General features: G+C 41.5%; 1 protein-coding gene, 1 long non-coding RNA gene and 1 other non-coding gene across 10 annotated transcripts; 2 read left to right on the top strand and 1 right to left on the bottom strand.

Moving 5' to 3' along the window:
• Positions 1-4,957: 4,957 nt before the first annotated feature.
• On the top strand, positions 4,958-56,215 carry NDUFAF6 (NADH:ubiquinone oxidoreductase complex assembly factor 6). Of its 8 annotated transcripts, none has more exons than XM_054518691.2 (9): positions 4,958-5,191; positions 12,017-12,116; positions 15,470-15,592; positions 21,541-21,597; positions 25,492-25,594; positions 26,975-27,108; positions 28,422-28,523; positions 32,174-32,230; positions 55,657-56,215. In XM_054518691.2, exons 1-9 carry the CDS (start codon positions 4,995-4,997, stop codon positions 55,717-55,719), a joined length of 936 nt encoding a protein of 311 aa, XP_054374666.2. In that variant the 5' UTR covers positions 4,958-4,994; the 3' UTR covers positions 55,720-56,215. The 8 variants fall into 8 exon arrangements, with proteins under 8 accessions (XP_054374666.2, XP_024106580.1, XP_063582803.1 ...); XM_024250812.3 differs by lacking the exon at positions 55,657-56,215 and adding an exon at positions 37,808-38,708; XM_063726733.1 differs by lacking the exon at positions 55,657-56,215 and adding an exon at positions 37,053-37,720.
• On the bottom strand, positions 20,918-22,180 carry LOC129047487 (uncharacterized). The gene is made up of 3 exons (XR_008509197.2): positions 22,070-22,180; positions 21,864-21,962; positions 20,918-21,056 (listed from the first exon to the last, which is right to left on the bottom strand). It is a non-coding gene; the product is annotated as an uncharacterized LOC129047487 (long non-coding RNA).
• LOC112134730 (U6 spliceosomal RNA) lies at positions 35,205-35,312 on the top strand. Its single transcript, XR_002916093.3, has one exon. It is a non-coding gene; the product is annotated as a U6 spliceosomal RNA (small nuclear RNA).
• Positions 56,216-71,780: the final 15,565 nt, after the last annotated feature.

Raw genomic sequence — 71,780 nt, forward strand, 5'->3', positions numbered from 1 at the left:
ATTAGCTCCAACTGCCTATTTCAGGCCACACGCTGATTAACCTGGTTCTCCTTTGATGAAGTGGTGCTGAGAGGCACGACCAGTCTTCAGGAACCTGCCCCAGGGCCCTCATTGCAGCAATCCGATAAAGCAGAAAGCACGCAGGAGTGCCTCCCCAATGTTTATGACCCTCCAGTGCCCAAGACACTCCTTCTGAAGCACACCACAGACTAGGTAATGAAAAACCCAGCCCACATTAGTACCCAGGAAGGAGCCATCAAACAGAACACAAGACAAATTCAAGAACACTTTGTAAACTCAAAAGAACAGAGCAGGTCAAAGAATAAAGATCAAGGGCAGCAGCAGAGAGTCGAAGAAGTGTCAACCTGTATTTAGGGGTCCTGCTAAAGAGAGTCATGTATCAACAAAGAGCATCTGGGAAAGTATCATGCATCAAACTATCCTCATTCACCCTTAAAGCCTTCACATTCCTGAGCTCAGGAAAAGATTCCCCATTCCCCAGTTGCTTATGTCAAAAATTTAGAAACCATCATTTATTTCTCCCTTTTATTTCCTTCCTCCCCCATCAGTCAATCAACCAATCAATCAATTGATCAGCAAGTCAACCTCTAAATTATATACTGATCTATCCACCTCTTTATATCTCCACTGCCACCATCCCAGTCCAAGCCTCAAGAATCTCTTGCCTGGACAACCTGAATAGCCTACCTACTGGTTTCTCCATATTCACGTTGGCTCCCCAATACCCCTAATTCTGTATGGGAAAGGTCTTTGTAAACATAAACAAACAATAGACATTAACAAAGAAAAAGTTATATAGATTTGACAACATAAAAAGCTTAAAATTTTGAAAACATCACCACATATATTTCTTACCAGTAGGAACGAGAGCCAGGGAAGAGAGAACTTTTACTTTTTATTATACATGCTTCTGTATTATTTAATTTACTCATTGACGATGTGCATCTTTTAAAAGAAAAATACATACAATAAAACATAAATAATTAAAAATAAGTGCACTGATTATTTGGCACAAATATGATGAGACTTATAGTCTTAATATATAGAAACTCATACAGATCAAAAGGAAAAACATTAAGACCATTAAAATAAAAATGGGTAAGAAAAAAATTTATACTTTGAAATAAATGACTAAGTTTTTAACTTTAAAAATGGGTAAAGATGTTAACTAAATGCTGAAAACTGAGTATAAATATGTAGTAAATAAAAAATGTCCATTACTAGTCAAATCAGTACAAATTAAAAGTGATGTATCTAGTGACAAGTTTAAACTAGTGAAAGAAAAGAAAGAAGAAAAGTGAGATATCACTTTTTGCCTATTAGGGTAACAAGACTATTTTTAAAAATTTAATAAATCTAGTATTTTATCCACAGTTTGTGGGAGTATATAATTTATCTGGTAAGAAATTTGGCAATGCCAGATATCTCAAAGATTCACAGTCTTGATTAGTGATTCTATTTCTAGGAATATATTATAAGGTAATAATCACAGATATGAGCAAATATTTCACCATAACTGTAACAGTAAGAAATATGTATTTGGTCTGTACCCCTGGTTCCTAACCCAGAGCTCCTAAAAGCCTTATAATTTCCTGACTGATAGGGGTGAGAGAAGCATATTTTGTTATAAATGTGTTATATTTGTTCTTTGACCTTCATCTATATCCTTTATAATAAACCAGTAAACATATATGTTTCCCTGATATCTGGGAGCCATCATAGCAAATTATCAAACCTGAGGAGGAAGGTCCTGAAAATCCTTGATTTGTAGCCCAGTCAAACAAAAGCATGGGTAACCTGAGGACTCACTAATTGCTACTGGTGTCCAAAGTAGGGGGCAGCCTTGTGAGACTGAGCTCTGAACCTGTGGATTCTGTGCTAACTGTGTAGTCCTGAAAATGCTTGGTGTGGAAGATCTATACATTTAGTGTCAGAAGGGTTGCATAAGTATAGAAAAATTGTTTTTCCTTTTTAATAGTGGTTCATCTAAAAAGTATTTAATTGTGGAAAATATAAGGATTGAATAAGGGCATAGTTAATGTGTTACATCTATCAATAAGATGAACTATAATGCTGTAATTAAAAATGTTTATGAAGGTTCAATATAATAAAAATACCAGTTTTCCATACATTAGGTATAAATTTAACATAGCTGTAATAAAAATACCTTCAGAATTATTTTAATCGAAAAGCTGATCCTAAAAGTCGAATGAGAAAATAAACAATGGCCAGGAAGACCAGGGAAGAGAAAAAGAGTAATGAAGAAGGACTAGCCCTACTAAATATCTATGAAAACATATTGTAAAGATGCAATAGTTAAAAGAGCTTACTACTACTAGAACATTAATAGACAAATGGAACACTATAGACACAAAATATATGCATGAGTTTATTCTGTGAAAAAGGAAGCATCTCAAAGGAGGAAAAGGTGGACTACTGAATAAATGATAGTAAGACAACCACTAGATATAAAGAAAAAAGTTAGATCCATACCTTCATAATCTTTACCCCTCCAAAAAAAAAAAAAAAGAAGAAAGAAATGTAAAAAAGTGAAATCTGCAAGTACTACAAGAGAAACCAGAAGGACTAGAAGAAAGCAAGGGATTCTTTTAACACATTTAAAATGGGGAAGGCCTTTTTAAAGACCGCAAAATCCAGAAGCCATAAAAGTAAATATTGTAAATTTGACTAGATAAAAATATATTGCAAAATTTCTGCATGGCAAAGATTCCACAAGCAAAGACAAAACTAAAACCAAACTGAGGAAAATAATAATGATCTATATTACAGACAAAGGACTAATCTCCCTCACGTGTCATGGCAGCTAGCTTCCCACAGAGTAAGTGACGAGAGAGAGAGAGACAGAGAGAGAGTGAGAGAGCACCCAAGATGAAATATGGAAGGTGCAGACCTTTTATAACCTAATCGCAGGAGTGACATTGGGTTTTTCTTTCGAATTTTTCTGATTTGTTTCCCCGTGGTGTCGATTTATCTTGTTTCTTGTCTTTTCCTTATAAACTTTAAAATTAGATTTAGAAGCTTAATTAACTTTATGTTAAGCCTTTTTGCCAAGAATATTTCATATGTAGTATATTGAATTTTATGTTTCCTTTTATTAGTGAAGCAACTTTCTCAGAAGCACCACAGTGGACTTGTTCTCAAGTCTAATTGGCCAGATCAGGGAAATATGCACTGTCCTGGACCAATCACTGGTGATGAAAGGGTAACACCCGCCACCGGGGTTCTGCTACTACACAGGATGAAGAAAGGTAATCTCAGAGAGTAAAAACCAAAGTTGCATGAATTGGTTAGAGTTCTTAGGTCCAGAGGACAAGGTGCTTTCCTGGGGTTTAAACAAAAACATTAACTTGGAGTCACAAAAGGCAAGTGGCCAGAGTTGAGGCAGAAAGGTAAATTGAGGCCACATCATGGAGGGACTGCATATAACACACAGTAAATGCTGCCGAGTAGGGAAACGCCATGATCAGATGGACATTTTAGAAAGAACTAGTCTGGCCATAGCAAGAAAAGTCTAGGCAAATCTGGAGGCAAGAGGTGTCACTGGGATTCAAGTGTAGGCAGCTGCTGGCTGGGATCAGCTAGTTGGTAGCAGCTAGACCCAACTCTAATATTTGAGGGGCCTGAAGGTAAGAGTACCAAAGGAAGCCAACATACCATGTGAACAAATATTCAAAGTTAATCCCAGCACTATGGGAGGCTGAGGTGGGTGGATCACGAGGTCAGGAGATCGAGACCATCCTGGCCAACATGGTGAAACCTCATCTCTACTAAAAAGACAAAAATTAGCTGGACGTGGTGGTGTGCACCTGTAGTCCCAGCTACTCGGGAGGCTAGGGTGGGAGAATCTCTTGAACCCGGGAGGTGGAGGTTGCAGTGAGCCAAGATCACGTCACTGCACTCCAGCCTGGCGACAGAATGAGACTCTGTCTCAAAAAAAAAAAAAAAAAAAGTTATAAATCAAGTTAGTAAACTGTTAAAAGCTCTGTCTTCCTGCCTTGATAAATACATCTTCCTAAGGACCTGAAAGGTCAGGTTTACATTGAAAATTTTGACTCCTTGGAGTTCCATGCTGGACCTTGGAGGCCCAGAAAAGCAGACTCTGGCCTATGGCCGTCTTCACTTCCCTTCCCTGTCCAAATAAGATTGTGGAATAACACAGATATTTTGAATGTTTGGATCTTACCCGACTACTTACTATTTATGTGAACTGAGGCTCTTCAGCTTCTACAATTTTCAAGTGACAGCCATTGGGGTAAAGCAGGAAACAAAATAATGGCACTGCCTGTATGGAACCCAGAGGATAGTGGGAGAAAAAAGTCAGCAAGCAGGTGAGCTATAGGTAGTGGTTGATAATGGCCTACTGTGTGGCTTCTCTCAGATATGTGTGTGCTTTTCTGCTGGAGGTGTTAGGTGGCCAGTGGTTCCCAAACAGGGCGACATTTCCAGAGGCCTTTGGGGGTGTGTGGGCGTTTGGTGGTCACCAAGCCTGGGCATTCACCTATGGCAAACTTCCAGCAACGTGCGGGACAGCGCTATTGCGCCCAAAGTGCCAAGGGAGCCCCTGTTGAGAAACAGTGCAAGGTGTTCTGTCCTCATGGTGGATTTGGGGCATAGGGGCGGCGGGGCGTGATTTTGGCAGCTACTTCTTTCACCAGCAGCACCCATCACTTCTTGTAGGTGCTCTGAGGTCGCCTGTGGATGCACGTGGGGGAAAGGGAAGAGCCCAGGAGGGGTCGGACGGACTTGGGCGGGTCTTTCCTGGAACGAAGGCCGAAGAGTCGCGGCGGCGGCCCAGATGCAGAGGACCACAGCGACACCTGTCTCTTCTTTGAGCAGCGTCCAGAGGCTGCCTTCCCGCGACTCAAAGGAGCGTAGGGGGACCTGCAGGGGCGTGGCAGGGGCGTAGCTGCGCGCCGACGGCGTGGGGTCGAAGGGCACGCAGTGCCGGCGTCATGGCGGCCTCCGCGCAAAGCTCGGCCTGGGGGCCGTTGCGGCTTGGCATCCCCGGCCTGTGCTGCCGCCGGCCGCCTTTGGGTCTGTACGCGCGCGTGCGGCGGCTGCCCGGGCCGGAGGTGTCTGGGCGGAGCGTGGCCGCGGCCAGCGGACCGGGCGCCTGGGGCACTGACCACTACTGCCTGGAGCTGCTGCGGTGAGCGAGCACGACCTTCCCTGGCGCGGCGGGAAGCGGGGTCCCGGGGTAGGAGCGGCTGCGCCTAGCGTCTGGCCTGAGGTTTGAGCGAGCCGACCGGCGTCTTCCTCGTGCCCCTCTGGGTGTGCGTTCTAGTGGGCGCCGGGTGCGGATGTGCGGAGGCAGCGGGCCCACAGGAACATTCACGTGGGTCACAAAATTATGGCAAAATTCCTTCGACTGCCCACGCTTGTCGCATTATCTGAACCTTATTTTTAACCGAATTCAGCGTTTTTGCATGAATAACCTTTGTTATTCACAGAACGTCTATTAGTTTTAATGACAACGGTAGCCAACTTCGAGTTCTTTCTGTGTGCCTGGCATTATGCAAAGCAGATTACGAGTAATTAGTCTTCATTACAAGTTGCGACGGACACATGTAGACCTGTCATTTAAGGTTGTGAGTTATAAAGCATTTAGAACAATTCCTGGCATATAGTAAGGGCACAGTGAGTGGAAGTCATTATCTCATTTAACAGACAAGGAAATGGGGTTTTATAGTGATTAGAGAATTTGCCACAGGTTCACAAGAATAGCCTCATAAAGTCAGAGCCCTGAAGTGTTTTGTTTGTCGGGCGTAGCGCTGGGAAGGCCTGGCACTTGGGTGTCGCTCCTTAATCATTTGTGGAGGTGGGTTGGATCAATCAGGTCACCTGGTTCATGCAGCAGGGGCCCCTGGGAATCCAGGCCTGACTGCTGAGACTAGTGGCTTAGCCCCTCTGTCCTTCTGCTGTGTCTCATTTGAAAGACTGGGGTAAGGTCTCGAAGTACTTGGTCTCAAGGACTTACCAAAAGTACTCGAATAACTAAACTACCTTGAAGTTGATTATGCAAGTAAAACCGTTTTTTTTTTTTTTAAATTCCATTTTAGAGAAAAGCAGTATAACACAACAAAATGCATGCATTTCAGTGTTCTGTTTATAATCACTTTTAAAAACTGTGGGCCGGCCGCCGTGGCTAAACGCCTGTAATCTCCGCACATTAGGAGGCTGAGACCGGCGGATTGCTTGAGCCCAGGTGTGAGACCAGTCTGGCCAGCATGGCGAAACCCCATCCCTACAAAAAAATGAAAAATTAGCTGGGCGTTGTGTCCTGCGCTTGTGGTCCCGGCTACTCCAGAGGCTGACGTGGGGGGATCGCTTCAGCCTGGGAAGTGGAGGTTGCAGTGAGCCAAGATCGCTCCACTACTCTAGCCTGGGCGACAGTCTCAAAAACAACAAAAACAAAAATTATTTATTTCCTACCTTATTTGTTGATTACTGGTAAGAGAAACAAGATAGCAGTAATGGAAATCAGGCATTAAGAATTGTAAAAGCTAAAAAAAAAAATTGTAAAAGCCAAAATTGTGAAAAGATTGCATTATTTTTATATATTTAAGTTGTTATATTTTGATGATAAAAAGTTTAAGTTGCCAGAGTATACCACCCAATAGCCGCTAGTGTCATAACTTTGCAGAGATAATCACTCTTAAAAATTTCTTATCTATTCTTCCAGGTATAGTCTGTGGATTTACAAATATTTAAGGCTGGAGGGATGGCTTACACCTGTAATCTCAGCATTTTGGGAAGCCTAGGCAGAAGGGTTGCTTGAGGCCAGGAGTTTGAGACCAGCCTGGGCAACATAGCGGGATGCTGTTGCTACAAAAAATAAAAAAATTAGCTGGGCTTGGTGGCACAGCCTGTGGTCCCAGCTACTGCGAGGCTGAGGTGGGAGGATCACTTCACTCCAGGAGGTTGAGGCTCCTATGAGCCCAGTTTGCTCCATTGCACTCTAGTCAGGGCAACAGAGCAAGGCCCTGTTTCAAAACAAACAAACAAAAATATTTAAGTACATTATTAGTTATTTTTTACTTCAGTCACATGCTAGTTTTTCTCAAGTATATATACTGTATTTACAAATGGTGAGGTACTTAAACTGTCCATGTTATTTGTGTGGAATGGGGGCTCTTGACTCTAGTGACTTATTTCAAATGCTGAATTTGCAGGCAGACCTGATTTGAGAGTATTAATCCCAGCTGTATCACTTGGGAAGGTTACTTTAAGATTCCATTTTGGCTGGGCACCATGGCTCACACCTGTAACCTTAGCACTTTGGGAGGCTGAGGAGGGAGGATTGCTTGAGCCTAAGAGTTCCAGACCAGCCTGGGCAACATAGTGGGACCCCTTCTCTACAAAAAATAAATAAAATTAGCTGGGCATGGTGGTAAGCACCTGTAGTCCCAGCTACTCGGGGGGCTGAGAGGGGAGGATCACTTGAACATGGGAGGTTGAGGCTGCAGTGAGCCAAGATCTTGCCACTGCACTCCAGCCTGGGTTACAAAATGAGACCCTGTCTCAAAAAAAAAAAAAAAAAGATTGAGTTTTTTCCTCATTTGTAAACGTTTACTCTTACGTTATAGCCTGGTGTTGTGAGGATTAAATGTGATGATATAGTAAATGTGATGATATGGTAAAAATGTGATGATATAGTAAAAAATGCTTAGCAGAGTTCAGACACATGACAAATATAAGTTTAAAAAATAAAAATAAACTTGAAATAGAATTTCTGGCTTCTAATTGTCCATCAATAATCTCTGCAAGATTTGGCTTCTGAAATTGTGCAGGGTTGTTTTGGACGTGTATTTTATGCAAGGCCTCTAAATAGCAGGAAAAATAACAGGCCATAACTTCGGGTTCGCCATCCTGGGCTGTCCTAGCAATTTAGGTTCTTGGGAAAAATCTCAAACCTAATTTACATAGGCTTCTCCGACTTTGTCTTTGAGGAGGATAAACACAGAGCCTCAGGCTGTAGTGAGAAGGGAGGAGGTACTACTGGTGGTGTTGGAGTGCACTAATGTTCTTTACTTTCCTGCAATCTCACCAGGGAATCACTTCCTTTGTGCCTCAGTGGCACAGGTCCATTGTACTAACGCACAACAATCCTAATACCCCATGTACTTTTTGTTCATATGTCTGTCTCTCTCAACTCAATCGAAGTCAGTACCCATCTACAGTGTCTGGAACAGTGCCTGGCACATAGTAGGCACTGCATAAATGTTAGAATGAATGAGAGGTTATTGGCCCTATTGCCATATAAAGCTGTTATATATACATCTATAATGTGGCATTTCTCATTATCTGGGACTGGATAATCTCAGGCAACTGGATCTTGGTTAGATGCTTAGGACCTCCTTGTATATCCATAGTTCAATAATTCATATTTATAACGATGATCCTAAGTGATAAAGAAATGGCTAAATAATCAGTATATCATGTTTAATGTGGTGAAGGGGGTAATATTGTTTAGAAAAATTTCCATCCAAAATTAAAAAATAAATTTGTTAATAGGGCAAATCCTTAGCTGTGTGGAAGACTTTATTTTCCAAATGTTACTACAGTTCTATTATGTCTTCATTTCATTTTTCATTTCCCTCTAAGAAGCTTAAAGTACTTCACATACTGCTTTTTTTTAGGAGATAACCTTGATAGGTTATTAAGCTTCATTTGCAAATTGGGAAATAGACAGGAGCGATTGGTGTCATTTTTATTAATAACCAGTTGGGTGATGGAAGTTAAGATTGTAGTTTGATTCCCATTCAGTGTTTTTCTCACTGTTTCATGTTAACCTCAAGTGTTTTAAACACTTCTGAAGTTTAGAGACTTTTTATGGTAAAATACAATTTAAAAATGTCAACTATAGAGCTACTTTGCCTTCGCTGTCCTTAGAAACTTTTGGGGAACCATTTTGTTCCCCAAAGGTAAAACTGCTTAGGGTGAGATCTTTTTAGCAGTACTCTTGAGATAGCAAGGTTACTGTTTGTGACCTCTTCTTTTGGTTTATGTGGCAATTGGGGGAGATTGTCAAGGGAATGGCTAGAAGCAGTTTAAGTTCTCTGTTAGGAACATGACAAAGGGTGAACCAGTTGAAAAGTGGGAGAAATCTGAATTTTAGTACCTAAACTCTATGGGATGAGGCCCAGGTTAGACTCATATTAAATATTGTTTTATAAGAAGGTTCCAATGTATTAAAGTAGGTAAGTACCTTATACTTAAGTCATCTTTCCTGGAGTGAATATGGTAAGGTCTATATGTTCATAACATTTTATTTTCAAGTAATTGTAAATTTACATAAAAATTACAGAAATAGTACACAGAGATCCAATATACTCTTTAGCAGATTCCCTCGTTTTTAACACTCTGAAACATTTAAGGATAAGATGCAGACGTGATACTCCATTAACTGCCCTTAATACTTTGGTCTATATATCGTAAGTATGAGGATGCTTTCCCGTAGAATCCCAGTACAGCCATCAAAATCAGGAAATTAAAATTGATCCAGTATTACCATTTAATCCACAGACCCCATTCAAATTTTGCTGATTATCTTATTATGTCTTTCATACATCCAAAATCATGTGCTACATTTAGTTATATTTCTCTAGTCTTCTCCAATCTGGAACAATTCCTCAGGTCTTATCTTTCATGAGCTTGATATTTTTTGAAGAGAATAGGCCAGTTACTTTGTAGAAATCTCCTTTGATTTGGGTTTTTAATATTTTCTCATGACATGCATTTTTGGCAGGAATATCACAGAAGGGACACTCAGCTTTTCTCTCTATATCGTATCAGGAAGCACATGACATTGATTTGTCCTATTACTATGATGTTAACCTTTTATTACCTGGTTGAAAAGGTGACTTCTAGATTTTTTTGTAAATTTAATTAAGAATGTTAATTATAAGCAAGAAGTGCATACTTTGTGGAGAGATACTTCAGTACTATGTAAGTATTCTTTTTCCATCAAACTTTTACCCTTTAACATTTTCAGGCATTTATTGATGATTTTTATCTGAATCAGTTAATACTATGATAGTTATCAAATGGTGATTTTTAAAAATTCCATCATGTCTTCTAAATTTAATAGTAGGCATTGTATTGGTTGTCAAGTTTTTCCTTCTCTTCCTATTTATTAATTTTTATTGGTACAGGCTCATAGAGTCCTGTTTCAAATTGTTACTATTATTTATTTATTTATTTATTTATTTATTTATTTATTTATTTTAGAGACAGGATCTCCTGTTACCCAGACTGGAGTGCAGTGGCATGATCATAGCTCACTGTAACCTTGAACTCCTGGGCTCAAGTAATCCTCCCACCTCAGCTTCCTAAGTAGCTAGGACCACAGGCCCATGCTACCATGCCCAGCTAATTTTTTTATTTTTTAAGTTTTTTGTAAAGACAGTGTCCCACTGGGTTGTCCAGGCTGGTCTTGAACTCCTGACCTCAAGCCATCCTCCCTGCTCTGCCTCCCACAGTGCTAGATTATAGTCATGAGACACCATGCCTGGCCCTGTCATTATTTTTTGATCCTAAAATTGCCATGGACTTGGCCAGTGAGAACTCTGTCAAGCCAGTTTCTGTGTTCTTTTGAGAAGTTCCCTCCATTCTTTAAACATTTCTTTACTTTTTGCTCAAGAACATGTTTCAGACTTACCTTGTATTTTCCCTGCCCTAGGAATGGAGTCAGTTATTCCTTCCAGGAGTCTGTGTTAGTCTGTTTTGCATTGTTATAAAGGAATATCTGAGACTTGGTAATTTATAAAGAAAAGAGGTTTCTTTGACTCATGGTTCTGTAGGCTGTACAAGAAGCATGGCACCAGTATCTGCTCAGCTTCTGGCAAGGCCTCAGGAAGCTTTTACTTGCGGCAGAAGACGAAGGGGAGCAGGCATATCACAAGGCAAGAGAGGAAGCAAAAGAGAGAAGGGAGGAGGTGCCAGGCTCTTTTAAACAACCAGCTCTAACGTGAACTAATAAACTCACTTATCCCCCAGGGGATGGCACCAAGCCATTCATGAGGGATCCACCCCTGTGACCCAGATACCTCCCACTAGGCCCCACCTCCAACATTGTGGGGGTCACATTTCAACGTGAGATTTGGAGGAGACAAATATCCAAATATCAGAGCCCTAGTTTCTTTCAGTGGAGAATGCTTTCAGAAACCAAGATCTGGGTGCTAGATGTGTTCACCAATACTGGGAATGTGGGGTGGGGGCTGGGGGTATTGTTACTTCTAGGCTCTTTCAGCAGGTGCTGCAAGGAAATGTATGTGTGCACACAGTCCTACATGAATTTCTATGTCTTATCTCTGCCTTTCTATATATCTGTCTATATGTCTTAAAAACCATACATTCACCCCAATATTTGCTTGAACTATTTTAACTTTATTTGTACTTTTGAAGCTCATTTGAATTCTTACTAAAACAAAAGTGATTCTGAAACGTTAAAATTATAAGTACTACATAAGTCATAGTAAATTGATAGAGATTAGGTGGAATGGGGTACATTTTTCATAATTTTTAAGGAACGGATATAAAAAATAAGACATGTCCGGCCTTTTCTGAACTGAAGCCGCACGTTGTTGTTGTTTTTTTGAGATAGAGTCTTGCTCTGTCACGGAGGCTGGAGTGCAGTGGTGCAATCTGGGCTCACTGCAACCTCCATCTCCTGGGCTCAAGCAGTTCTCAGGCCTCAGCCACTCAAGTAGCTGGGATTAGAGGCACATGCCACCATGCCCAACTAATTTTTGTATTTTTAGTAGAGATGAGGTTTCACCATGTTGGCCAGGCTGGTCTCGAACTCCTGGCTTCAAGTGATCCGCCCGCCTTGGCCTCCCAAAGTGCTGGGATTACAGGCATGAGCCACCGCGCCCAACCTGAAGCCTTTTTGTTTTCAGTTAATTTTGGTCAGTATTTTTATGTGCAGCTTGGAAAGTGAAGAGTAACTATCTTTTTTTTCTGTCTGTTACAGGAAACGGGATTATGAAGGTTATTTATGCTCTCTGCTGCTCCCTGCAGAATCCCGAAGCTCTGTTTTTGCACTGAGGGCTTTTAATGTGGAACTGGCTCAGGCTGGTATTAAGATACCTTAAAATATTATTTGCGAAATGGTGATATAATGTGTTTAATGCTGAACAATAAAGAAATATAGTTGTAATTTATATGTTAGATGTGTTTAAGGTCTCTGCTAGTGATTTCTTTTCCCTGCTAACTGTGTAGGCTTAATAATTCAATACCAAAAATAAAACTATCTAATGAACTTAATGGTTCTAGAAATGCCATTCTGGAATTTTTTATTTCTCTTCCCGAGGATATTATAAAACTGTGCCATTAACATTGCACATTTGTCTGTTAATTAAATAGATTAGTCAGAGAATTACTCCTTATTCTTTCCAACAATTGCATAATTTACGTGTATATAGCAGTTTTTCAAAGCACTTTTTAAATTGAGGTTTCAGCTTTAATGTCAGTAGGGAATGAAAGCAATTGTAGCAAACCAGGACCTTAGATCATACTAATTCACTTTTATCTAAGAATTCCAAAAGAGGAGAGATACTCTTTTTTCTTCTTTAGAATGGAAAGAGTATGTACAAATACAAAATAAATTGGAATGGTGGATAGAGATGAGAGAGTGAAAACTGGAACAGCCTTAGTCTTCTCAGTAATAAATTGAGAGGTCAGATATTGGGAGTGAGGGAGCAGGGGAGGGTTCAGAGTCTTGAAGAGAGTAGCAAATTTTGACACAGATTCTTAGCGAATATGGTAGGAAGTGAACAAGGAACAAATAAAAGGATGTGAATATGGCACCGAGGCACAACTGAGATTCACAACTGTGAGTCTGTAGAGAGTCTAACAGACTGGCTGTTTTTTCTTCTGGTATCTTCCTGGAAGTCATGGGTTATGATTTTTCACCTCATCCTTTTTCAAGTGTAAACTCTACATAAGCATATTAAATCAGTCAGTTTAGCCATAAATAGTTCCCACCTTGGTCTTTATTATCCTTTTTAAATGATTAAAATTTAATATTTTAATTTTTAATTTTACAGACAGGTCGCCCAGGCTGGAGTGCAGTGGCACGATCACAGCTTATTGTAACCTTGAACTCCTGGGCTTTAAGTGATCCTCCCACCTCAGCCTCCCAAGTAGCTGGAACTGTAGATGTGCCACTATGCCTGGCTAATTAAAAACAATTTTTTTTTTAGAGACAGAGTCTTGCTATGTTGCCCAGGCTGGTCTCAAATTCCTGGCCTCAAGTGATTCTCCTGCCTCAGCCCCCGAAGTTCTGGGATTACAGGCATAAGCCACTGCACCCAGTCAATACAATTTTATTTTTAATAAACCCCCAGAGTTCCTTCTGAATTCTGTCACTTTGTACTTCTTTGTACATTTTGTACATCTTGCTGCTGCTTTGCACATGGAGCCTTGTTTATTCACTCATTCAACAAGTATTGATTGAATGCAGAGACTTTACATAGACTGTATTCAATGCTATACCCACGTGACATAAAACAGGGTCTGCACTCAATGAACAAATAAATCATTGTGTGATGTATCAGATGGAGACTAGTGCTATGGAGAGAAATAAAGCAGGATAAGGAGGCTGCGAAGGCTGGGTACACCAGGGGTTCCTGTTTTATGTAGGATGGTTAGGAGAAACCTCACGGAGAAGGTGGCATTGGAGCAGAGATCTGAAGGAGGTGAGGGAGTGAGCTGTACAGATATGTGGGCAAAGAGTATTCTAGGCAGAAGGAACAGCAAGTGCAGTCTCTAAGGTGCAATTATGCCTGCTCAAAGAACAGAAGAAGGCAGGTGGTCCAGCAGAGCAGGGAGGGGTGCGTGGGAGGAGATTCAATTAGGGGCACCTGGGTCAGAAAGGTAAGGTCTTGGAGACACCATTAAAATCACTTTGGCTGAGTGAGATGGGCAGCCACTGGAGGGTTCTGAGCAGAGAGACATCACCTCTTGGTTATATTTTGAAAAGATTACTCTTGCTGTTGTCTTGCTGTACTGTATGCCACTGGGATCTGAACACTAAACATTGCTAAGAAACCCACCCACCACCAGGATATTTGGAAGTAACTTCACATATGGAAAAGTAAGAGTAGTACAAACAATACTCATGACGCTGTTAATATTTTGTCCCATTTGCATCATTCTGTCTACATATGTATATATACACATTTCTCTTTTTATGAATCATTTTAGAATAACTTGACTATATCATGACCCTTATCCCTATAAACTTGAGTGTATGTCTCATAAGAATAAGGATAATCTCTTACATAACCACAGTCCACTTACAAAAAAATAAACTTAACATTGATGCAGTACTTTTATTTGATCTACGATCTGGTTTCCAGTGTTGTCAAATGACCCAGTAAGGTCCTTTATGGCATTTTTTTCCCCTTCTATATGGGATCTAATCTAGGATCATATATTATATTTAGTTTTCTGTCTCTTTAGCCTCCTTTTTCTGGAACATTTCCATAGCCTTTCTTTGTGTTTTGTGACATTGACGTATTTTAAGCAGTACTACTCCTTTTAAGAATTAAAATGGTTCTCATTTGGGGTTTATTTTATTTTTCATCAGGATTATATTAAACTTATGGATTCCTAGTGTAATATTACCTAAGTGGTCTGTGTCCTCTTCAGAGTCACAAGGAGGCATGAAATATCCATCTGACTCTCAGCAGTAATGTTAATTTTAGTCACTGAGTCAAGATGTTAATACTTTTTCCCTTGCTACTAATAAGCAGCCTGTAAAGAGACCTTTTAAGACCATGTTCCTCATCAAAATTTACCTCCTAGATTTAGCTTGTGTTGGTGATTCTTGCCTGAACCTAAGAAGACCATTCTTTTTTTTTTTTTTTAGACGGAGTTTCGCTCTTGTTGCCCGGGATGGAGTGTAATGGTGTGATCGTGGCTCACTGCAACCTCTGCCTCTCGGGTTCAAGCGATTCTCCTGCCTCAGCCTCCTGAGTAGCTGGGATTACAGGCACCCACCACCACACCCGGCTAATTTTTTGTATTTTTAGTAGAGACAGGGTTTCATCATATTAGCCAGGCTGGTCTTGAACTCCTGACCTCAGGTGATCCACCCGCCTTGGCCGCCCAAAGTGTAGGATTTACAGATGTGAGTCACTGTGCCTGACCAGAAGGCCATTCTTAGTAGTGAGTGAGGGAGACAATCTAATAATCTTCTTTTTAAAAGTTACTTAAAGAATGAATGAATGAATTTATTTAAAAGTACATGCAGTAAAATTCTCTTTGTTGTGTTCTATAGGTTCCAAAAAATGTAGTCATGTATTTACCACCACAGTCATAATACAGAACAGTTACATTAACTCAAAAAATTCCCTCAAATATACTGATTTTTTAGACAGTAGACAATGCATTTGCTAAAGTTTTTGAACCCTATTTATAGGTTAAAGACTCAGTCTCTGAGAAAACAATTGGACTGATGCGAATGCAGTTTTGGAAAAAAACTGTGGAAGATATATACTGTGACAACCCACCACATCAGCCTGTGGCCATTGAACTATGGAAGGTAAAAAAAAAAAAAAAAAAAAGAAAACCACTTTTAATTTGTATGAATATTATTCGAGTCTACTTTTTGATGGATATAATTTGGGTACTGGTGATTATAGTGGAATCTATTCTGAAAATATTCTTAGGCTTATGTATTCAGAGCTGTTATAGTTTTGGCACAGAAATTTAAAATCACCCACTGATAATTTACACACGTCTTTTGTATATTTGTTTATTAAAGGAAAAAGGAAGAATTAGTTTCTATATAATAACCTGTATTTTCCACATTTCCATATTTGCCTGCAGAATTTAAATCCTACACATTTTGATGCAATAGCAAGTAAAATTTTCTGTTCTGTCTGCCTAGCAGCAGCTCCTTATACCAGTGTTTTAATCCAGGTTTTGGGCATACCAGTGTTTTAATCCAGGTTCTGGGCTGTAGAACATATGTTAATCTTTTGTGATGGGAGACTTGCTCTCAGTGTTGTCCAGATACAAATCTAAAACTGCCTTGTCTAGTTTGATAGAATTACCTATCCACTGTTGAGTTTTAGGTGTTAGAGAATGGAAACCTATGGGCTAGAGTATTATTTGTATAGCTAGATGTATATCATAAATGGTTTTATAGTAAAGCAGCTGTATGGATCCCTCACTCATAAGCAGCCACACATGGCTTAGAAATATTCTGAACTATGAGAGGAGGAAGGGAATTAGTTACCTTTAATCACTCATCTGTGTCCCTGTTGTAATGCAGTGATTGCCAAAAGAGGGTTTCTGTAACAGGAGCCACCCACAGACCTGACAGTGGTACACCTCTTCTCAGGTCTGTGCACCAGCAGAGGCAGGCCCAGTTTCTGGGCCCCAGATTGACTTCACAGAGCCCCAGTAAAGATGGAAAGCCAGACCCCCCCCACAACCGGGAATTGAGAAGAAAAAGTGGATGGGAAGCTGTGAGTATTAGATTAGTTCTTTACCTCTGTTCATCCCACTTCAAGAAGCTCAACCTAGGTGACTCACTAAAAAGTTTTCCTAAAATCCAGAAACCCTTTCTATTTATTATTTTACACGTAAACCAGAGTATAGTGGAGGTGGAGGTTTATGTTAAGACTTGCATAAAAGGTTCTGGCCTTTGTCGGGAAATATGTGGAAGATTAGAGAGTCCTTTGATGCAAATTTATCTTTCCTTGGCTTCCCTTAAAAAACCAGAAGATACATCTGAATTACAGAATGTTTACATATCTGCCAATTTAGGATTGCTAAATTGTCCGATTTTAATAGCTGCTTAAATTTTGATGGTTAATGTTGGCTGGCTTTCTGACGTGACCAGTGTTGAAGCTGAACGTGAATATTTGAAAGATGCAGGTCATGTTCAGTGCAGTTGTCCTTGTTGCATGTTCTCTATCCTTCCCCATCCTGCTGGAGCATATGGGGCATATTGGGTATTTGAAGTGTTGGGCTCTTGAGGAGATTAAATAGAGGGAACAATGACAATGTGTTATCCAGAGAGCACTTTTCTGCTACACTGTTTCATTGGTGTTTTTAGGGTACAAGATAGTTGAATATTTATAATTTCTTATCCATTCCTTATGGGTTCCCCATTTCTCTGTGTATGAATTTTAGCTGCAGTTTGAATTTATGTTTATAACCAAGGTCTTTTTTCTATTTGGCTTCAGTTTCCAGAGTTCACACTTCATTCAGCAGATTTCCAACTTCTTTAAAATATTTACTTTTTTACCTTGGCCTCTGATTTCCTTCTGAATCAGAGCTATATTTTATAATCAAGGATCTACAGCCATTATAGCTTCAGCCTTGAGTAAATAGGAGTTTGGCTTTTCATTTATTAAATATTTATTTAGTACTTTTTTATGTGCTAGGAGTGATGCTTGAAGGTCTACAAAATCAAACATGCCCATCGGCCCAGATGTGTAAAATAAGAGCAGGAGTCCGTAATGACCGATTGGCTGATTCCTGGGATTTGGAAGAGAGGCCTATGGGGAGAGTCCTGCCATGTAGTAGTAGCAGTAGTGCCGAGAACACTTAGGAACTAACGCCTTTTTAGCTTCTATTAGATTCCTGCCAGGCAAAGTGGGCTCTGTTCTCTATACATACACTTTTGTCATGTAATGCATTTTGATGAGCATGCTGGCCTTTACATTTAGTATCAGTGACATCTGAGAGTCTTAGTTGAAGTATAGCATATCCCTAGATTTTATGTTTCACTACTATGTTTATTGTGAAAATATATTATGCTTAATGTTGACATGGCAGAAAAAAACATTTTAAAAACTTACTTGGAAATAATTCCAAACTTTCAGAAAGGTTACGAAATTCAAAGCAGGACAAACACCTCTATACCCTTTACCCAGATTCATCAGGCTGGAGTGCAATGGTGCAAACATGGCTCACTGCAGCCTCAACCTCCTGGGCTCAGGCGATCCTCTTGCCTCAGCCTCCTGAGTAGCTGGGACCACAGGCATGCGTCACCACACCTGGCTAATTAAAAAATATTTTTTCTAGAGATGAGGTCTCACTGTGTTGCCTCTCCTGGCCTCCTGGCCATCCTCCCGCCTTGGCCTCCAAAGTGTTGAGATTACAGGTGTGAGCCACTGTGCCTGGCCCACTTATTGTTAATATTTTATCCCATTTGTTTAATCATTTTTCCTCACTCACATATTCCGTTTCTTGCTCTTCTCCTCTCCTCTTTCTCCTATTCCCCCATATGTGTATTCACAGTCATAATTTTTTTGTGACAAATTTCATTTGATTGTAAGTTATATACATCATAATCCTAACCTAAAAAAATTTAGTGAATATATTTTCTTTTTTTTTTTTTTTGAGACAGGGTCTCACTCTGTCGCCGAGACTGAAGTACAGTGGCACAGTCTTGGCTCACTGCAGCTTTGATCTCCCAGGCCCGGGTAGCTGGGGCTACAGGCACATGCTACCACACCTGGCTGATGTTTTTTGAATTTTTAGTACAGATGAGGTCTCACTTTGTTGCCCAGGCTGGTTTTGAACTCCTGAGCTTAAGTGATCCACTCACCTTGGCCTCCCAAAGTGCTGAGATTACAGGCGTGAGCGAATTGTTTGATTCAGTCTTTACCATGCCTGGCCTCAGTAAATATTTTCTTTTTTTCATTTTTGAGACAGAGCTTCACTGTGTCACCAGACTGGAGTGCAGTGGTGTGATTTCAGCTCACTGCAACGTCTGCTTCCTGGGTTCAAGCAATTCTCCTCCCTCAGCCTCCGGAGTAGCTGGGACTACAGGTGTGTGCCACAATGCCCAGCTAATTTTTGTATTTTTAGTAGAGATGGGGTTGTTGGCCAGGATGGTCTCCATCTCTTGATGTTGTGATCCTCCTGCCTCGGCCTCCCAAAGTGCTGGGATTACAGGTGTAAGCTACCGCACCTGGCCTATTTTTTGTGTTTTTTTTTTTGAGACAGGTGTTGCTCTGTCGCTCAGACTGGAGTGGAGTGTCGTGATCTCAGCTCACTGCAACTTTCACCTGCTGGGCTCAAGCCATTCTCCTACCTCAGCCTCCCAAGTAGCTGGGACTACAGGCACCCCCCACCATGCCTGGCTAATTTTTTTTTTTGTAGAAATGGGGTTTCATGGCCAGGCATGGTGGCTCACACCTGTAATGCCAGCACTTTGGGAGGCCGAGGTGGGTGGATCACGAGGTCAAGAGATTGAGACCATCCAAGCCAACATGGTGAAACCCCGTCTCTACTAAAAATACAAAAATCAGCTGGGCGTGGTGGCGTGCGCCTGTAGTCCCAGCTACTCGGGAGGCTAAGGCAGGAGAATCGCTTGAACTGGGGAGATGGAGGTTGCAGTGAGCCAAGATTGCGCCATTGCACTCCAGCCTGGCGACAAAGCGAGACTCCGTCTCAAAAAAAAAAAAAAAAAAAAAAAAGTGGGGGTGGTTTCACTGTGTTTACCAGGCTGGTCTCAAACTCCTGAGCTCAAGCTATTCTCCCACCTTGTCCTCCCAAAGTGCTGGTATTACAGGTATTAGCCACCGCCCCCGGCCTAATATTTTCTAAGAATAGTGATACATATAATCAGGACAGTTTTTTTTTAATTTCTATTTTTTTCCTAGAGATAGGCTCTTGCTGTGTTGCCCAGGCTGGACTGCAGTGTGGTGGTCATAGCTCACTGCCACCTTGAATTCCTGGGCTTTATCCTCCTGCTTCAGCCTCCTGAGTAGCTGGAACTACAAGCACGTACCAGCACGCTCAGCTAATTTTTAAATGTTTTGTAGAGATGAGGTTGCTATGTTGCCCAGGCTGGTCTTGAACTCCTGAACTCAAGTGATCCTCCTACCTTGGCCTCCCAAAGTGCTGGGATTATAGGCATGAGTCACTGTGCCCGGCCAGAACAGTTACTGGCTTTAGTAAATTTAACTTTGATGGAACAATTTTATCTAATTTTCCATTCATATTCCAATTTTGTCAGATGACCTAATAATGTCTACAGTATCATTTTTCCCTTCCAGTATAGGATCTGATCTTGGGTCTTGTACTTGTCATGTCTCTGTAGTTTGTTTTAATCTGGAACATTTCCATAGCTTTTTTTAGCCTTTTATGACATTTATATTTTTGAAGAGTATCCCCCCACCTTGTCTTTTTAAAACACTAATTTTGGATTTGTCTGATGTTTTGTCATGATTAGATTGAAGTTATGGATTCTTAGCTGGCAGCCATACTTCATAGGTGGTATGTCCTTCTCAGAGTATCACATGTAGAGGCACACTTCATCCACCTGTCCTTTATGGCACTGTTAATTTTTATTACTTAGTCACAATTTTGCCTGGTTTTCCCACTGTATACTTCTGCTTGCAGTAATCAACAGTTTTTGAGGAGACACTTTAAGACTGCAAATATCCTGCTCCTCATCAAAATTTCTCCCTAAACTTAGTAGCCATTAATGGTTCTTGTCTGATTCAGTCTTTACTCTTATAGTTGCAAAATGATAACTTCTCAACTTTACCAGTTGGCACTTAGTATTCTGCTATAGGAATGAGCTCTTATTTTCCTGTATTTATTTGTTTATTAATTATTGGTGTAGACTCATGATTTCTTGTTTTTTACAGTTTATAATTCACTCATATACTGATTTTGGTGTTCAGGTTGTCCCTGCTTTGGACAGTGGAAACTCCTTCACAGTGGCTGCTATGTCCTTGTGACGCGCTTCCGTCATTTTTTGGAGCACTTTCTTATTTTCTGACACAATAAGATATTCTAGGATTCTCTTGAATCTCTCCCCTGTCTCACCTTTGGAATCACCCATTTCTTGAGAGCTCTGATTCATTTAAGGAGAATGGTAGTAAAGACAAGTGTCCGGGCACTAGGTGAGCTCTTTCCTACTGGAGCGTCTTTACTTGCTAAGGTAACAATTTACCATGTGGATTATTTTTGTTGGAGTTTCAGTTACTCTATTTTTTGAGGAGTGGTTATTTTTGCTAAGTAGAATCTTTATCCTGTGGGAAAAAATTTGCGTGTAATGAGTAAGTATAGAAGTCAGGGTGGCTAGGCACAGTGGCTCATGCCTATAATCCCAGCACTTTGGGAGGTTGAGGCGGGAGGATAATTGGAACCCAGAAGTTCAAGACCAGCAACATAGAAAAGTCAGGGTACATCACTTAATAGAGAAGTTCAGTACTTAATGCCTAATTCTGGTTTTGTTTTTGTTTGAAAGTGGAATTGTTAAATTATTAGCAGTATAGGAAAAAAAGACAAGTTAGTAGAAAAGCATTAGAAATATAATCTTGTAAATGTTTTGAAATATTTTCTAGGGATATTTTCTTTTTCCCTGATACTTCTTTAACATAGCTGTCTATCTGGTGATGAGTTATTACAAATGTTCCCTTACTTAGTTTTGTATTTGGTTTGCTCATTTTATTCAGATCTACAGAAGTCATTTCTAGTGCTTTCTAAAAACTTACAATACTCTTTGTTTTTTAGGCTGTTAAAAGACATAATCTGACTAAAAGATGGCTTATGAAAATCATCGATGAAAGAGTAAGTCGAAATTGTTCAAGTCTTAAGTTTTTTCTTCCTGTTTAATTCTTAAGCTAATTCTTCAAGAAGGAAATTTTTTGACTATATATTAATATTTTGGAGGAAGGAAACTTTTAGAGAATTATGCCATTTTATTCATACTTCACCCTTGCATGCTACCCCCCATACCCTCACATTGAGACAGACAAGCACCCAGGCAGAGGCATGTGTATGCACAACCACACTCCACTATTTTGGTTTTTTCAAAAGGAAATTTTCATACTTACATAAAAGTAGAGAGAATACTCTATATGTGTAGAGTATCTGGTGACATGTTAAAGAAAATCCCAGACATCTTATCATTTGATTTGTAAATGCATATGTATCTTAAAAAGATAAAGACAAAAAACATAGCCATAATATGATTATCATACCTTAAAAATTACTAATTATTCCTTAATATCATCAAATACTTGACTAGTCATACACATACCTTTAAATATACCCCAGTACTTGGATCTGTGTCTAGATAGTAGAGGGCATAAAGAAAGTCTAACAGTTCCAGTGAATGGAATCCTGTACTAAATTCTTAGAACTGAGTTCTAGGTCCAGCCAAGTCAGTGAATTGCTGTGTGACCTGGCCTAACATGTGTGACCTTTCTGATGCATTGTTAGGTCAGTGTTCCCCTTGGCCTGATATTCATTACATGCTGTTGTCATGGAAATATGTAAGTTTACTTCGTTTATTTAGATACAGTTTGCTAACTATAGGCTGTAGCAATAATAAGAAGAAGCCAAAAAGATATATTAGCTAAGAAGACCTATTTTCAGGTCTCATCTTTTCTGTATTACAGGGTAAAGAAAATTAGAGAACTCAAGACAGAGATACCATTTTAGTTTAATGAAAAATAACACTTGGCTTTTGAAAGGGGGGATATTTAAAAGTAAAGAAGTGTGAACAAACATTGATCTATAGATTCAGTGCAACCCTTATCAAAATTCCAGCTTTCTGCAATTTTTTGCAGAAATTGACAAACTGGTCCTAAAATTCATATGGAAATGCAAGGGACCCAGAATAGCCAGAATAATCTTAACAAAGAAGAACAAAGTTAGAGGGCTCACATTTCCTGATTTCAGAACTTAACTACAAAGCTACAGTAATCAAATTGTGTGTTACTGATAAAGGGTAGACATATAGATCAATGGAATAGAAATGAGAGTCCAGATATAAACCCATATATTTATAGTCAATTGAGTGACAAGGGTGTCAAGACACTTCACTGGGGAAAGAACAGTCTTTGCAACAAATGGTGCTGGGACAATTGGATACCTCTTACAAAAGAATAAGTTTCGACCCCTCCCTCACACCATATACAAAAATGAACTCAAGCTCAATTAAAGACCTAGATGTAAGAGCTAAAACTGTGAAACTCTTAGGGGAAAGCATAGGTGTAAATCTTAGTGACTTTTAGGTTAGGCAGTGGTTTCTTTTGTTTTTTTTTTGATACGGAGTCTTGCTCTGTTGCCAGGCTGGAGTGCAGTGACACCATCTCAGCTCACTGCAATCTCCGCCTCCTGGGTTCAAGCAGTTCCCCTGCCTCAGCCTTCTGAGTAGCTGAGACTACAGGCGTGCACCACCACACTTGGCTAATTTTTTTTTTTTTGTATTTTAGTAGAGATGGGGTTTCACCATGTTGGCCAGGATGGTCTTGATCTCCTGACCTCGTGATCCACCCGCCTCAGCCTCCCGAAGTGCTGGGATTACAGGCTTGAGCCACTGCACCTGGCTAGGCAGTGGTTTTTTAGATGTGATACCAAAGGCACAAGCAAGAAAAGAAAAAATAGATAAATTGGACTAAAAGAAAAAAATTATTTGCCAGTTATATATCTGATAAGGGACAATTATCTAAAATATGCAAGAAACTCTTACAACTCAACAATTAAAAAAACCCTAATTTAAAAATGGGTAAAGGATTTGAGTAGACATTTCTCCAGATAAGCTGTACAAATGACCAATAAGCATCTGAAAAGATGTTCAGCATCTTTTCATTAGAGAAATGCAAATCAAAACAAAGAAACATCACTTGACAGCTGCTGGGATGGCTGTGATAAAAAAGAAAAAAGATGCACGATAACAAGTATTGGTGAGAACAGGGAGATGTTAAAACCTTTTGTACGTTGCTGGTGGGAATGTGAAATTGTGCAGCTGCTTTGGAAAAATAGTTTGGCAACTTTTTCTTCAAAGAGTTAAACATAGGAGTTACCATAGACCCAGAAATTCTACCCCTAGGTTTATACCCAAGAGAAATGAAAACATACATCCACCCAGAACTTGTATATGAATGTTTGTAGCAACATTATTCATGAAAGCCCAAAAGTAGAAAGAACTCATAGTCTGCTAATGAGTTGTTAAACAAAATGTTGTATATCCATATGATGGAATATTATTCGTAATTTATTCAACTAAAATAAAGTACCAATAGATGAAGCAAACATTATGCTAATTGAAAGAAGCCAGATACAAAAAGCTACATATTATACAATTCCATTTTTATGAAATGCCCAGAATAGACAAATCCATGAAGACAAAAAGTAGATTAGTGGTTTGCCAGGGCTGAGGAGAGGGGGAAATGGGAAGTGTCTGCTTAATGGATGCAGGTTTTCTTTTGGGGGTCATTAAAATATTCTGGAATTAGATAGTAGTGATAGCTGCACAACTTTATGTATATACTAAAAACCACTGAATTGTATTATTTGAAGGGATAAATTTTATGGTATGTTAATTTTATGTCTCAAAAAAAACCATAAAGGATGCATTTTTTTTTCTGGAATCATTGCTGGTGTCATTTTCTTTCTTTTTTTTTTTTTTGAGACAGAGTCTCACTCTTGTTGCCCAGGCTGGAGTGCAATGGCACGACCTTGGCTCACTGCAACCTCCACCTCCCGGATTCAAGTGATTCTCCTGCCTCAGCTTCCCGATTAGCTGGGATTACAGGCGCCTGCCACAATGCCCAGCTGGCTTCTTTTGTATTTTTGGTAGAGACAGGGTTTTACCATGTTGGCTAGGCTGGTCCTGAACTCCTGACCTCAGGTGATCTGCCCATCTCAGCCTCCCAAAGTGCTGGGATTACAGGCATGAGCCACCGCACCAAGCCTCTTTTTTTTTTAACCCTGCATGTGGCATTTGATGCTGGTGTTAGTTTCTTCTGATTTTAAAGAGGGTGAAATACGGGAGAATATTTTGCCCTAATAATAGTATTTGTAAAAGTGGCTAAGTGTTCTTGCTGTTAGATTCTCATTTTTCTGTTTCTTGCATATAGTGTATTTAGAGAATCAACCCTGTTTTTTTATTGAGCACGGTTTCTTTTTAGGGGACGGGGTGGGCACTGGTTTCTGTTTTCTCTTTCTAGGTACCTTTTCCTCATTGAGCATGTAGATTCAAGAGTCAAATATGTGGGTTCCCGTCCCCACCATTTATTTATTAACTGTGTGTCCTTGGACATGTTAATGTGTCCATGCCTCAGTTTCTTCATTTGTAAAATGGGAAAAGTATTAATTCCTTATCTCTTGGAGGGGGGGTTGTTTGGGTTAAGAAGATAATGTCTAAAGTGCCTACGTAAGAGCTCAGTAAAGTCAGTTTATTTTGATAACTTGGGCTTCAGATGAAATTAAAAATACCATGTCCATGGTGATTTGTACATTGAGGGTATTCTTGATGTCTTATTTTGAGGTGGTGATTTGAAAGTATTGAATGTGTAGAACTTTAATATTGTAATGTTTTATCTTATTGTGTAGTAAATAACATATACTAAATATTTTTATTCATTATTCAGTTCTTTGGGGCAAAAAACAGCGCCTTTTCTTTATAAAATATTGGCAGTTCAACAGACTTTATTTGCATTTTATTTGATGTAGGAAAAAAATCTAGATGACAAAGCATATCGTAATATCAAGGAACTGGAAAATTATGCTGAAAACACACAGAGCTCTCTTCTTTACTTAACACTAGAAATATTGGGTAAGTTGTTTTTCTGTTTCATATTTCTTTTTTCCAATAAAATACCTTTGAGACTTCACTTTTTCATAATTTGGCAATCTAACCAGTTTAGCACTAAAGCCTTCCTTTGTACTATCTGTAAAGGAATAGTTTTTTTGTTGTTGTTATTGTTAGCAAGAAGAGGAATTTATATCTCTTTCTTTGTAATGCAGAGTAATCCAAGACTCAGGCTCTCATACAGCTACTTTACCTCATGGGAATGTTGAAATTAATAATCTAGTAATTGCAAGTGGCTTTACTTTTTTACTATGGCATCTCCTACAATTTGGAAGGCCTATAGCCTGACTCTTCCTTTCCTGTTAATAATACTTATCCATGGAAAAAGAAAAGTAGAAGAAGTAAGACGCATTTATTTTATTTTATTTTATTTTATTTATTTTATTTTACTTTATTTTATTTTAATTTTATTTTATTTTATTTTATTTTATTTTATTTTAAGATGGAGTCTCGCTTTGTCCCCAAGCTGGAGTGCGGTGGCTCACTGCAACCTCTGCCTCCCGGATTCAAGTGATTCTCCTGCTTCAGCCTCCTGAGTAGCTGGGACTACAGGGACGTGCCACCATGCCCAGCTAAATTTTGTACTTTTAGTAGAGACGAGGCCAGAATGGTCTCGATCTCTTGACCTCGTGATCTGCCCGCCTCGGCCTCCCAAAGTGCTGGGATTACAGGCATGAGCCACTGTGCCTGGCCTAAAACTGCATTTATAAAAGTTTTTGAGATTTTTCTTTCTCTGCTTTTTTAAAAACAACATTTTGATAGTAGGATTTCTTCTCTGACTTTGTTGCTAGTTAGTGAGGTCTTATTGAAATAAGGAAATTATTTGGGCCAAGGACAATACCATCTCATTTGAAGAAGGTAATATATATCTCTATACCTCCCTAAAAGAATAATACAAGTCCCCATTGTATCTCCCAGGCCTGTTCCGGCCCGCAGCTCTGGTGACATGTTTGCCATCACAATGAAAGGAGGGAGCAAAGAGTAGAATGTTTGTTAATCATATTCTTAAAATGAGATCATATGGAAATTGCACAGAGGAGAAGAAATGGAAGACTTGTAAAGTTTTTCCATGATAGCTGATTAAAATTCTAAATATGTTCTTAGTGTGCTGTAGTCTAAGGAAAACTCTTATTTAAAAGTTGAGATTGAGATTTAGATATCTGCTAGTGGTAAATGGTCAACTTGTTTTTGTGCCCAGTTTTTCACTCATAAATCCTGTTTTTCAGATGTAAAATATAGGATAAATGTCTACTTTTACATGTTTAGGTTATTTCTCTATGCTATTTCTATTGATTTATTATGCACTTAGAATAGAGCAGCCCTGTGTAATTTCTGAAATCATAGGTATAAAGGATCTTCATGCAGATCATGCTGCAAGTCATATTGGAAAAGCACAAGGCATTGTCACTTGCTTGAGAGCAACACCATATCATGGGAGCAGAAGAAAGGTGTTCCTTCCCATGGATATTTGTATGCTGGTAAGGCTGTAATTTGTACCTTTGAATAATTTACCTCAGGAATATGGGGAAGGAAGTTATCTTTTGCTTTTTTGCTTAGTCTATTCAAGTAATTGCTTTGAAAGGAATGCTTATTGCTTTATAAAAATGGTCTTCCTCTTTTTATCCCAGAGTTATCAAGTCAGAATTGTGTCCATCAGGCATTTTAGGTCTCTGGAGGAGCAATGAGTAGGAAGGTCTAGAGAACCTCATTTGGTATAGCTTCATGTTGATGCCTTGCTCCCTTCCAAGCAACTGCAGTAATTATTCCTAGTGTTCACCTTAGCCTGTTCTTTATTTTATTTTATTGGAGTAAGTCATTTTAAATATCTGTTTATGAGGACTTTGTTTTCTTTTCTTTTCTTTTTTTTTTTTTTTTTTGAGACAAAGTCTTGCTCTGTCACCCAGGCTGGAGTGCAGTGGCATGATCTCGGCTCACTGCAACCTCCACCTCCTGGGTTAAAGCGATTCTTCTGCCTCAGCCTCCCAAGTAGCTGGGACTACAGGTGCCCGCCACCACGCCCAGCTAATTTTTTGTATTTTTAGTAGAGATGGGGTTTCACCGTGTTAGCCAGGATGGTCTAGATCTCCTGACCTCGTGATTCGCCCGCCTCGGCCTCCCAAAGTGCTGGGATTACAGGCATGAGCCACTGCGCCCGGCGAGAACTTTGTTTTCTATATGAGATTCATTATTATCTGTTCTTTCAAACTTTTTGTATGTTTCTTTTCTTGCTTGTATATTTTCGTTCTGCCTACAACTTGTTAATTAACATCTTGTTGTGGCCAGGTGTGGTGACTTATGCCTGTAGTCCCAGCACTTTGGGAGGGTCGCTTGAGTCCAGGAGGTTGAGACCAGCCTGGGCAATATAGGGAAACCCCATCTCTACAAAAAATACAATAATTAGCTGGGTGTGTTGGTGCACACCTATAGTCCCAGCTACTCCGGAGGCTAAGGTGGGAGGATCCCTTGAGCCTGGGAGGTTGAGGCTATAATGAGCCATGATTGTACCACTGCACTCCAGCCTGGGTGACAGAGTAAGACCCTGTCTCAAAAAACAAAAACTCTTGTTGCATGTTCCAGGTGTCACTCTCATTTTTGTTTTTTTCTCTCTCTCTCCACACATGCACACATACATTTTTAAAGACAAAATAGGCATTAAACTGTACATACTGTTCTGTCACGTGTTCTCTTGTGCTAAGTTAGTTTTCATTGTTAGTTTAATTTTCTTTCCTAGGTGAACTGTTGGAAGGAAGTGCTTTTAGATTCCTAATATAATGTGTATTTCCCCACACAGCATGGTGTTTCACAAGAGGACTTTCTACGGAGGAACCAAGATAAAAATGTGAGAGATGTAATATATGACATTGCCAGTCAGGCACACTTGCACCTAAAGCATGTAAGTCGGCTTTTTTTTTGCCAAATCATTTAGGGAATAATCATTTCTAGATGTGGCTGTTCTTACAACATGGTTATGATATTCCCAACTTGGCAGTCTTTATTCCATTTTTCATTGATTTCCCAGTAGATTTATCTCAGAGTCTGTTGTAAACTTTTCTCACTTAAAAAAGTCCCTCCCCCCACCTCACAGCGTATGAATGCGTTCTTTACTGAGTAAATCAAGCCTGAGCTTTCTCATGTGGGCTCCTCTGTGCTCCATCCACTTCTCTCTCGGAAGACAGGGTGTCTTTCTGCTTTCCAAGGCCGATGCCTCTCCCGCTCCCAGGGGCTGCACCCTCAGCCACCCCCAGCTGGTATTTTCAGTTTGCTTCTCTGATAGGTGGCCTCTTTTATCTTCTGGTTTGTTGCTGCTGCCTTCTGAATTTACAGGCAGCCTGTGGATCCTTCTGTTGGTATTTTTCTCTCCTAGGTGAACTCTTGGAAGGAAGTGGTCGGCATTCACTGTTACCTCGGGCCCTTTCCACCTTGGCACTGCTCATCATGCTATGATTTGGCTTCTATCCTGCCCACTCTAATAAACAATCATGAATTTGGCAATCCTCCTTATTGCCAAATTTAATGGTCATTTACAACTCGTTTTCATGAACTCTTCTTCTTTTTTTGACACCATAGACGTCTTTCTCTCTGTGTCACTTTCTGATTTTTCTTCCATTGAGTCTCTGACTTGGCTCCTGAACTGGTTCCTGATTTCTCCTGCCTGTCACTTTAGTTGTTCCCTAAGAGTTAGTTCTTCACCTCTTAACTTTTCCAGGACTTTTGTTTGGAATTTGACACTGTTGAATATACACCTCTTTCTTGAAATTGTCTGTCATTCATCTCCATGGTGTTATTCCTTTCTGGTTCTCCTTGAAGTGTGTCTTGATTTCAGTGGCTCTTGAAGACTTGGTGGAAACTTTGTATTTCCTTAGCTCCCATAATGCTAATTTTTCCTAGTACTTCTTGTGAACCTTTTCTTTTTTTTAGCCTTCAGTAGATTCTAAAGAGTTGGACACTTACCTGCATACCACAGGGCTTTTGCACTTGCTGTTTTTCCTGCTTCTTCCCCTGTACCCCACCTCCACTCCAGTTAGTGCTCAGATGTCACCTTATCACAAAAGTCTTCCCTGGCCACCTTACCTAAAATAACATCTTCCTTTTCCATCACCCTCAGTCCCCTTACCTGGCTTAGCGCTTTTCACTACCTGACATTAAAAGTTTGCTTATTGCCTCCCCACTTCATTGGAATGTAAGTTACTTTGTTTGATTCTGTTGTATATTCTTCAGCATCTAAAGTACCTGGTACATTATGAGCGCTCAGTAAATATTTGTGAAATATTAAATACATAAGTAATCAGATTGTAAGCTCTTTGAGGGCAAAGACTATCTTCAGCTTCTTTTTAATTTCATGAATATCTAACAGTTCTCAGCCCTGACAGAGGTATAGATAAAATACATGGAACTTTAGATGAGAAATTACTTAGGACTAACTAGCAGAGTTTTGGGTAAGATCTGAGCACACTACAGAATCATGAGAGGCAGGAAAGCTTTGTGTGGAACCTGAGCAGTCCCAGTCAATGGACATGTAAGGCACCTAAGAAATACCGATTCCCAGGCCTCACTCCCTGGAGATTGGGGTAGTAAATCTGGGATGGGGCCAGGAATTAAAATTTCCAAATGATTTTAAACAGCCAGGTTTGAACACCACTGGTGTATAGGTTATGTGAAATGTGGTCCTGGAAGATAGGTTTGGAATGGTGGATTGAAGAAAGATTATGGAGTTGTAGAGGCTTTTGAGAAGCATTAGAGTATTGTGGATGAGAGTGCAGACTCTGGAACCAGAAGCCTGACTTTAAATCCTCATTCTGCCATTTACTAATCAGAGGTTAGTAATCTAACCTCTGATTAACTAAGAGAGGTTAATGTAATCTTAACCTCTCTGTGCTTCAGTTTCCTAATCTGTAGTAGAGGATCATTTTAGCACCCAGCTTAAAGGGTTATTTGGATAGATGAGTTAACATATGTGAAGAGTTTATAATGTAGTGCAGCATATTGTACATGAAATATGTTAGTTTTCATCATCATCATCAAATAAAGCAGTGATATGAGTGTTGGAGAGTAGGAAACCCTGCTAGCAGTGTTTGACACAAGAGAGTTTAGAGGTTGGGTGATCAGTTAGGAGACTTAAGAGAGGAAGAAAGAGTGTCTGATTTAGAGACAGTAGATGTTTATGTGTCTATACATTTATATATATATGTATACACACATGCCCACACATAACAAGTAGAATCAACTAGGCTTGATAACTAATTGGATTGTGGCAAGATCAGATAGAGGGAAAGTTGAAGGTTGCATGAAGAATTCAAGTATGGCACTTTGATGGTGCCATTCAAAAGCTACAGTGACAACAGAAACTAAAGGTATGTTTGGTGTGGATCATTAGACTTTGGACTAGCTGCTCAACATAATTGAATTTGAGGGGATTAGAAGGAGATGGGCTATTAAAAAATGCAAGATTGTGACTTTTAAAGGAAGTCAGGACTAAAGATGATATATTTGGGAGTCATCCACATAAAAGGCTTATAATTAAGGCTCCAAGTTTGGATGGTGTTGCTGAAGGAGAATGTACAGAGGACCAGGGCAGAACCCCGAGGCCCACCTCTGTTTACAAGGTAAAAGGAGAAAGGGCCATTTATTAGGAAGAAAGAGAAGGAAGGAATGTTCAGAGGAATAGAACTGAGAGCCAGTGTCTTGAAAATCAAGGGAGGAGAAGATTTGAGAAAGAGGAGTATCAGAGTTCTACATGCTACAGAGAGATTGAAGAGAAAAGATAGATGTGATTAGTAAATCATGGATGATCATAGAGTAATTTCAGTAGATGGTTGGGGGTCAAACTGGAGTATAATGGGTTAAGAAGTAAGTCAGGAAGTAGAGGGTTCTTCTTGGTGTTAGGGACAATATAAATGAAGACATGGAGACAAGAGTGGGCTTGGCGAACACAGGATGATGGGCATCAGCCTGAGTGACCAGGTGTTCGTAGCTCAGAGTGGTAGGGAGTTAGGTTGGATGGACAAGGTTAGAGTCAAGATGTGGAGGCCTTTGAATTCCAGGATGAATTGTTGAAACTTGACCTATCGGAATTAAAGAAGGTAAAAATGAAATGATGATGTAAGGACATTAATTTGTCTGGCTGCATGGAACGAATTAAAGGTCAGGGAACACAGGCAAGAAGATCACCTAGGAGGATCTTATTCATTTAAACAGGAGATAAAGTCAGTTTAAGCTAGGGGTGCACAGGACTTGGTAATGCAAGTATTTCTTCATTTTCCCCTTATCACAGAGCTGGGGAGTCAAAGTTATTATGAGATTATTGTAAGGTAGCTGGAAGATGCTAAAGCCAATCTGTAAGAAAGGATGGAATTTTTACTACAGTAGTTACTTTTTCCTGAGTCCTTTAGGCCTGGGAAACTAATCTTAATCTGCAGGAGATGAGCCGTTTTCTTGCATTTGAGAGAGGCCCTGTCAGTATTATTAAACTGCTGGTGTTGCTCTCAGAGGGAGAGTGTTTATTTGCTTAATTTTAAACGAGCTTCCTTTCCTCTTCCTTTTTAGGCTAGGTCCTTTCACAAAAGTGTTCCTGTGAAAGCATTTCCTGCTTTTCTTCAGACGGTAAGTAGATTAACAGAGAAGGCTGTATAATTAGTGAAGCAGATGTGTATGATCTGTTTTTATATTTTATAAAGTTCCCAATGAACTTCTTTAGTTTGGAGCCTTTGTTTTTGTTTCCCTCCCTCATGGCAGCTTTCATTAGTTACTGATGCTTTTGCTGAGGGTCATTTCTGTATTTCTCAGAGGCAGGTGAGCTTTTTTAGCACTGACTTTGCAGCCAGATTGCATTGGCTTGAATCTGTTTTGCCCCTTACTAGCAATGGGACCTTAAATTCCTTAATAACCACATTCCTCAGTTTACTCTTAGGTGAAATGGGAATAATAGGAGAAACTACCTTGTAGGATTGTTAGGCTGCTTACAGCTATATAAGTATTACTATTCTGTTCATTTTTTTCTCCATTGTGACCTGACCATATTGTAGCACTGGTTCCAGAACAGTGGTTCATAGCCCACTGCTGAGCTGGTTGCAGTTGGGTAACCTGGAAAACTTTTTAAAAATATAGATTCCTGGAGTCTTCTTACTTAGTAAGACTTTTGGGATTGAGGAGGAGGCCAGTTCCTAGGAGAATCTGTGATTTTAAGAAGTTCCCCAGGTGATTCTGATGCGTAGACAGGTTTGGGAACTGTTGTTCTAAAACTACATAGAGAAGTGATAATTGCTACCAGTTACTTAGAACCTTTTATGAGACAGGCCCTGGGTTAGGTCATTCCATCATTATTCCTAGTCTTCCTAGCAAAAATATGGTTACTTCATTTTATAGATAGAAACGAAGGTTCAAAGATTTATAATCTTTGAAAATTGTAAACTTACACATTTTCTGTAATACCAAACATATCTTCTACCTTTTCCCCTGAAATATACTTAGAGATTCATTTTGATCCCTTCACACCCTCTGTCTTAGTGTTCAGGTCTGTGTGTATGAAGTCATTTTGCTTCTTAATTGAGCTTTTGCTAATTATAAAAGTAGTACATTAATATTTTAAATTTTCATAGTGTAAGAGAATACAAAAGAAGAAATTAGAGTTCTCACAGTTCCACCCTATCTAGAGTTAATGTCTGTTCATCTTTCTGAACCTTTCATATACATATAATCATACATGTATTTTGTGTATGTCAACATGTTATTCTGTATCACCCTGTTTAGTGGTTATTTGATGGATATACCATCAGCTGTTTAACATACTAAGTAAGCTTCATAAAGGTTAAGGACTTTGTTTTATTAACTTCTGTGGGAAAAGGTGGTTCTCAACCCTGGCTGCCCATTAGAATCACTTGGAGAGCTTTAAAAAGACCTAAACAATGCTTGGCTGCCCCGCTCCAGACCGATTATATTGGTGGACCCAGGCATTGATACTTTTTAAAAGCTTCCCCTTTTACTTTTCTTTCTTTTTTTTTTTTTTGGAGGCAGATTCTCACTCCATTGCCCAGCCTAGAGTGCAGTGGTGTGATCTTGGCTCACTGCAGCCTCTGCCTCCCAGGTTCAAGTGATTCTCAGGCCTCAGTCTCCTGAGTAGCTGGGATTACAGACGTGCATCACCACGCCTGGCTAATTTTTTTTGTATTTTTAGTAGAGACAGGTTTTGCCATGTTGGCCAGGCTGGTCTTGAACTCCTGGTCTCAAGTGATCTGCCTGCCTTGGCCTCCCAAAGTGCTGGGATTACAGGTGTGAGCCACCGTGCCCGGCTTTTTTTTTTTTTTTTTTTTTTTGAGGCACAATCTCACTCTGTTGCCTAGGTTCCCAGGTTGGAGTGCAGTGGTGGAGTCATGGCTCACTGCAGTCTCAACCTCCCAGGCTCAAGTGATCTTCCCACCTCAGCCTCCCAAATAGTTAGGAGCACAGGCATGTACCACCACACCCAGCTAATTTTAAAAATTATTTTTGGAAGAGATGGAATCTCAGTATGTTGTCCAGGCTGGTCTTGAATTTCTGAACCCAAGCAATTCTCCAGCCTTGGCCTCTCAAAGTATTGGGATTACAGGCATAAAACACCGTGACCAGCCCCCTTTAGTTTTAATTGTGAGGTGTGGCTAGGCCTAAAAACCACTATCATAGACCAGTGGTTCCCAAAATGTCCCTGGACCAGCAATACCTACCTCACTGGGGAACTTGTTAGAAATGCAGATCTTGGGCTCCCCCACAGACCTGCTGAATCAGAAACTCAGGGGGTGGGGCCCAGCTCTCAGCTTCTGCTTTTTTTTTTTTTTTTTTTTTGAGACGGAGTCTTGCTCTGTTGCTCAGGCTGGAGTGCAATGGCATGATCTCGGCTCACTGCAGCCTCTGCCTCCGGGGTTCAAGCGATTCTCCTGCCTCAGCCTCCCGAGTAGCTGGGATTACAGGCATGTGCCACCACGCCCCGCTAATTTTTATATTTTTAGTAGAGGAGGGGTTTCGCCTTGTTGGCCAGGCTGGTCTCGAATGCCTGACTTCAGGTGATCCACCCACCTTGGCCTCCCACAGTGCAGGATTACAGGCGTGAGCCACCGTGCCCAGCCCCAGCTCTCAGTTTCTGTCCTGTGCCAAGAGAGACTAGAGTGTTAACATGGCAATTCCTGAGGTGCTGCTTCTGTCATACACCCTCATTCCAGCTTGGACAGGGCCTCTTACTTGTTTTATATATTGGGCATCTGTTAATTATTTTGTTCAAAGAAGGGATTTACAGTTTAAAAACTCTTTAAACATGACTAATCTAGGTATAGTATATTCTTCAAAAATGAGGTTTCAAGAATTCATATTCAGAAATTTGTAATGTCTTTGAGAGTTTCACAATCAATTTGTTACTCAGTTTATTTACCATTAGCCAGACTTTCCTTTGAACCAAAGCCTGATGTAAAAATATCCACTTGAGCTCTAATTTTGAGGTCACATTTCCTCTGTATTTTAATGGAATTTTCTCCTAATCCTAAAAGCAATACATTTTCATAGTAAAGATTTGGACAATATAAACAGTATTAGGAGAAAGTAGCAATCACCCGTGCTTGATCCGGCAGCACATATACTAAATTTGGAACGATACAGAGAAGATTAGCATGGCCCCTGCGCCAAGGATGACACACAAATTCATGAAGCATTCCATTAAAAAAACAAAATCACCTATAATTCTAACACCAAAAGATAACTACTAGTCATTCTGGGGTTTTTGGAAATGAATTTTTATGTATAGTTGAAATTACACTTCATATGTTAGTGTACTGTTTATTGAGCATTTTATTGGATCACTAAAAAAGTATAAATATAACACTTAATGGCTATATAATATTCTATTATGTGTCTATACCTTAATTTTGTTAATTATTCCTTTAAATGTCATAAATCTATTAAAATTAACATAATTCTTACAGATAGCAAGTTGATCACAGTATATTAAGGGATAAAAAAGCAAGTTACAGAACATGAAATAGCATGAGCTTTCTTTGCAAAGAAAGGGAGCATCTGAAAGGAAGTACACTAAAATATTTCCAAAACTAAGAGAACATGTAAAAGAAAGTACACTGAAATATTTTCAAAGTTTTTTATTCTCTTTTAAACTTGTTAATATTTGCTATATATTAAATGAATATATCTGTCTAGGTATATATATTGCAATGTATAGCATAATAAACACCCATGAACTTACCACTCGAGCCAGGAACTAGTCTGTCACCATTAAATTGGACTCAGGTTTTTCCCATCTCATTCCCCTGCCACTGCCTTCATTTTTAGGTAGCTCTCCTCAATTTTGTGTGTATTATTTCCTTGCTTTTATTCCAAGAAGGCTTTCATCATTTTATATATTCCTGAACAACATATTGCTTAGTTTTGTTTTGGAGCTTTATAAAAACGGATCATTTTCTATTGATGTCTTCTAGGACATGTACACACTCTTAATGTTTCTGAGATTTGTACATATTACTGCATCTACCTATAGTACATTCACTTCACTGTAGTATAATATTAATATTTCATTGTACAAACGATTCCTCTTTTTTTCGATCAAAGAATTTCTGGATTGTTTTTTTTTTTTGAGGTGGGGTCTCTGTCACCCAGGCTAGAGTGCAGGCTCACTGCAGCCTTGACCTTCCAGGCTCAAGACATCCTCCCACCTCAGCCTCCCAAGTAGCTGGGACTACAGGTGTACACCACCACAGTCAGCTAATTGTTTTTGTGTTTTTTGAGAGATGGGGTTTTGCTGTGTTGCCCAGGCTAGTCTTGAACTCTTGAGCTCAAGCAATCCATCTGCCTCGGTCTCCCAAAGTGTTGGGATTACAGGCGTGAGCCACCACGCCTGGTCTCTGGATTATTTCTGTTTCTTGCTAATATAAAACAAGGCAGCTGGGACATTGATGCATATGTCTCCTGTTGTCTGTATATGTAAGTTTAGGGTTTTAAAAAGTAGATAATGGCCGGGCGCGGTGGCTCACGCCTGTAATCCTAGCACTTTGGGAGGCCGAGGAGGATGGATCACGAGGTCAGGAGTTCAAGACTAGCCTGGCCAATGTGGTGAAACCCTGTCTCTACTAAAAATACAAAAAATTAGCTGGGCATGGTGGCGTGCACCTGTAGTCCCAGCTACTCTGGAGGCTGAGGCAGAAGAATTGTTTGAACCCAGGAGGTGGAGGTTGCAGTGAGCCAAGATCATGCCACTGCACTCCAGCCTGGGTAACACAGCGAGACTCTGTCTCAAAAAAAACCCAAAAAAAAGTAGATATGAATTTGTTTGTATTTCATTCATATATTTATAAAAGTATAGAAAAAAAAGTCTGGAAGAAAATATTTTTTGTTTTTGTTCTCATCTGCATATTCTAAAGAATCTATAGTCATAATCCCTGCATTGATCCCCCAGGTTCTGTGCCGCAGAACTCTAGGGGGTGCTGCTTATATGGACTGAGGAGCTCTGGTGCCACTTAGAAAGATGGAGCACAGAACTAAGTGACCTGCCTGTTTAGCAAAAATGTTATTAAAATAAAATAAAAATGTATAATCAAGACAATTGAAAACCAAAAAAGAAAGATACTGCACATCGTTGGTGTTTTCTATCCTGCTGCTATCCTTGTAAAAACTTTGTCAAGTTTTTTGTGGTGGGGAAAGGATGGGGTGATAATTTTGCCTGGTTGAAAATCATGTGCTCTAGCAACAACGTGGAGACCTGTTCAACTTCTTCACAAAATAATTTCTTAAAAGACAACTTGAGCTCCCCCTCATGGTACACTACATTTGGGGGGTCGGGGTGGGGATGTTTCATTTTCCCTGATTGAAACGGCCTTTTTGCATTCCACCAAATCTAGTAATAAGGCCAGGCTAACATGATTTTGCTAATCCTTTTGTCTTGACCAAAGCTTTTTATATTATGAGTAGAAGAGGCTTGGTTTTTCTAGTACTAGCTCTGTGATACCCTTTTACTGGTCTAATAGAAACTTCTTCGATGTCTTTTTCTTTCTCTCTTTTAAAATTCTCACTTAAATTCTTATTATATAGAAAACCATCTCAGGGAAACTAAAATAGCCTAAATACTTGTAATTATTCTTTAGTTTTTTGTTTTTTTTTTTTTAAAGTCTTGATCATTTTATGATCTGGTGATCACTATTCTCTTTTTTCCAGGTTTCTCTAGAGGACTTTCTAAAGAAAATTCAGCGAGTGGATTTTGATATATTCCACCCATCTTTACAGCAGAAGAATACATTACTTCCATTATATTTGTATATTCAGTCATGGAGAAAAACATATTAAAATAACTTCATGGCACTGATGTTAGTTCTATTAGTTTTATAAAAGTTAGGATTCTTACTTAGGAACAACAGAAAATGACTGTTAAGGAGAAAATGAATTTATTGGATGGGATGTCAAGTAGCTTACAAAACTGATGAGAAGTTGCCGTGGGACTAGGGTGCCAAGACTGCTGAGATTCTGGCAGAGGCACTGCCATTGGCACCCCCAGCCCAGACAGTGTCTGCTGTGCTGTCCCTGGAAGCTGGAGCTCCAACAGGGAATATCGGTGTAGCTGTGCATAGGCCATAAGCCACACTTGAGCCAGTGGGCAGGGAGAGGGAATGTCATCCTCCCTTCACCACTGGGGAAGGAAAGGGGAAAGGGCTCAAGTTATCATAGGGGCTTACATGCTGAGCAGCTATAACCTAGGTGTTCAGAACACCTGGAAGATGCATTTATTTAGGGGTCACAAATAGTGAAATTAATATTTGAGGAGTATCAGTCACATGTTGTGGGCTTTATATCCCTAATGTTTAATTTTTACCATCTTGTGTAAAAATTTATCCATGATAATAACGTAACTTCTTTAAGGTCGGAGTGGCTGGCAAGAGCAGAGCCTTAATTTGACTTTAGCTCTGGCTGGTCTGGAAGCTTTTACTTTTTTGTTAATCCCACTGGCTCACTCTGTCATTCACCATTATCATGATCGTGAACAAAATTGTACTGACAAAGTTTGTATAAGTGATATGAACGGTATTGTATTGAACATCCATTAAAGAGTTGCTACACTTCATACTGTACATTCTGCGCTATACATTGTGCTTCCCAGTGATGAGCACTGTGCTGTATACTTGCATCAGTGTTCTCATTTGGTTTTCCTAAAAACCTATGAAATGAGGCACATTTTTGTTCATTAAACTTTTAAATTGTTTGAGACCAGGCTGGGCAACATCCAAAACCCCATCTCGACCAAAAATACATAAACTAGCCAGGTGTGGTGGTGCACGCCCAGCTACTAGAAAGGCTGAGGTGGGAGGATTACTTGAGCCCAGGAGGGTGAGGCTGCAGTGAGGCATGAGTGTACTCCACCCTGGGTGACAGAGCAAGACCCTGTCTCAAAGACAAATGAATAATAATTAATAATAATATAAAACTTTTAGAAAATGCATACCAATTGGAAAAACCAAAATTTTTTACATTGCTGGTAATTGGTCAGTCTGACTCTAAATGAATCTCACTCTCAGGACCAGGATTATGCCAGTTTCCTTTTTCCTGTATTTTCAGTAGTCTTGTCTCCTGCCCCATTCAGGTCTATCTCATTTAAGTCTTTGGTATGGGCTATGAATTAGTGCCTACTGAAATTGTGAGTGGCTTAAAATGTTACATTTTTGCAAATTCAAACTGAGAGCTTTTGGAGCACAAGAATACATTGTTTCATTCATCTTGACATCACCCCCACCACACACCTCGAATGGCTTCTGATTGAGAGCAAGTAGAGATTAATTAATGTATAGTTGAATGAATGTGCAATGTGGTTGTATATGCTAGTAGATTCTTAGTTGGTACTGATGCTGAAAGTATATCCCCTTCTTTAATTCTGTGGCTTTTGAGAGCCATTCAGCTTATCTTCAAATGAAAATACAAGGAAATGGGGCCGGGCGTGGTGGCTCACGCCTACACTTTGGGAGGCTGAGGCGGGTGGATCACCTGGGGTCACGAGTTCAAGACCAGTCTGGCCAACATGGTGAAACCCCATCTCTACTTAAAATACAAAAATCAGCCAGGTGTTGTGGCGGGAGCCTGTAGTCCCAGCTACTCGGGAGGCTGAGGCAGGAGAATCACTTGAACCCAGGGGAGGTAGAGGTTGCAGTGAGCTGAGATAGCGCCACTGCACTCAAGCCTGGGCGATAGAGCGAGATTCCATCTCAAAAAAAAAAGAAAAGAAAAGAAAAGAAAATACAAGGAAATGGGACATGTTTCCTCTTGGGATTCTGAGTGATCCAGGGTTGAAAAGTTCATCAGAGTCTTTGTTAGGGAGCATTGTCTGCAGGTCTTCCCAGGTTAAATTTGGCAGCAATCATCTAAGCGTCTTGGTTCCTTTCTAAGGGTCTTAAAAGGAGGGTTTAATTATGCGACTGGATTAGTGGATTCTTTGCTGGTTCAGAAACCAATTTATTAAGTAAATTTCAAAATACTTTCTAAACCATTTAAAATTTGATGCTTACAGATTTGGATGAACTAAAGTTACCAATCTGGAGATTCAAGTGGAGTCTTTATCGGTGAAATTTACTGTACTACTAATTTCCTGATGTAAAAGATACTCCCTTAGATGATGCTGGCATTCTTTTTGATTTTTTTCAAATCTCTGGGTTTTTATTAGAATATTTTAAAGGAGTCAGATACATTTTCAAACCATTTTAGATGTGCTTTGTTGTTGAATAAGTGGATAGCAGATAACATATTAAGTATAAATTACAGATTATTCTCAATGTAGGTAAAGTTGCATATCATGAAATAAGTTTTGGGTAGTTCTCAATTGGCAATATTCTTTCTCTCCTTGTGGTTGAAGCTCTCCTTTTGATGAAATGGAATTCTTGAGAAATGTAACTGTAGCTGACACTTACTGAACACAAACTCGAACAGGTGGTGTACTTTGCACTTTTATGCTTTAACTCTCATAGTGAAGTAGGCCTTTATTTTCCAAACGATAAAACAGTCTCAGAGATGTTAAGTTCAAGGTCACAGAGGCATTAGTACTAGAGCCGGATGCCAAATCCACATTAGTTCAATGCCAAAGCCCAAAGCCCATTATTATTTTTTTACCATTCTTGAGATTGTCAAGTAAACTGCCAAGTTTAAAAGCTCAAAGGCACAACATTTTTTAGAAATAAGTATTACTGCTTAAATTTCAGATACAAATTAGGTTAAAAAAAGTAATTACTACATAAGTTCCAACTACAAATTAGGTGAGAGAGAAATAGGCAATTGAAATAGGTGTTAGGTGCTGGTCACTGGGTGTATATGGTGGGGGAGTGTGGGGGGATACTTCACCGGCTTGGCAGTCAAAGAAGGTTTCCCAGAGAAGATGGCATGTGAATAGTGTCAGGAAGATTGGGTAGGACCCAGGGCTTGGGGAGGGGGTGTTGACGTTTTTGTGGGGAGGTCCTGGCTGAAGAAGCAGTGTGTACAAAGGCCAGGAAACGGAATGGATGGTCTATGTCAAGACTCTTGATTTTTTTTGCCTTTAACTTACTTATGTAAAAAGAACAGAATGTTCAGAGTTCTTAGGAAAGTTTGTGAATAAAGTGACCACATCCCCTGATCTACTGAAACACTGAATTAAGATCAGAGACTTGCGAGTTTATATTTTTTCCATTTCAGCAAATCCCTAGGTGCCCTTGGATTTGTTTTAGCTCATATAAATTGGACTTTTCTGAAGATATTGGCTTAATCGATTGCCTGTCCAGAAAGATCCTTACAGTTGTAAACATTATGTGGTTCTTTACTGAAAATAAAACATCCTACTGTTTGTTCCCGCAAGGAACACAGGTCCAGAATTGGGAAGGGTGTTGGAAATGGGTCAGAAGGAGGGGAGAAGAGTTGAGGGAATGCATTAAAATAATTTTGACACTTCATTTTACCTACTTTTTTCTATAATGAATGTATATTTTTTGGATAACTACAAAGTTATTTCTTAAAAGTTAGGACTCTCCAAATGAGAAAGATGCTTGTAGAATGTGAAGGTGATTAAATTTATAGAACAATAAATAGATAAGTAGACATACATTTTCTATCATATCAGTATATACTAGTTAAGAGTTTGTTCAACAGCAAAAAGGAATATTTGGCACAATAAATTATTAAATATGTAACTCATTCTGTAGTATAAGCTGAAAAATACAAAGAGTTATTAGCTACAGGACAGTAGAGTATCGTACAGTGATGTGAAGTACTTTTAAGAGTGTGGGCTGGGCGTGGTGGTTCATGCCTGTAATCCCAGCACTTTAGGAGGCCGAGGCAGGTGGATCCCTTGAGCCCAGGAGTTCAAGACCAGCCTGGGTGACATGGCAAGACGCCATCTCTACAAAAAATATAAAAATTAGCTGGGCATAGTGGCGAATGTTTGTAGTCCCAGCTACTCCGGTGCCTGAGGTGGGAGGATTGTTTGAGCCCAGGAGGCGGAGGTTGCAGTGAGCCAAGCAAGATCGCGCGACTGCACTGCAGCCTGGGCGACAAAGACCCTGACTCAAAAAAAAAAAAAAAAAAAAAGTGTGTGTGAACTCCAGAGGAGCCTGTGTGGGTTCAGTCCCAGCTCTGCCACCCTAAGAGTTGTGTAACCTCAGCAAGTTACCCCAAGCCTCTGTTGCTCCATTTGTAAAATAGGCAAAATCGTATCAACCTCAGTGGTGGTTGTGAGGAATAAATGAATTTCTCCATGTAAAGTGCTTAGAACAGTGACCTACATCTAGTAAAAAACACACGTTAATATTATTATACAAAAGACACAGACTGGAAGCCTGAACCAAATTAGGCCTGCAGGCATATTTTGTTTTGCAAGCATGGCATTTGAAAAAGAATGAGAAATTGAATGTTTTAGACAGGATGTGTCCTCTCCAATTGGCCACAGGTCCAGGCATGAGCTATTATCTCAAACTCAGCGTGACTCAGACATTCATGTTACTTGCTTACTCTAAATACTTGTGCTTGTGACCAATTGGTTCAGGAGAATCGGTGAATGGTAGATAAATAACAAGGGATCTGCAATTTGAGGCTGACTTCACAAAGCACAGCCGTGCTTTCTCCCAAAATGCCTGTTGTCTTTTAACTAGTTAGACATTTCTCCCTCACTTAGCCATATTACTTGAGTGTAAGACAATGTTTTATTTGTCTTTGTATACCCAGAACCTAAAGTAGATCCTGTTGCTGCTCCAAAAATCTTTGTGGTTCGAATGAACATGCTGTAGTATAATGTGGGCTGGGGGCTCTTGGGAAATGTAAATGGGGGTTCTGTCTGATATGTGAAGGACAAACTGGATATGAGAAAGATGGAACTGGAAGAGTCTGTGTCAAAGCTGTGGTGTCTGGGCAACACATGGGACGTTCAAGAAACCAGGTTAAGTACAGCTGGAAAGCAGAGTGAGGAAGTGAGGCTGGAAGGATAAGGAAGTCATAGGCCACATTAAGGTGTTTGGATTTTAAGAGTGACATGAGATTTGAAAACAAGTACTTCTCTACAGGTGGTCCATAACACATGTATTTTGTGTATATCCTAATGGAGATTATCTACAATGTTTCTAATGTAATCATATCTTTAGATAAGCAGTGCCTTTTGAATCAGATATGAGATAGAATGTTTTTATTGTTATTTGATAAGTCTGTGGGTTGACATTTTATTCCCCTCCACAAATACTGTTTTCCTGTAGTGGCTCACGCCTGTAATCCCAACACTTTGGGAGCCCGAGGTGGGTGGATCACAAGGTCAGGAGTTCAAGACTAGCCTGGCCAACACGATGAAACCCTGTCTACTAAAAATACAAAAATTAACCGGGCATGGTGGCAGGTGCCTGTAGTCCCAGCTACTTAGGAGGCTGAGGCAGGAGAATCGCTTGAACCCAGGAGGCAGAGGTTGCAATTAGCCGAGATCGCTCCACTGCCCTCCAGCCTGGGTGACACAGCGAGACTCTGTCTCAAAACAAAACAAAACAAAAAAACAGTCCTGCCTTGGTGTACTCTGTGTTTTCCCTTTTATTTTTAATCACGATTAATCTTCCCAGCTGCTTAGTTATATAATAATATGCTGTGTGTTTAAACACAGGCCTACATAATGAATTTCTCAGAGAGCAAGTTCAAGAGCTTTTTTTTTAAAACCACAGGATCTCTTTTATGGGCACCACAAGGATTCTTTAGGAATACAACATTGATTTGAGAAGCTATTTCGCTATGTCCTATATTTGCTTCTTGCTGCAGTCTTTTTTTTTTTTTTTTGAGATGGAGTCCTGCTCTGTCACCCAGGCTGGAGTGCAGTGGCATGATCTCCGCTCACTGCAAACTCCGCCTCCAGGGTTCACACCATTCTCCTGCCTCAGCCTCCCGAGTAGCTGGGACTACACGTGCCCGCCACCACGCCCGGCTAATTTTTTTTTTTTTTTTTTGTATTTTTTACTACAGACAGCGTTTCACCGTGTTAGCCAGGATGGTCTCGATCTCCTGACCTCGTGATCTGCCCGCCTCCGCCTCCCAAAGTGCTGGGATTACAGGCGTGAGTCCCCGCACCTGGCCTTTTGTTGCAGTTTTATATGATGTCAGTTTTCTAAATTGATTAAGAAATTTTTCAAGTTAATCAACATAAAGATGCTGCCTGCACCCCTTTCTTGTAAGCTGTTCCATTTAAGATGTTAGAAATAGATCTGTTTGAATCTTGCTTTGAGGGAATTTGTAATACACTCTTTCTTAAAAGGTCATTTGAAAAATGAGTATGTTTATTTTCTTCTTACACAACTAACTCCCATGTGTTCATTGCAAAAATCATGGGGAAAAAAATAAACACAAAAGTGTAAAGGGAAAATATTTTAAAAGTCACCCATAATTTCACCAGGTAAGAGATAGCCACTGTGATATTATCATTCATTCGTGTGTGTGTGTGTGTGTGTGTCTGTGTGTGTGTGTGCGTGTGCATGATTTCTGGCTCATAACTCCCATAGCCCTTGTTACAGTCTTTTGTTATAATGTTGGAGTGCTTTAGGCCTCAGAAGCAGGCCTCAGAAAACAATCTCTCTGACCTTCTGCCCTCCCTTCACCTGCTCCTTTTTTATTCTCAAGGCAAGACTCTAATCTTCCCTCACCTTTCTGATTGTGGGTGATAAGACTCCCATTTCAGAAGGGGTGCTGCCTCATACGCTGGGGAAAGGAACACTCCTCAGAGAAGCCAAGAAGAATCTAAACGGACGGGCCTTGCTGGGTTTCCTCAGTCTACGAGCTTAGATCATACCCTTTTTGTTCATTCATATTTCTGCACAGTTGTCAATTATGCCTATCCAATGAAGTCTCCATAAAAGGCCAAGAGAACAGGGTTTGGAACGTCCAGATAGCTGAACATGTGGAGGTTCCTGGAGGGTGGAGCTTCCAGGGAGGGCATGAAAGCTTCATGCACTTTCCCCCATATGTCACCATGCAGCTCTTCATCTGTATCCTTTATAATGAGCCAGTAAACATAAGTGTTTCCCTGAGTTCTGTGAACCTAGGTACTAGCAAATTAATTGAACCCAAGGAAGGAGTCATGGACACCCCAATTTATAGATGTTTGGTCAGAAGCACAGGTAAAACAACCTTGGGCATGCAATTGGTATGGGAAGTAGGGGGCAGTCTTGGGGCCCAAGCCTTCAACTTGGATCTGACGCCGTCTCTAGGTAGATAGTGCCAGAATTTAATGGGAGGTCCCCTGGGTGGTGTCCGCTGCAGAACTGATGGCTTGCTGGTGGGGAAAAATTTCCACATATTTCTACTGACAACCACTATTAACGTTTTGGTCTATGTCCTCCTCTATTTTTTTTCCCCCTTGGCATACATATAAGTACATTCTACATATTGTTTTTTAGTCTACATTTTAATTTAGTAATACAATGTAGAAAAGAAGAGATTAGAAAAATATTCTTAATTTTTCTGTAGAAGATGTTTTATTTAGTGGGAGTATGTTCTTTTCTCTTATTTTGCAGTTATAATCCAAATGTACTTAAGGCCTCCCAGCCTTATGAGGTCTACCTTTCCTTTAATAACCAAATAAAGTTGCTTAAGCCACCATCCCATGGAATATTCTCTGAAAAGCCAGCATAACCTTTGCTAGTATTGATAAGTATTTTTAGGGTGGGATGGAACATGGGATTTATATACTTCTGTCACTTCTAAGTATAGTTTCATTTGCCTTTATTATGGGTGAATTTGAGCACCTTTTATATATTTAAAAGCCATTTGTTTATCCTTTGATTTAGTTCTTTATATTTGTCCCCTTCAAGTTTATAAAACCTTTTCTCCCACGATTTCTTTTAGTACTTTCATGTTTTCATTTCTTGCATTTAGATCCACATGGAATGAATTTGAAGCAAGGTGTGAAGTATGCATCCACAGATGATTGTCCACTTAAGCCAATACCATCAGATTCGAAAAGCCATTCTGAGCATATATCTGTACTCAATTTCTATATGTATCTGAGCCTGAAGGGTATTTATTTTATTTTGAGAAATGAGGTCTCACTCTGTTACCCAGGCTGTAGTGCAGTGGAGTGATCATGGCTCACTATAACCTTGAACTCCTGAGCTCAAATGATCCTCCCACATCAGCCTCCCAAGTAGCTGGGTCTATAGGCATGTGCCATCATGCCTGGCTTTTTTTCTTTCTTTCTTTCTTTTTTTTTTTTTTTTGAGAGACAGGGTCTCACTATGTTGCCTGGGCTGGGCTCAGGTAATCTCCCTGCCTTGGCCTCTCAAAGTGCTGGGATTATGGGTGTGAGCCACTGTGCCCAGCATGAAGGGTATTTTAAATAAAGGAAATCACTTTTAAAAGAAATGTTCTCCTAAAACCCTTTTATTAAAAATAAAAACTCTGAAGTGGGTAGTCACTCTTCACTTGATCATTTTCATAAATTTAGGTTTTTTAAATCATTGTCTAAATTGGGGTAGAGTCTAGGAAAATCAAATTTCAGTCAATCCCTTCAGTTCTCTCTTTCACTGTGTTTAATGAGAATGAGAAAAATAAGGCATTTTCTCTTTTTGGTTTCCTTTTTTGTTTTCCTCCTTCTCCCTCTTCTAACAGTGAAAAGGCAGCAGAAACAAGGAAGACGATAAATTCAAGGCTTTGATAAACCACACTGCAAGTTAGCACGCTTCTGAGCAAAAATGACACATTCCCTAGCTCTGAATCATCTTGACTATCCATTTTGTTTTTATTCTCGGTTTTGGACAGGTCCAAACTAAAACATTTTTAGTTTGTTGTCCCATCCAGTTTCCCGATGGGTTACCTGAGATGTGAACTATAATAACCAGGAGAAGTGGCATGCTGAGCCCAGGGCCCAACTGAGGAATGTGAGGCCAACTAATAACTTAGCTCCTTCTAAACTAATATCCATTCAAAGAAATTTTCAAGTCTCATTTAATGTGGATGGAGCTGGTGCCAGGGAGGACTATTTATTGAGATCTTAATTCACAAATGTCTCAAAGCAGTTTAAAATGTTCTTGATGTTACATAATGAGTTAGAAACCTGTCCAACCACATACCAGATGCATAGGCTGGGGCTGGGACAAGTTACTTGACCAATCTGGACTTCCATTATTCATGACTCCAGGAGCTCCTTCACTCATGAACTGTGTACTTAGACAGAGACACAGCTCAGGGCAGGCATTTTTATTACCTTTGTGTCCCAAGGAGAGGGCCTCCTTTTTTGAGAGGCATAGCATATGGGACAAGAATGTGGTTCTGCAACTGGGCAGCTTGGGTTTATATGCTGACTCCTCTACTGCCTACTGATTGACCACTAGCAAGTTATTATATTTAACCTCTCCGTGCCTTCATTTTCCTGCCCGGGGCACTGTCTTCCTAAATCTGTCTTGGTGAAACCAGTTTTAGCTGGCTGTTCTAATAGCCACCTAGCAGGGCTAGGGGGAGCAAAGTCCAGCTTCAGCACTTGGCCTCTGTCCACACGGAGGGGAGGGGCTCCTGGTTACTGCTGGGCAGGGTGGCGGTTCTGGATTCCCACTAGGCCTTGTTACTGTTCCTTATGGCCTCCACTGACACCATAGGAAGGTGGCCTCATTGTCACTGGGCTATGGTGAAAGTCCTGACTCTCCGCTTGGCCTCCTCTGACACCACCCCAGCAGGGAGGTGGAGGGACTGCCTTGTTACAGCTGTGAGTGGGTGGAAGTTCAGGCTCCCAGTGTGGTCTCCCTGACACCATAGGGGCGGGAGCCTTTTGTCAAATGGGGATGAAAGAACCAGCTCCCTGTGGCTTTTGCTGATACCACACCAGTGGAGGAGAGACCCCTTGTGATAGCCTGGACTCCCACACCCTTGGCTGGTGTGGGTGGGAGAGGACCATAGGTTTCTGTGTGCTATTTAGCTGGAGTAAGTGGTTACTAAGAGTTTTCTGTTTTGTTAGGCTGCCCCTGTCCTAGTCCTTTGGCTAGAGAAACAGGCTTTTGTTGGGGATTTTTTATTTGCTCCTGTTGGCATTTCTGGGTTGCCAGCTCCTTTAGTCCAAGTCTGGGGTACAGGAAACTCATCACCAGGTTGTTCCTTGGATCTCAAAGTCCCTGGCCAGTCTGCTTTCTTACCACCTTTCAGCAGCATCTTACGCATGTTTATATATAATGTCCAGGGTTTTAGTTGTACTTAGTGGGAGCAATAGGGAAAAGTATATCTACTCCATCTTCCTGGAAGCAGCACCAGGATATCACTTAAAAATACTATGAATAGTTGGCTTCATGTTTTAGGCATTGTACAGAGATCCATTTACTGCTGGTATGCTGAATCCCCCACTAGAACAGTGTCTGCACATGGTAGGAGTTGAATAATATTCACTAACTGAGTGAATCCCCATTTCACAGATGAGAAAACTTAGGGAATCAAGCAATTTTCCCCAAATCACACAGCCAGCAATAGGAAGAACTGGGGTTTGAATGTGGGCAGTCTGATTCCAAAGCTCAAGCTCTCAGAAGCATCACTGGGGCAGTCATGAAATTCAAGGCCCCTTTTGTTCTCTTAGGACAATGAAGGAGTGAGAGGGTGCTTCCACTTGAGACAGTAACAACACGACACTTCTCTACTGAATTAAGAATGAATGTCTTTGCGTTCTGTGAGTGAATGCCCAAGGCTGTCATCTCTCCTTCCATTCATTGCCAAACTTCCTGCCTGGTGTCCTAATTACTCCATAATTTCTGTGCAAATGGGGTTCCACTCCAATTTCTTTTCTGCAGCTGCCTTTTTTTCAGCCCCAAAGACCAAATTCAATAGTGTCTTTCCTAATTCTCATCCTTTTAGGTTTTTCTGCAGTATTTCCTAATGTTGTCTACCACTTTCCAATCTCCCTACTCTTGACTCTGCTTTCTTGGTTTGCCCTCCATCCCTCTGATTGCTTTCTGTTATCTTTCTCCAGCCATCTTCAAGCTGGTGGAATTCCTCAAGAGTCCTCCTTTCTCTTCATTGTGCACAGGCTTATTGTCAGTTCATCTAAGCTCACTTAGATGACTCAACACTCACTTATTCACTCACTGTTCATTTATTGAGCACCAGGCACTGTTCTATATCCATGAACAAGGTAAACAAGGTGGCTGTTCTCATGGAGCTTATATCTAATGGGAGACACAGAGGTAAACAAACAACAACAGTTACGGAGCACATAGCGTATCAGCAATATTAATCACACTTGTAAACTTTTGTATGCATAATCCCAATTGACTGTTAGATTTAAAAATATGGAGGGTAAGAGTTGCATTATCTACAGAAGACTACTGCTACCACCTTATATGCACTCGTATGATGGTTTGCTTTAAAGCTCTGCTTTCACATAGTTGGTCTTTAAAAATTCTATTGAATTAAAATTATAAAATATTGGCTCGGCGTGGTGTCTCACGCCTGTAATCACAGCACTTTGGGAGGCCAAGGTGGGAGGATTACCTGAGGTCAGGAGTTCAAGACCAGCCTGGTTAACATGGTGAAACCCCATCTCTACTAAAAATACAAAAATTAGTTGGACATGGCGGTGGGCGCCTGTAATCCCAGCTACTCGGGAGGCTGAATCATGAGAATCGCTGGAATCCGGGAGGCGGAGGTTGCAGTGAGCTGAGACCATGCCATTGCACTCCAGCCTGGGTGACAAGAGTGAGACTCTGTGTCAAAAAAAAAAAAATATATATATATATATATAATATATACATGTATAATATTATTTTTTTCCAAAGATCTTAATTCACAAATGTCTCAAAGCAGTTTAAAATGTTCTTGATGTTACATAATGAGTTAGAAACCTGTCCAACCACATACCAGATGCATGGGCTGGGGCTGGGACAAGTTACTTGACCAATCTGGACTTCCATTATTCATGACTCCAAGAGCTCCTTCACTCATGAACTGTGTACTTAGACAGAGACACAGCTCAGGGCAGGCATTTTTATTACCTTTGTGTCCCAAGGAGAGGGCCTCCTTTTTTGAGAGGCATAGCATATGGGACAAGAATGTGGTTCTGCAGCTGGGCAGCTTGGGTTTATATGCTGGCTCCTCTACTGCCTACTGATTGACCACTAGCAAGTTATTATATTTAACCTCTCTGTGCCTTAATTTTCTCATCCGTAAAATGGCCTAGTGATAGTGCCTACTTCCTAGAATTATCATGAAGGTTAAGTTAGTTAATAATTGTAAAGTGCTGAAAATAGTGGCTGGCACTTACTAAGTGTACATGTGTGTTTGCCATTTTAATCTATTTATATACATATTGTGTCACTTTCAGAGAAAACCAGGTCACTAGATTTTATCTCTTGGAATCTTGCTAACATTAAGCTTTGAAATTTGATATTTTCCATCTTGGATGCTTTAAGATTTCAGGTTATCAAACAAATAAATTTAAGAAAGTAAACACATTTTTACTTCTTCTAACTTCAGAGAATGAGCTTCTAAAAATGAGTGTTGAGTTTCTTTCCACTTTGGATTATGAAATTAAAAAGATATACATAAACAAAACAAAAATCACATAAAAATCCATGAATTCAGAAGCTATATTTGAAATAAACAGGCTAGATGGCAGATAATAAATATATACTAAAATCATTAACGTCACACATAAGGATTATAATATATCAACAACTTCAAGCTGGGCAGAGAATTTCTGGTATCACAGTTCACTTCTATGGGTCTTTGCTTTGCAATTCAACTGAAATTAAAAACAGAAAAACTCTCTATTGGTTTTGAAGCATATCTCCCATGATTTTTTCCTATTCCCCTCCCCTCCCCGAGTCATCTGCCCTTTATTACTTGCCTTGGTCAGAGGGAGAATATAATTTTAGAAAAACACAAGCAGTAAAAAGCAATTTCTATACCAAGGAAATAATAATGGTGATAACCCAGATCACACAGAAATTAAATCTACTCTCCTTAAACAGTAAAACCAGCTAGCTTTGCATGTGTTCATACCATATGGCTAATATTAAAGCATAAGGCAACCGGCCAGGTGCGGTGGCTCACGCCTGTAATCCCAGCACTTTGGGAGGCCGAGGTGGGCGGATCACGAGGTCAGGAGATCGAGACCATCCTGGCTAACACGGGGAAAACCCGTCTCTACTACAAATACAAAAAAAAAAAAAAAAAAATTAGCCGGGTGTTGTGGCGGGCGCCTGTAGTCCCAGCTACTCGGGAGGCTGAGGCAGGAGAATGGTGTGAACCTAGGAGGTGGAGTTTGCAGTGAGCCGAGATCTCGCCACTGCACTCCAGCCTGGGCGATAGAGCGAGACTCCATCTCAAAAAGAAAAAAAAAAAAAAGCATAAGGCAGACACTACCAGCACTGCACCCTCATTAGCCAGCCAGCTTTGCAGACTCACCACCACCACAGGCTGTCCTGGAGGTTCCTATGCCTGCAGTGGGAGCTAAGAGGTCAGCTGTTTCCCCAGAGCCAACCCCAGTAACCTTTGCAGCTTCCCTGAGGGCTTCAGGGACCTTCACTCTGTTTAGTGGGCACAGAGAAAATGGCTCATGTCCTGGAAATACCCAGCCTGGCTCAATTGGGCTGTAAGTAGTTCCTGGCAAAATTCCTCATTAGGTAACAATTTCGATGGTAGTGGAAATGTGTCCCTCCTACTTTACCCAAGAGACGGTAGTGGTGTGGCATGTGGGAATTTTGAGGGCTGCGGGCAAAAGTCATTCCAGTCCCAGGGCTTAGCTCCAGCAGCACCCAGGGGCATCTCAGAAGCAGCTACATCATCAACTGTACCACCCCACGCCCTGTGCTTGTTTAGGGCTGAGATCCTATTGGGAGACATTTGGGGAGGAGGTGAGCTGTGCTGGCAGAAGGTTCAGGGCTGGTCACTGGGGATTTTCCTGCCACTCACATCCCCTTCTTTCAAGTCTTCTTTAACTCTGCACAGGTTGGAGTAACAGAAGATGCTGGTTTCCACCTCATCATTTTTTACCTTCTCACCCTCAGAAATTAATCTTTGCACAAACCTCAGGACCAGCACAATGCCTGTCTCAATAAAATGCTAGTTTTGTTTCCTTCTGTATCTCCTGCCTTCCCCTTCCTGGCCACCTACTAAGACACAGGGCCGTTATGTTGCAGTGCCCTACTTCGCAGCACCCCCAGACCTGCCCAGGGCTGCTCCCCATGCCAGAACCCTCCCTGTCCCCATAAGAACCTGACTATCCTTTGTTTCATTCCGTAAAAGCCTTACTTTTCAAGGCTGAGGCTGCAGCATCCTTTATAGTGGTATACACTTTCGTGTTTACAAGTGTCATTGGGCATCTACTGGTACTCATCTTAGTTACCCTTGTAACAGAGCCCTTAGATGTCAAACCAAAGCAGTGACTGACACTGAGATTTGTGGCTGCCTGAGTAGGTAGAGAAGAGAAAGAGCAGAGCTGACCATGTTTCTCAGCTCACAAGTTCCTATGATGGCTTGGAAACCCTGACCAGCATTTTCTTCTGAAGCAACACCTTCGTGGTATGTTCAGCCTTTTTCTAGATCTCTCCAAGACAGAGAAATACTTGTTGCTCCTGCATTGAGGTTGGGCAGATGGGCATTACTGGGGCACTAGTGGCCAAGTTGCCCTGATCCACCCACCTGAGACCAGGTATGTGTGTGGTGGTGCAAGCCACTGCTTTTTCAGGCTGGTGCTGCTGGATGAGAAAGTCCCGAAGTTCTATCATTGAAGGAGCAGCACAAGAGTGAGGACAAATACCTTCACAGGCAGCAAGAAAGTGGTACACAGCAGGGAGGGCAGTGGGCACCTGGGGGAAGAGCAAGGCCCGAGGAGTGAGGGGAAGCAGGCCAACCTCGACGATCTCCTCAGCACCTGAACGCCAAGGCTGGGGAGTTCCTCGAGGTTGGCCTGCTTTCCCTCCTTTTCTTACAATTTCTGGAGAAGCGTGAGCCCTCTGCAGGGAGGTGGCCAAGCTGGCAGGCGAGTGGGCGAGAGTGTCATTGCATACATGGCTGCGGGGACCGAAGCTAGGAATAGACGCGCTGAGGGTTAGGAGGACCCCCACCAGGCGGAAGGATGCCAGATCGCGGATCGCTGCTGCCCGGAGCTGTGCGAGTTCGGTGCTCAGCCCCAACGGCGCTTCAGGCGGGTCCCCTAGGTTCTCGCCCTTGCGCGCGCAGCCAGGACAGTGTTTCTGCGCTTCCTGAGGCCAAAGGGGGTCTCCCCGTTTTTTCGTCTGGGGATGCCAAAAGCCACTGGAAAAGACAGGAAGCTGTCGCCCCGTCGCATTCTCAGCAAGATGAGGCCGAGTAGGCAGCGCCATCTCTCCCGAGCGCCCGCGCGCCGCTGCACCAGCCGGGGAGGGACTGGAGGTGAAGTCGCAGGTGCGCTCCCCAGGGAATATCCGGGCTCCCAGCCCACGCGGTACCGCCCCCGCCCCCGCCTCGCCCCGCTGCTCCTCCTCCCCCATTTCCAGGTGTCTCCTTTTCCGCTTGCCCCTTAAACGTCCCCCTTCCGCAGGGGTCCTGCGAACCCCATCCACTGCCATGGCTCATTCTAACACCTTCACTGGGTGTCTTTTTGCATAACACTTAAAATAAAAATGGATCTGAATCTGATCCCGGCTTCCAGCTTACAGGACATGTAGAGGACAGAGGCACAAGCGAAAGTCCACCCAAGGAATGCAGTCAGCAAAGCCAGGGTGTGGGGAGCTCTCTCCAGAGAGTAGGGGAGAAACCCAAAGAGTAAAAGAGACTTTAAAACCTGCCAACCAATTCCAACCTGTTGTCCTAATTTGAATCCTGATTCAAATCAACTGCTTTTAATGGAAACTTAAAACTTTAGTGGAAATTTGAAGCTGACTTGATATTTGATATAAGAAACCATAGTTAATTTTTTAAGGCATGATAATGACATTGTGCTTATTTTTAAAGGATAGAGTCCTTATTTTTGGAAATTCAGACTGAAATATTTATGTCTGGAATTAGCTTCAAAATAATGCAGGGAGAAGTGGGTAAGGCCTGGGATGGAACAAGGTTGGCTATGATTTGATCGTTGTTGAGGCTGGGTAATGAAAACATGGGAGTTCGTTCTAGAATTATTTCTACTCTTGTATATTTTTAAAATTCTCTATAATAAGGTTTTTAAAAGAAGGAGAAAAGAAAAAATGGATATATTCCAGCTGATTAGTCTCAACGTTTTCAGGGCCACATACAAGTATGGCCCTGAAAATATGTTAATTATGTGACTTAAGATCACCTGGGAGTCCTTTTCGTTACTGACTTGTGCGACTTGTGTGGCTCGTGTGCTCTCATGCTTAATTGGATTGGTCTTTAATCTTGGGCCAGGAAAGTGTTTGAGCTGTGGCTGAGATTTCCACCTCTCTGCACTTCCCTTCCTGAACACTAACCAAAAATGGCCCTGGGTTTCTAACCACCTGAAGATGACTTTCCATCTCCTCCAATGTCCTATGTCTAAAACTGTACAGCCTTATGCACTACCTCCTAACTTCCCCATTTCTATGAATAGCAGGGCATTTCCTCTGCCTCTGTCACAGACTACAAGCCATCTAGCCATTTTGACTTCCCCCTCCTCTTTTCTCTGTCCCTCCACTTAGTCGCCAAGTTCTATGGATTCCTTGTTCACTGTTTCTCAGACTCATCTCTTCCTCTCCACTCTCATTGCTATTGTCTAATCCCAGATGTGGATTTTCTCTGTTACATTTACTTCCTCGCTGGTTTCCTGTCCTTAGAGTCCTCCTTCCAGCGATCCCACCTGCCACTGCCCATTGGAGAGCCCTTAGATCAAGGGCCTCATGTTATGATTAGGCTTTGCAAACTTCAAATTCCTTCTTTTACAACCTCAAAAATTTCATTCAAAGAAAGCAGGAATGATTATCAGGCAGCCAGCAACCCTACCCCTCAAATAGAGTCTAACGTGAAAAACATTATTTCTCAATTGGTAAGCAAACACATCCCTCACTGATTGTTGGTAGGTCAACAACAGCCCAGACTTGGACAGTTGACAAGCAGAACCCAGGGTCACAAGGATCCCATTCATGTGGGTCAACAGACAAATGAAAGAGCTCAAATGACAGAACAGTCCAGAGATTCCTGCTGATTTTTCTAGCGTGCTCTAAAATGGAGCAATACACCAGGTTTCTAAACCATGGACACAAGACGTGACAAATGACTTTTAGATATGTGAATTCATTCATTCAGATGAAATTTACAAAAGCATACAATAATAAGTCATTTTTAGTTATACACTTAAAATCTTCTTTATTAAGAAAAAAATGCATTAAATAAAATTAGGGCCATACAGGAAAATTCAGTCTGTCAGGTCACCAGGGCCAAATACACAGTCTCAAAATGCTTGGAATGAAAACAATATTTCTCTGATGCCCCCAAACAGACATTTATTATTTTGTCAGCCTAGATTAGCACTCCCTTTTTGGAGTTGGGATTTTATCCTCCCCAGGCCAACCATAAGCATCTCTCGGGGCATGGGAATGTTTCCCTAGAATTTTCTAGTTGGCTTGGTGAATAAGGGTCCTCTTTCCTCTCTGCAGGAAATTAAGGATGCAGACACTCAGGGCATGTGTCTTGCACAGCCAGCCAGCCTGGGAAAATGAAGCCAACTGGGAGAGAGATTTGAAGGACTCTGGTTCTAGGCATGCTCATTTCTCCAGGTACTTGAGCTTGGAAACCTTCTTGCTTAACTAGCTCTAGGCCAATCTTGCTTCACTCCAACACGCACACACTTCTCCTTGTGCTATTTTGAATTACCAGAGGAGAATCTTTGACAAACACAGGTCGATGTTAGTGTGAGCCAGACTGGGCAACTACACAAAATCAAAATCAGGAAAGGAGAGCCACTTTGCTGGAGTCTCTCAGAAGGCTGGTGGGGTGGACTCCGGGGCTTTGGAATCTCTAAACAAGAGTGGTGGCTCACCTCTCCTAGAAATTGCCCTGGTTATATCATAAAAGGGCTCAATTTTTACATGAGGTCTCAATGGTCTTTTTACTTAATGTGACATTGTTAGAAAAATCAACCTTTGAACAGAAAGAGGCAGTTCCCTCCTTCCTCACACAATTCACAGTTTTCTGGAATTATTAATGAAAATTGCGTATCTCTAGGCAGAAGCTCTCCAATGCTAGATTTTTCGCTAATATTCACATACAATTTACCTCAAGTTCCTCCTCTGCTCCTGACCTCTCAGGGCAGCCGTGGTACTCACAGGGTAAATTCCAAACACCTCACCCAGGCACTCAGGGCTTCAAGAATTGGGCCTGACCTTAGCCATCAACATCGTTTCCCACTCCAGAATGAACATTTTGCCCTGGTCATGCCAGTCTCTGTGTTTCCTTTACATGAGTCCTACTCACTCGTTTTCCACACCTTGGTGTAAGCTGCCCTGAACTGTCCCTCCTGCCTGTGTTCTTTCTCTTCGTCTTTCTTTTTCTTCCTTTTAAAAAATTGAGTGCTCACTGTGTGCCAGATATGGCCCTGAGTGCTGAGTATAAAATAACTCATAGGCCGGGCGCAGTGGCTCATGCCTGTAATCCCGGCACTTTGGGAGGCTGAGGCAGGCGGATCACCTGAGGTCAGGAGTTCGAGACCAGACTGACCAACATGGAGAAACCCCGTCTCTACTAAAAATACAAAATTAGCCATGTGTGATGGCCCATGCCTCTAATCCCAGCTACTTGGGAGGCTGAGGCAAGAGAATTGCTTGAACATGGGAGGCAGAGGTTGTGGTGAGCCGAGATCGTGCCATTGCACTCCAGCCTGGGCAACAAGAGCGAAACTCCGTCTCAAAAAAAAAAAAAAAAAAAGAAAGAAAAAAAATTCATAGCACCTGGTTTTTGCTTTTGTTGAGGTCCTAACCCTCAGTACCTCACAGTGTGACCGTATTTGGAGACAGGGCCTTTAAAGAAGTGATTAAGGTGAAATCATATGAGTGGGCCCTAATCCACTATGACTGATGTCATAAGAAGAGGAGATGAAGCCACAGACGTGCACACATGTGAAGACACCCGGCGAAGATGGCCATCTACAAGCCAAGGAGGGAGGCCTTCAAAAAAATCAACCCTGGGGACACCTTGATATTGGACTTCTACCTTCCACAACTGTGAGGAATAAATTTCTGTTTAGACCACCCAGCCTGTGGCATTTTTTTATGGCAGCCTTAGTAAATGAATACAAGGGGCTTACAGTCTGGGGAGGGAGACAAATAAGAAAAGAAGCAAGAACAACACAGCCTTGTAAGCACAGTCATTCCCCCTTCTCTGTGGGGAATATGTTCCAAGACTTCCAATGGATGCCTGAAACCTTGGATAGTTCCAAACCCTATATATACTATGTTTTTTCTATCTGGTAACTGAGATGACTAAGTCACTAACTAAGTGACTAAGGGATAGGAACGTCTACAACATGGAGATGCTGGACGAAAGGATGATTTATGTCCCAGGTAGGACAGAGCGAATGGCAGGAGATTTCAGAACTCAGAACAGCATGCAATTTAAAACTTACAAAGTCTTTATGTCTGTGATTTTCCATTTAGTACTTTCAGTTGCAGTTGATGATGGGTAACTGACACTGCAGGAAGCAAAACCTTGGACAAGAGGGCACTACTCTACCATGACAGGAGAAACATAGAACTCTCAATTGTGGAAGACGAGGAGTAGTGTTAGGACACTTCCCAGGGGGATGTTATTCTGGGTTGTAAAGGTCATGAGAAGTGCCTGTCCCTTCAAGCGTGCAAGGGTGACCAGAAGCAAGCTCTTAGGCACGGGTGGGCTTGCTGTGGATCTCATCATCCTGCTTCTAAATGAGCCAAAGGCAAGCCAGTCTCAGGTGCATGGCCGGCCCCCCGAGATGGAGCTCATGGAGAGGGACCAGCCAAGTCAATCACATCTGCCTTGGTAGTTGGAGCTAGCAGCAGGAAAAGAAGCTGAGAGCTGCGGAAGGAAGGTAGTGAGCAGCAGCCACGGGACCACAGATAGGATGCCACTCATAAAGCAGACCCAGGAGGCAGAGAAGAGGCTAAACAGTGAGCCTGGGACAAAGGAGCCCATGGAGAGATTCAAAGGTGGAGATGGAGGCCACAGGCATCATGGGGCCACTGGAGTGGAGAGAGCTTCAGAGGGTTCTGGCTGGAGTCGGTCCCCTGAGGCATGGCTCTGCAGCTGATATGCTTGCATGCATTGAGTGTGGAGAACTTGGTGTGGGTTCTTGGTGTGGAGAACTTCTATGGTTTTGGCAAATGCATAATGTCATGTATCCACCACCACAGAATCATGCAGAATAGTTTCACTGCCTTTAAAAAATCCCAGGCTGGGCGCAGTGGCTCATGCTTGTGATCCCAGCACTTCCTGAGGCCAGGGCAGGAGGATCGCTTGGGCCCAGAAGTTCAAGATCGGCCTGGGCAACACAATGAGACCCTGTCTCTACAAAAAGAAAAAGAAAATTAGCCCGGCATGATCACACACACCTGTAGTCCCAGCTACTCTGGAGGCTCAGTGGGGAGGATTGCTTGAGCCCAGGAGTTTGAGGCTGCAGAGAGCTATGATTGTGCCACTGCATTCCAGCCTGGATGACACAGTGAGACCCTGTCTCTGTTAAAAAAAATATACATATATATATATATATATATCCCCTGTACTCCACCTATTCAAGCCTTCCCCTCTTCCCCAGAACCTCTGGCAATCACTGATCTGCTTACTGTTTCTTTAGTTTTGCATCATTTCGAATGTCATATAAATGGAATCATACAATTTGCAGGCTTCTCAACCTGGTTTTTTTCACTTTGCAGTGTGCAGTTCAGATTTGTCCATGTTTTTGTGTGGCTTGATAGCCCATTCTTTTTTATTGATGAATAATACATGCAGGCATCCATTGTATGGATGCACCACAGTTTGTCTACTCACCTATTGAAAGATATCTTTTTTTGTTTGTTTTTGAGAGGGAGTCTCGCTCTATCCACCAGGCTGGACTGCAGTGGTGTGATCTTGGCTCACTGCAAGCTCCATCTCCTCGGTTCAAGAAATTCTGTCTTAGCCTCCCGAGCATCTGGAATTACAGGCACTTGCCACCATGGCTGGGTAATTTTTGTATTTTTAGTAGAGACGGGGTTTCTCCATGTTGGTTAGGCTGTTCTCAAACTCCCAACCTCAAGTGATCCGCCCACCTCAGCCTCCCAAAGTGCTGAGAGCCACCGTGAGCCACTGTACCTGGCCCTAATGAAGGACATCTTGATTGCTTCCAGTTTGGGGCAATAAATTCTTTTTAAAATAAAATATTTTGTAAAATTTGCAATACACAAAAAAATTAAGGATATCTTATTGGACTAAATCTACTTTGTAAATCCCCAAGAATAGCAGGTCTTTATTTTTAAGTAAATCACTGAGATAAGCGAGGTTGCTTTGATCAGAGAGCTCCACGATTTTGGTTTTCTTTTAGTTTCAGTACCCATGACATTCCAGTCAAAGGTTTGTGGAATCACTAAGTCTCTAAAGATGAAAGTTTGAAAACCATTGAACTAAAGAAGATTCAGTGAGAAAACTGGATGAGAGAGAGAAGGAGGAAATTTATTGACAACAATTAAACTATAGGACCAAACTCTTAATAGAGGAAAATAAAAACTGATTCTTGAAGGAAGAAGAAATAACTTCATTTTAATTTTTTTAGACTTTTTTTTTTTTTTTTTTGAGACAGGGTCTTGCTTTGTCACCTAGGCTGGAGTACAGTGCTGCAATCTTGGCCCATTGCAACCTCCGTCTCCCAGGCTCACTTGATCCTCTCAACTCAGCTTTCCGAGTAGGTACCCACCACCACGCCTGGCTAAATTCTGTATTTTTTGTAGTGATTTTTTGTAGTGTATTTTTGTAGTGTATTTTTTGTAGTGATGGGGTTTCATCATGTTGCCCGCTGGTCTCAAACTCCTAGGCTTAAGCAATCCTCCCACTTTGGCCTCCCAAAGTGTTGAGATTACAGGCATGAGCCACTGTGCCCAGCCAAATGACTTATTTTCTTTTCTTGGAGCAAGCTGTTTGAACACAGCAACCAGAGCCTTAGCTTTGGGCCAAGCTGTGTTATCCCAGGATTTGATGCTGGACCCTTGGGCCAACATGTCTCAGTTCACCCACTGTGCTCTCACCCCATGTTGCCCCCCTAGCCTCGTACTCAAGGACAGAGTGCTGATCTTCCAGCTTCTTCATGCATCCTTTCCACAAATACTGAGCCTGCATGTTGATGGCTGCACTGTCTTAGGCTCTGGGAACAAAAGAGTGAACAAAAGTCGGCACAGGTTCTGCCCTTTGGGAGTTTACATGGAGTCCTGAGTCCTGCATCTTTTTTTTTTTTTTTTTTTTTTTTTCTGAGGTGGAGTCTTTCTCTGTCGCCCAGGCTGGAGTGCAGTGGTGCGATCTCAGCTCACTATAACCTCTGCCTTCCAAGTTCAAGCAATTCTCCTGCCTCAGCCACTCAGCCTCTGGAGCTGTTGGGACTACAGTGCATTACCATGCCCAGCTAATTTTTGTAGTCTTAGCAGAGATGGGGTTTCGCCATGTTGGCCAGGCTGGTCCCTAACTCCTGACCTCAGGTGATCTGCCCACCTCTGCCTCCCGAAGTACTGGGATCACAGGCCTGAGCCACCGCACCCGGCTAGTCTTGCGTTCCTCATTCTAGAGATCTAGGTCCCAGCCCACCTTTGTCAGCTTACTTGGCTATCCTGATACGCTGATTGGTGGCCTTGATAATGAAGGATGATGGTAGAGGAAAACATTTAATGACCTACGGACTCCGATAATACTCAAGAGCACAAATACAAAGAAATTAATCAAGGGAAGAGAGAAATGAAAATACTACATTTCAGTTAGAGTCTAGTAAAAAGAAAAGCATAATGTTTTTCCCATCCAAGATCACAGAACCCCTGAATTTTATCCATGCAACTTAGTTTAAGAACTCCTGTTGGGCCGGGCGTGGTGGCTCATGCCTGTAATCCCAGCACTTTGGGAGGCCGAGGTGGGTGGATCATGAGGTCGGGAGATCAAGACCATCCTGGCTAACACGGTGAAACCCCATCTCTACTAAAAAACCCAAAAATAAAATTAGCCGGGCGTGGTGGCGGGCACCTGTAATCCCATCTACGGGAGGCTGAGGCGGGAGAATGGCGTGAACTCCGGAGGCGGAGCTTGCAGTGAGCCGAGATCGCGCCACTGCGCTCCAGCCTGGGTGACAGAGTGAGACTCCATCTCAAAAAAAAAACTCCTGTTGTTAAAATCTGAAAAAGAGAGAAACAAAGCTGAAGCTAGTGGAAATAACTGAAGTAAGAGGAATAAGAGACGTATGGTGGAAACCAGAAAAGAATTAGGCTGGGTGCGGTGGCTTATGCCTGTAATCCCAGCACTTTGGGAGGCCGAGGCAGGAGGATCACTTGAGCCCAGGAGTTTGAGTCCAGCCTGGGCAACATGACGAGACCCTGTCTCATTAAAAAAAAAAAAAAAGAAAAACTAATAGTGTAGTGGTGGTAGGAAATGGAGTGGGTGCTGTGCTCCTGCTGTTGGGATGGGAGGGTGTGAGGAGTAAATAGAGAGGCCCTGGTGCCCAGCTGTATTCTCATACTGTCAGAATCATTTCCTTCCGTTCAGAATCACTCGAAAGTACTTAATACACCATATGATTTCCAAACAGATACCTAGAATTTATGAAAATAGTTTGGATTTCCTGTTTTATGAAATAATCTCTCTCCTGTGGTGGGGACGGCGGGTGGGGGATCTTTCATATGTTCATGTGTTCCTTAGCATTCTTTTTGTTTGTTTTTTTGTAGAGACAGAGTCTGTCTGTATTGCCCAGGCTGGTCTCGAGCTCCTGGCCTCTAGCAGTCCTCCCGTCTCAGCCTCCCAAAGTGCTGGGATTACAGGTGTGAGCCACTGCACTTGACCCATATTCCTTAGAATTCTTTCAGGTTTTATCTTTGTTTTTACCTTTAACTTTTCAATCTAAATGGAATTAATTTTGGTAAATTGTGTGAGGTGATGCTAAAATTTTTTTGATCCCTAACAGCCAGCCTATTTTCCCAGCTTCATGTAGTAGATAATTCTTCCTTTCTCCACTAAACTGGGGCTCTGTCTTTATCATCCATTACATTCTTATTTGTACCTGATCAGCTTTGAATGCTATTCTGTAGCATTTATCAGTCTAGCTATCATTACAAGTTATCCGTCTAGTTATTTTTGTATCAGGACCGCATCTGTTTAATTCTTGAGCTCTTTAAATGTGTTTAATACTTCCTAAGACTTTTTCACATTATTCTTGAATGTTAATTTTAGCACTTTTCACATGCCTACTCATCTAGAACAGCAGTTGTTAAGCTTTACTGTGCTATGGTTCCCTTTATTAAAACCTTTGAACCCTTTCTCAGATAATGACTTTAAATGGATAAAATAAACAGGATTAAAAAGAAAGTCAATTTAATTTAAAAATAGCCATCAAAATATTTAAAACCTTATGATGCAGTAAATATGTACTTCTTTATTAATGCATTAATTACAAGATCTAGCAGCAGGTCTCATCCCTACTACCACAGTCTCAAAGTAGCAATGATCATAGGTGATATTTCTAAATAACTGTAACAACCATAATGTAATATGAAAATATCTGTGATTTCTAATGGGTACAAAGTCCCAGGGACTGCTAATATGACCATGTTTTGTTACCTACATTCATAAGTAAAGAAAATGCTACATTTCATTTAAAGTCTAGTAAAAAGACAAGCATAATGTTTTCCCATCCAAGATCACAGAACCCCTGACTTTTATCCATGCATCTTAGTTTAAGAACTCCTGTTGTAGATAAAATCTGAAAAAAAATGTGTCACATTTTAGAAAAACTCACTGGGATATTTAATGGGAATTGTGTAAGTTTGATAAATCAATCTGGTATGAAAAATTCATTCTTCCTATATTTATTATTTCATTATTTATTTATCTAAGAACATTAGTAAACCCAAGTTTTGTTACTTTTCACATAGAAGTTTCTCATGTCTTTTGGTGGTATTCCTAGGATTTTTTTTCTATTGTGAATGCAAAAATTTTCCATTTAATGAATTTTTAAAGTCCCCTAGTTACTTTGAATCAAAATTTGTACACCCTATTATTTCTTTATATATATTTCAGTACATATCGCTAAAAGATAAAGACTTCAGTTAAGACCTCAGTTAAGACTTCAGTTAAGACTTCAGTTTAGACCTCGTTTCTAAAAAGAAAAAAAAATTTAAGAGATATTTAAAAAACTATGCCACCTTAAAAGAATGCTTTGCTTGCATTTCCACAGACCTCTCTAGACTCTTTAACATTTCTAAAAAGATTCAAGACATAAACATGAAAATCAGATGAGATAATTTACATAATACCCACATATCTGGTTCTGCAGGTTCTGCGGATTAGGGATGGGGCTTTATTAATTTGAGTAAACTTGAGTCTTGGTTTCGAAATGAACTACAAACCCTGATCATGATCTATTCTCCTAGTATTTGTGTTGCAGTGTTTAAATATGTGACCTACAGAGTCCCAAACGCTAACGCGAAGCCATTGTCCTGTCACATGATCCACAGCTTACCCAGCAACAGGAGGAGCGACAAGCTTCCTTGCATCTGTAGGCTGTGTTCTCATAACTGCCTCTAGACCAGCCTGGGTCATGGTGAAAATCCAGAATAACATCCTGTCTACCCATGGCCAAAACAGGGGACTGAAAGAGAAAAACCTGACCAGGACTGAAAGAATAAAAATCAGCTCAAACTGAGAAAGAAAAAAAGCAGCCCTACCTTTAATCGGGCTGTGAGGATAGCGACAGGTAATGTCAACTGCAAAATAAACAGAAAACAGTGTTCCCCTCAACACTGTAACATGCCACAATCCTATCTTTGAGTGATTACTGATTTGTACCAATGGCACCCCAGATGCACTTTGCTATTTTCATTTGTTACTGTGGATATATTGCTTAGCCCCATGGCAGCACCCAGTCCCTAGTTAATCCCTGCTTCTCCTGATCCTATTCTCAGAAATAGCAAACTGTCCGAAATGGCCTCCTTCCCTTAAACCGTCCTCAGAATCCCTCAGTGGGAAGGCAAACCTGACAAAACGCACTTCCCTCCTTCCTCTTGTCTCTCTGTTTTTACTTTTTTGTTTTTTGAGACGGAGATTCCTCTGTTGCCCAGGCTGGAGTGCAGTGGCGCGATCTCCGCTCACTGCAAGCTCCACCTCCCGGGTTCACACCATTCTTCTGCCTCAGTCTCCCGAGTAGCTGGGACCACAGGCGCCCGCCACCACGCCCGGCTATTTTTTTTTGTATTTTTAGTAGAGATCGGGTTTCACCGTGTTAGCCAGGATGGTCTCGATCTCCTGACTTCGTGATCCGCCCGCCTCCGCCCCCCAAAGTGCTGGGATTACAGGCGTGAGCCACCGCGCCCGGCCCCTCTTGTCTCTTGAGTGCCTTCTCCCTGTGTGATCAGGTCAACACATCCTAGAGTCCCTGCAGGGGTGATGGGCACTGTCATCTGAGGGAGGGGCAAGCTGTCCACTGGGTGCACCATTAGCAGTTTGTGGGAGTTACCTGGGACCAAATACAACTTTTCTTTTTCTTTTTTTTTTTAAATTGTGCATGGTGCGTATTTTTTGTAAAACTTTCAAAAATATAGAAAGCTTAAAGTGATGGATACACACACACAGGCGCTCTCGTTCTTAAAGAGTAGCCAACATAGGAAAGGTCCAGAAAGATCTGCAAATACAACTTTTCATACTTGCATCTTCCGTTTTCTCTTTCCTGCAATGGTTTTCCCTCCCCACCCACTGACTGCTTCTTATCCATTAACAGGCATCCCCAAGGATTTTTTTTTTATACCCATATCTGTGATTCTTTGTACTTTTTCCTTTCTTGGAGTAAGAGGCTCTGTTTCGTCATGACTGAAGTTCCCCCTATTATTTCCCCCAAAGTTTCCTGGGACTTTTTTTCATCTCATCATTTGGCTGTAGCAATTGTTCTTTTGCATTTTTCTGGCTGCTGGTTCATTTCTCTACCTGTTTCCTGCATCCATGCCTTTCATGCCGTTCATTTAAACTTCCATACAGCCAACTCTATTTGCAGTATAAAACCTTTCTTTGGCTTCCTCCTTTCCAAAAGCACTTTTACTTTAAAACATTTAATGATATTTCTCACCATTCTGTGCCTCCATGAAAAGAGATCCCAATTTCCTTCCCTTGTCCTTCTACTTTATTTTTCATTTCCTTCTGTTCAAACACAGGGTTGCTAACATGCTGGGTCCAGCTGAGCCATCACCCAGCTTTTGAGATGTTCATTTCCACTGTCACCACAGAACCGCAGTGTCTTCCCTGGTACATTTCACAACTTTCAGTCTTTCTTGCTCATGCCCTTCAGGGCCGGGGAGTGGCACACATACAATTACAGCAAAATTACCACTGTTTCTCAAGATCTCCTCTTCCTCCAGCTAATTGTGGAAACTTCAGTCCTTACCCACCCCATCAGGCTGTTTCCTGGTAGCAGAGGAGAGGCAGCTCATAAACTCTCCTTGGCAGCGCTGAAGACTAGCTGACCCTGCAGATGCCACGCTGGCCCTGGCACCTTCGGCCAGCTGCTCGCCACCCCCATGAGGTCGTCCATGGGGTGCCTGCACTGCAGCTGCTGTGATGCTTGAGGCACTGCCTGCAAACCTCATGGCTATAAGGACCATAGTGTCCCAGGTGGCCACCTGGGCTCATAGCCTCCCACAGGCTGCCTCTCACCTCTGCCACAGCTATGCCCATCCTGGGCCCCTAGAGTCCTGGTGCGCTGGAAAGTGACAGATATGCCCATTGGATGGGGTCCTAATGTGAGGCTGCCCTTGTCCACTCTGGATTCTTTCCATAGTCCCTCTAGAAAAGGTAACTGGAAGTATCAAAGTCATTACCTTCCCCACGTTGAGCTAGAGTTGAATATTCTTCCATTGGGGGTTGCCTGGCTGGATTCTGCTCTCTTCTACCCTGCCTTTTCTTCTCCACCCAAAACACACCTACGCCATCAGTGGTTTCCCACACTTTGTAAAACAACAGGATGGGTCTACAGGAGGGTCTCCTCTCTAGATGCTGCAGCCCATTCCCTTTTTTGACATGTACACTGGAGATTAGACCCTGTATTCTCGCATAGTGATCTCAGGCTTTGGCTTCAGAAGTCAATTTTAGGTTAATTTCAGCCAAGTCACTTTTTTGGTTTTTTTTTTTTTTGGAGGGTGTGTGTGTGTGTGTGTGTGTGTGTGTTTTCTTTTTGTTTTCTTGTTTTTATTTTATTATTTTTTTTGAGACAGCATCTCACTTTGTCACCCAGACTGGAGTGCAGTGGCGCCATCTCGGCTCACTGCAACCTCCGCCTCCCGGGCTCAAGTGATTCTCCTACCTCAGCCTCCTGAGTAGCTGGGATTACAGGTGCACCACTACTGCCCGGCTAATTTTTGTATTTTTTTAGTAGAGACGGGGTTTCACCATGTTGGCCAGGCTGGTCTTGAACTCCTGACCTCAAATGATTCACCAGTCTCAGCCTCCCAAATTGGTGGAATTACAGGCGTGAACCACCGCGGCCAGCCTTGTTTTTCTTTTTTTTGAGACAAGGTCTGACTATGTTGCCTAGGCTGTAGTGCAGTGGTGCGATCTCTGCCCACTGCAACCTCTGCCTCCCAGGCTCAAGCCATCCTCCTATCTCAGCCTCTTGAGTAGCTGGGACTACAGGCACACACCACCTCGTCCAGCTAATGTTTGTACTTTTGTGAAGATGGGGTTTGGCCATGTTGCCCAGGCTGGTCTTGAACTCATGAACTCATGCCTGCATGAACTCATGAACTTCTGCCTCCGCCTCCCATAGTGCTGGGATTACAGGCGTGAGCCACCGCACCCAGCCTCCGAGTCACATTTCTGAAAATTTCTTTGAAATTCCCATCCAGTATCACTGTATATAGAAGAAATATGTATACATAGTGTAAACTATATATATATATTATATATATAAAAGGGAGAGGACAAGATTGTCAATATTCTTACTTTTCACATCTCATAAATAGAATTTCCTTTCCACAACCTCAGAGTTTTACAGAGTGGATGGAAGCAGTAATTCTCCAGGAAGTTTCTGGTATGGTGGTATCAGCCACTCACTGCCTCAAACCCAGTGAAACCCTCCGTAACACAGACTAGGATATGCCACAATTGGCAATGGGTACCCCTCTTCCAAATGGACCCAAATTCCTATCTCGGGCATGAGGTGAGGTTACTAGTTCACTGCCCAGTGGTCATTTGCACTTGCTCAGTTCATTGTGGAGTCAGTGGGCACAGACTAACTTTATCTTACGTGCTTTTTGGGAAATCCCAGAGAGGTTGAAAAATATTATTTTTAGTTAACGTCACAACAGTGGGGCCCATGTGTTGTGTTTTCATATTAGACTCCACTTACCTCACTATTATGGGTTTTACTGTACTTTCCTACTGTTTGGATAAATATCTGCTGCCCTGCGGGTCCTCTACCCCAGGTCCTTCCAAGCGCCTCCTCCAAATGACTTCCCACATTTCTGGCATCCCGGCAAGAGGTGGGAGGGACAGTTTACAAGACCCTGCACCTCAGCAGGTGTTTTTTCTTAAGAGACACCTTAAGGGGGGTGCTCCTTATTAAATATTTCAGATTATGTCTGGTTCTATTCTGTGTGGCCCCTTTCCCAAATCACCGGTTGTGGGGAGAACCCCAGAGCTGCCTCTGTGCACAGGAAGTGGGTTCTCTGTATCAAATCAGGGTTTTCCTCCCTCTAACTCTAGAATTTCACATTCCTAGGCCATTTACCTAGCACGCCTGCACCTGTGACTTAAGTATGATAACGTGAGTTGTTGTATGATTGTGTTTACTTCATTCTTTAGTTCATGGCCTGAGCTCCCCTTCTCTTGTTTTTGACTTCTTGGATTCTGCCTTTATCTCATGTCTTTCCTTGTCTCCAGCTCTATATTCTGACATTTCTCCTTTCTTGGAGACTTGAGATTCTTTACAGTGAACTTTCTACTCTTCCCTCCCTGCTTTTCTCCTCTACAGGCTTCAGATAAAGTTGAGTCATGGTTCTCCCATTTCCTGTCTTCTCCCTGCTGTTTCTTACTGTCCTGTCTTGTTGATTGTTTAATACTAGGAGGGTGTGATGGTTAATACCGAGTGTCAGTCCACTTGATTGGATTGAAGGATACAAAGTATTGATCCTGGGTCTGTGAGGGTGTTGCCAAAAGAGATTAACATTTGAGTTGGTGGGCTGGGGAAAGCAGATCCACCCTTAATCTGGTGGGCACAATCTAATCAGCTTCCAGCAAATATAAAGCAGGCAGAAAAACACAAAAAGGAGAGACTGGCCTAGCGTCCCAGCCCACATTTTTCTCCTGTGCTGAATGCTTCCTGACCTCTGTATTGGACTCCAAGTTCTTCAGTTTTGAGACTCAGACTGCCTCTCCTTGCTCCTCAAGCTTGCAGACAGCCTATTGTGGGAACTTGTGATAGTGTAAGTTAATACTTAATAAACTCATATGTATATATGTATATATATCTCCTATATATCCTATTCTGTCCCTCTAGAGAATCTTGACTAATACAGAGGGTGACCTTTCCATTCGCCAAACACCGGCTGTATTAGTCCATTTTCACACTGCTATAAAGAAATACCCGAGACTGGGTAATTTATAAAGGAAAGAGGGTTAATTGACTCACAGTTCCACATAGCTGGGAAGACCTCAGGAAACTTACAATCATGGCAGAAGGCGAAGGGGACCTTCTCACATGGCGGCAGGAAAAAGAAGAGTGAAGAGGGAAAGGGAAACAGCCTCTTATAAAACCATCAGATCTCATGAGAACTCGCTCACTATCATGAGAACAGCCTGGGGGAAACTGCCCCCATGATACAGTCACCTCCCAGAAGGTATCTCCCTAGACACATGGGGATTATGGGGTTACAATTCAAGATGAGATTTGGGTGAAGACACAGAGTCTAACCATATCACCCGCCATGGCTGAACTCTATTTGATGTTCATGCTGAAGCTCTTCCAAAAAAACCTTGTCAGTCTTTTCTGCAAAAATCTCTTCCCTGCATTTATTCAAGCAGAAGAAAATAACTCAATTGTTCATCTCTCTCTCTTGCTCTCTCTTTTGAGACAGAGTCCTGCACCCATGCTGGAGTGCAGTGGCGCCATCCTGGCTCACTGCAGCCTTGACCTCTTGGGCTCAAGCAACCCCCCCAGCTCAGCCTCCTGAATAGCTGGGGCTACAGGTATGTGCTACTGCCCCTGGCTAATTTTTTTTTTGTAGAGACAGGGATCTCGTATGTTGCCCAGGCTGGTCTCAAACTCTTGGTCTCAAGCGATCCTTCCACCTTGACTGCACCAGGACTTTTTCTTAATTCCTTTAAGGCAAGCCCAACTCTGTTTACCTCCATTATATAATATTATGCTTTGGGATAAACTGCCTAAGTGCATGTTAACCGTAAAGGGCAGATGTCATTTACCTGTCATATTTACTCCTTTCTCATTTATTTATATCAGGACTAGTGTTCCCAACTTCACACTGCGCTCCGAGTTTTGGGTCACACCTGTGTGTCTTCTGCTGTCTCTAAATGAAATTATCTACCATGTGGTTAACTTAAAATTCCCCTTTGACACAATTTTTTTTTTTTTTTTGGAAATGGGACTCTCACTCTGTCACCCAGGCTGGAGTGCAAAGGCATAATCTTGGCTCACTGCAATCTTCGCCTCCCAGGTTCAAGTGATTCTCCCACCTCAGCCTCCCAAGTAGCTGGGATTACAGACACCTGCTATCATGCCTGGCTAATTTTTGTATTTTTAGTAGAGACGAGGTTTCACCATGTTGGCCAGGCTGGCCTTGAACTCCCGATCTCAGGTGAGCCACCCTCCTCAGCCTCCCAAAATGCTGGAATTATAGGTGTGAGCCACCGCACCTGGCCCCCTATGACATAATTTGATTCCACACTAATTGTCTCCAGGCCAAACCCCAAACTGGTCAGCATTTTTCGCTAAAGCTGTTTAATATCTCATGAAGCCTTTTTTTTTTTTTTTTTTTTGAGATAGAGTCTCGCTCTGTCATCCAGGCTGGAGTGCAATGGCACGATCTCAGCTCACTGCAACCTCCGCCTCCCAGGTTCAAGTGATTCTCCTGCCTCAGCCTCCTTGAGTAGCTGGGACTACAGGTGCGTGCCACCACGCCCGGCTAATTTTTTGTATTTTTAGTAGAGACGAGGTTTCACTGTGTTAGCCAGGATGGTCTTGATCTCCTGACCTCATGATCTGCCTGCCTCGGCCTCCCAAAGTGCTGGGATTACAGGCGTAAGCCACCGCGCCCGGCCTCCTGAAGCCTTTAAAGGCAATACAAAGTCCTATATCTATTCTTAACTTTTGCAGAAATAGTATCCAAAATAAATCCGGTTTCTCTACTGATCGGCAATTTCATGAGAACATTTGTCCCTAAGAATATGAATTATAGAAAACATATGTTGAGTTCCCTGAGTCAGTTTCAGCTGAGTTCATAACCATAGTGCTCACCCTATGCTTCGCACTGGGTAGCTCTATCTAATCCCTTGGGAGTGTAAGGGGTGGGTGGGAGGGGTGGAGATGTAACTTGGGTTCTAGAGTCCGCCTTGGTGGATTTGCATTCTGACCCACCACTAGTTTCAGGACCTTGAACAATCTACTTTATCTATGTCTTGGGTTCCTCATCAGCAAAATCAGAATTATAATATCTATCTTTGGGGTTGTGAGAAAGAAACTTCTTATCTCGAGTCCCTCTAGAGAATCTTGACTAATACAGAGGGTGACCTTTCCATTCGCCAAACACCGGCTGTATTAGTCCATTTTCACACTGCTATAAAGAAATACCCGAGACTGGGTAATTTATAAAGGAAAGAGGGTTAATTGACTCACAGTTCCACATAGCTAGGAAGACCTCTCTATAATGAGAGAAACTTCTTATCTCTATAATGAAAGGAGGAATGCAGGCCTCCTTTCATTATCAGGCCCAAAGAAGCACTGAAACATGACAATGTGTGACAGAAGTCATGTCTCACTCCCCCTTGAGCTAAATAATTACTCCTTGAAGCCACTTGCTTATGTGAGCTCTAGAGTATCTGATGCCAAGACGCCATAAAATTGCATACACTGGACACCATAACTCATACCCTATAGTTCAACAATGTATACCCAATCACTGGTTAATGTTACTTCTGTAAACTAATGAGGATTCCAAAAAATTTTTTTATCAGACCACTCCCTGTCCCCTTTTTGTCTTTAAAACCTGCTTGTAACAAAGTAACAAAGGCCAAAGGCAGCATTCCCCAAGGCAAATTGGAAGTGTCCTGGGTTACAGTCCTCAACCCTGGCCCAAATAAACTATATTAATTTTGCCTCAGTTTCTTTCCTTAGGTCAACAGTTGGGAGGCTTAGATGAGATAATACAGGCAATGTCCTTATAACAAATTCTTAACACATATTAAGTATTCAGTTAATGTTAGGTAGCTAGTGGTATGATTGCCACACATCTTCCCTGCAAAGGGCCCACAGTTGTTCTTCCCTCACTTAATTAGCTACCTTCTTTTCTTTTCTCTCCTCAAGGCCTTCTTTAGACCT

Source organism: Pongo abelii, chromosome 7 (genome assembly GCF_028885655.2).
Source record: "Pongo abelii isolate AG06213 chromosome 7, NHGRI_mPonAbe1-v2.0_pri, whole genome shotgun sequence".
NCBI lineage: Eukaryota > Metazoa > Chordata > Mammalia > Primates > Hominidae > Pongo > Pongo abelii.

What these genes read in the sequence shown, in the direction of transcription:
- NDUFAF6 (XM_024250812.3), top strand. Translation starts at nt 4,995, where the DNA reads ATGGCGGCCTCCGCGCAAAGCTCGGCCTGGGGGCCGTTGCGGCTTGGC. An exon ending in TACTGCCTGGAGCTGCTGCG is followed by an intron (nt 5,192 to 12,016) that starts GTGAGCGAGCAC and finishes TGTCTGTTACAG; the next exon opens with GAAACGGGATTATGAAGGTT. An exon ending in CTTAACACTAGAAATATTGG is followed by an intron (nt 25,595 to 26,974) that starts GTAAGTTGTTTT and finishes CTGAAATCATAG; the next exon opens with GTATAAAGGATCTTCATGCA.